Raw genomic sequence first — 51,550 nt, 5'->3', positions numbered from 1 at the left:
TACATTCTAACATTTAGTAGTTCTATAACATTTTAACGTTCAGTAATTCTAGATAACATTTACTCTGCAATTCTATAACATTCCAACGTTTCGTTAAGTTCTATAACATTCTAACATTCAGTAGTTTCTATAACATTTCTAACATTCAGTAAGTTTTATAACATTCTAACTTCAGTAAGTTCTATAACATTCTAATATTCAGTAAGTTCTATAACTTCTAACATTCAGTAAGTTTCTATAAACATTCTAACATTCAGTAAGTTCTTTTTTATAACATTCTAACATTCAGTAAGTTCTATAACATTCTAACATTCAGTAAGTTCTATAACATTCTAACATTCAGTAAGTTCTATAACATTCTCACATTCAGTAAGTTTTATAACATTCTAACATTCAGTAAGTTTTATAACATTCTAACATTCAGTAAGTTTTATAACATTCTAACATTCAGTAAGTTCTATAACGTTCTAACATGCTGACCAGACCGGACACGTCGCGTGTGCGAGCGMCGCAAAATAAATGAAGAAATCTATGTTATTCAATTATTACACCCACACTGCTCGCGCACGCCAACGAGCGTCTGTGATGCCAAGGGCTAAAATAGAACTCCTTTCTATTTCTGACGCAGATCGCGCTGAAAGTCCTGCCTCTCCCATCTCCTCATTGGTTTATAAAAGCCATCTCCTCATTGGTTAAACCCATGTGGGTGATTGAAAGATGAACTGTTTTGCCGGTCGTCGTGGTAATACTATGAAAGTTTAGATGCCGATCACRGTATAAGTTCAAAGATGAAAAAGCCTGGAAGGAGGAGAGATGACTAGAAACGATTCGGTTGGCCGTTTTATGTGTGGATTAATTGTCGGAGTAGAGGACCTTGTGCATTTCAGGTAAAATAACAAGTCAATGTTTATATCCCAGGACAAATTAGCCAGCAACAGCAAGCTAGCTAAATAGGACAAATTAGCTAGCAAGTGCAAGCTAACTAGCTAAATTGCCATACATGTTTAATGCTTTTTGACCTGTCCCCAAATTAATGTAATTGGTTCAGAGTTATTGTGATATTTTAACATGCGTGTTGTGATCCCATTTGGTGTAGGGGAACYAACTTAATTTATGCACGATAGCGCATGATGGCGCACGCGCGCAGCCGGTTTGGGTTCCGTGTTACTGTCACACCCTGATCTGTTTCACCTGTCTTGTGCTTGTCTCCACCCCCCACCAGGTGTCTCCCAATTGTTCCCATTATCCCCTGTGTATTTATACCGGTGGTTTCTGTTTGTCTGTTGCRAGTTCGTCTTGTCAGGCTTACGAGCATGTTTTTCCATAGTCCTGTTTGTCTAGTCCTCCGACCTTTTCTACCTGCCCTGACCCTTCTGCCTGCCATACCATTCTGCCTGCCCTGACCTCGAGCCTGCCTGCTGTCCTGCACCCATCTGACTCTGACCTGGTTTACGAACTTCTGCCTGTCCTCGACTTGCCTTTACCTGCCCCTTGTCTATTAATAAATATCAGAGACTCTAACCATCTGCCTCCTGTGTCTGCATTTGGGTCTCGTCCTGTGTTGTTCTACTAATGTTCAGTAAGTTCTATAACATTCTAACACTAAGTAAGTTCTAGATAACATTCTATTCGGTCAGTTCTGTAACCTTCTAACATTCAGTAAGTTATATAACCTAACATTCAGTAAATTGTATAACATTTCAACATTCAGTAAGTTTTCCAACATTCAGTAAGTTTTCCAACATTCAGTAAGTTTTCCAACATTCAGTAAGTTTTCCAACATTCAGTAAGTTTTCTAACGTTCAGTAAGTTGTATAACATTCTACTTTGTCAGTTCTATAACATTCTACTCAGTCAGTTCTATAACATTCTACTTGGTCAGTTCTATAACATTCTACTCGGTCAGTTCTATAACATTCTACTCGGTCAGTTCTATAACATTCTACTCGGTCAGTTCTGTAACATTCTACTCAGTAAGTTCTATGACAGTTTAGTCTCAGTTCTATAACATTCTACTCAGTAAGTTCTATAACATTCTACTCAGTAAGTTCTACAACAGTTTAGTCTCAGTTCTATAACATTCTTCTTTGCCCGTTCTATAACGTTCTCCTCCTTCAGTTCCATGGCCAGACAGTAAAAACTGTAGTTTAGAGTTTTCTTGCCACATGGACAGGTACAAGCTCTTTTCCCAACAATGCAGTAATCAATGTCAACATATAGTACTCTAAAATAAAGTAGAACAAAAACACACATCGAAATAAGAAAAACATGCCAAAGTATGGCATCAATATACAGGGTCAATTCCAATAACATATTTACAATGTGCAGGGATACTGGAGTTGTAGGGGTAGATATGTATAGAGTTAACGTGACTAGGCATCAGGAGTAGCAGCGGGAGTAGTAGTATATACACTACAAGTATGTGGACACATGCTCGATCATTCCAAAATCATGGGCATTAACATAGAGTTGGTCCCCCCTTTGCTGCTTTAACAGCCTCCACTCTTCTGCGAAGGCATTCAACTAGATGTTGGAACATTGCTGCAGGGACATGCTTCCATTCAGCTATAAGAGAATTAGTGAGGTTTGGCACTGATGTTGGGCAATTAGGCCTGGCTCGCAGTCAGTGTTCCAATTCATCCCAAAGGTGTTCGATGGGGTTAAAGTCAGGGCTCTGTGCAGGTCAGTCAAGTTCTTCCACACTGATCTCGACAAACCATTTCTGTGTGGACCTCGCTTTGTGTGTGAGCCATTGTTATGCTGAAAAAGGAAAGGGCTTCCCCAAACTGTTGCAACAAAGTTGGAAGCACAGAATTGTCTAGAATGTCCTTGTATGCTGTAGTGTTAAGATGTTCCTTCACRMGATCTAAGGAGGTAAGCCCGATCCATGAACAACAGCCCCAGACCATTATTCCTCCTCCACCAAACTTTACAGTTGGCACTTTGCATTGGCGCAGGTAGRATTCTCCTAGCATCCGCCAAACTCAGATTTGTCCGTCGGACTGCCAGATGGTGAAACGTGAATCATCCCTCCAGAAAACGCTTTTCCACTGCTCCAGAGTCCAATGGTGGTGAGCTTTACACCATTCTAGCCAACGCTTGGCATTGCACATGGTGATCTTAGGCTTGTGTGTGGCTGCTCAGCCATGGAAACGTGGCATCCTATGAGAGTGCCACGTTGAAAGTCACTCCGCTCTTCAGTAAGGCCATTTTACCGCCAATGTTTGTGTATGGAGATTGCATGGCTGTGTGCTCAATTTTATATAGCTGTCAGCAACGGGTGTGGCTGAAATAGCCGAATCCACTAAGTTCAAGGGGTGTTCAAATACTACTGTATACAGTGGCTTGTGAAAGTATTCACCCCCCTTGGCATTTTTCCTATTTTGTTACAACCTGGAATTTACATAGATTTTTGGGGGGATTGTATCCTTTGATTTACACAACATGCCTACCACTTTGAAGATGCAAAATATTTTTAATTGTGAAACAAACAAGAAATAAGACAGAAAAACACAAAACTTGAGCGTGCATAACTATTCACCCCCCCCCCCCCCCCACACAAAGTCAATACTTCGTAGAGCCACCTTTTTTTCAGCAATTACAGCTGCAAGTCTCTTGGGGTATGTCTCTATAAGCTTGGCACATCTAGCCACTGGAATTTTTGCCAGTTCTTCAAGGCAAAACTGCTCCAGCTCCTTCAAGTTGGTTGGGTTCCGCTGCTGTACAGCAATCTTTAAGTCATACCGCAGATTCTCAATTGGATTGAGGTCTGGGCTTTGACTAGACCTTTCCAAGACATTTAAATGTTTCCCCTTAAACCACGTGAGTGTTGCTTTAGTAGTATGCTTAGGGTCCTTGTCCTGCTGGAAGGTGAAGCTCCGTCCAGTCTCAAATCTCTGGAAGACTGAAACAGGTTTCCCTCAAGAATTTCCCTGTATTTAGTGCTATCCATCATTCCTTCAATTCTGATCAGTTTCCCAAACATCCCCACAGCGTGATGCTGCCACCACCGTGCTTCACTGTGGGGATGGTGAACTCGGGGTGATGAGAGGTGTTGGGTTTGTGCCAGACATAGAGTTTTCCTTGATGGCCAAAAAGCTCAATTTTAGTCTCATCTGACCAGAGTACCTTCTTCCATATGTTTGGGGAGTCTCCCACATGCCTTTTGGCGAACGTGTTTGCTTATTTCTTTCTTTAAGCAATGGCTTTTTTTCTGGCCACTCTTCCGTTAAGCCCAGCTCTGTGGAGTGTAGGGCTTAAAGTGGTCCTATGGAAAGATACTCCAATCTCCGCTGTGGAGCTTTGCAGCTCCTTCAGGGTTATCTTTGYTCTCTTTGTTGCTTCTCTGATTAATGCCCTTTATGCCCTCCTTGCTTGGTCCGTGAGTTTTGGTGGGCGGCCCTCTCTTGGCAGGTTTGTTGTGGTGCCATARTCTTTCCATTTTTTAATAATGGATTTAATGGTGCTCCGTGGGATGTTCAGAGTTCCTGATATTGTTTTATAACTTAACCCTGATCGTTACTTCTCCACAACTTTGTCCCTGACCTTGGTCTTCATGGTGCCGCTTGCTTGGTGGTGCCCCTTGCTTAGAGGTGTTGCAGACTCTGGGGCCTTTCAGAACAGGTGTATATATACTGAGATCATGTGACACTTAGATTGCACACAAGTGGACTTTATTTAAGTGACTTCTGAAGGTAATTGGTTGCACCAGATCTTATTTAGGGGCTTCATAGCAAACATACGCACACACCACATTCCAGTTTTGATTTTTTCAAAGTCATTTTTTTCATTTCACTATACCAATTGGGAAAATGTTGTGTATGTCCATTACATATGTCCATTACATGAAATCCAAAGAAAAATCATTTTAAATTAAAGGTTGTAATGCAACAAAATATTTAAAATGCAAAGGTTGATGAATACTTTTGTAAGGCACTACACCGAAATCCTTAATATACAGTTGAAGTCGGAAGTTAACATACACTTAGTCATTAAAACTCGTTTTTCAACCACTCCACAACTTTCTTGTTAACAAACTATCATTTTGGAAAGTTGGTTAGAACATCAACAAAATAGGAAAAACACCAAGGGGGATGAATACTTTAGCAAGGCACTGTACATAACGTATATGATGATTATATGTGAGTGTGTGTGTGTGTGTAGTCAGTATGACTGTGTGTGGCGTCTATGTGTGTGTGTGAGCAAATTAAGTGTTTGTGTGTGTGTTTGAGATTCTTTGTGATTGACTGAGTGTGCATAGAGTAAGTTCCAAAAATATGGGTGGCTGGGCCTTCCTTTCACACCACCTGACATACTGTAGAGGTCTTGGATGGCAGGGAGCTCGGCCCTGATSTACTGGACTGTCCGCATCACCCTCTGTAGCACCATTCGATTGAAGTTGCCATACCAAGCAGTAATGCAGCCAGTCAAGATGCTGTCAATGGTGAAGCTGTAGAACTATTTGAGGAAAATCTTTTCAACTCCTGAGAGGGAAGATACGCTGTCGTGCCTTCTTCACGACTGTGTGCTTGTGAGTGGAGGGACAGTTAACTCTTTGGCATGTGGTGAGTTAGTATGACAGACTTTAGCCCTGTTTATACCTGGTTCTAACATGCAGCGTTTGTCCTGATCTTGTCCACATTCTTATTGTGCCARATTTTTAGAGGATTAAAAGACACATTGTGATCAGATCTTATAAGGGTAAACAGACAAGATCAGATTAGGTTAAGATTAGGATAAGATCAGGATGAAGGACGCAGGACGCATGTTAGTGGCAGTTATAAACAGGGTTTGTATGTGGTAGGTAGTGGAGGGAGGGTCTATTCTAGAAAGGTTCTTACATTAAAAAAACAGTGTAGAAAATCCATGTGTCAGTCAAGACAAATTAATCTGCTGTTTTTTCGGTTCTGTCTGGATATGATTGGCTCAGACTCTCTCTTTGTAGTCACAGTGTGGTCTGAAGCTGCGGTTGACCTGTGTCATGTCTTGACCGTGCCCTAGTTCGCAGTCTAGCTTAGCTTTGGGGGGGGGGGCCTTTGTTTAGTCTGTTACTCTCTCACACACACACACACAAGTTAAAAAACAGGTAAGTGGAGCAACATGTCAGGCCCAAGCAAACGACCCGGTCTTCTGGATTCAATTACACAACCGCATGATCCATCCATACACTCCTCTCCACAGCCTTCAGCTCAGCTTCAAAATCCCTCTCGCCTCCAAAATAATACAAATATGCAATGTGTGATTCATTAACACTAGGCCCTAAACACAGTTCCCACTGTTATCCCCATGAAAGAGGCTCTTGTCCCCCCCTCAGGAGGAGCGCAGCAGTGGGTTCCCTGGCTATTTTGGCTCTTTAATGATCCAGTGTGAAAAAGKCTCTGGATCCTCTTCGTCTCCAGGAGAGAGGTGGCCAGGAGTCACCGGAAACGGTAAAAGATCCTTTATTGCTGCGGGGATGGATGGTTTCTAGGCTACAGATGGGGGAAGGGAGCTATATGGCTGGTTCTGAAATCAATACATCAAGGCCGCTGTGAGATGTTTGTGTCATGGGAATGAAAAGTGATACTCTTTTCACACACAAAAGGTTGACTGAGGTATATTTTCACAGATTGTGAGAGAGGTGAGAACTTCCACATAGCCACTACATGTATCGCTTTTATTTCAAAGTAAAAAAAAAAAAAAAAAGATTTCACAGACAAACGCCTGAAAATCTAATCAGACAAACAGAGTGACGAGTTACAACCGTATTGGTGATGTTTCTGCAGCGTTTTGAGGCCCTGCTTACAAATATGTACTGTAGCCTGTGAAAGCAGGCAGAGGCCAGTCAGTCAGATATAAAAATATGTGTTTTCTGCTTGCTTAAATTGGCACTTTATAATCACACAACTTGTATGGTTTCAGTTACATGTACTTAATAACAGCYGTGACACAATAATACATGTCCTGTACAATACTTTGAAGTTTTGATATTTTATATTTCCTATGGACAAAAGGATTAAGAAAAGTTGATAAGATAAAGAGAGAAGGCTATAGGTTTCCATATAATTTAACTCTGCTTCATAAAGTTAAGTGTTAAACTAACAACATCCACAGAGAAAAGGGAAATAACAAGCCAAGTAAGTACTCATACCGTGGCWGCAGAGAACCCGACACAAAGAAATCAAACGTAACATGAAAGCCAGTTCATTGACACATCCAGAGTAGAGTAGCAAAACAATTTATATAAGCACAGCTTACAAACATATACAATTATACTTTCACATGTAGAAAAAAATAACTGGTAAAGAGGAGACTGGCTGTATCGTTGAAATCCAAATGTAAAAAAAAAATGAAAAACAGCAATAACAAATGTGTAGGAATRATAAGCTCTCAAATAGCTTTTCAAACTGTGAAAGTGAAATGTAAGTTTGATTCCACAGCATAAACCACTGTCACTTAMGTACTATAATATGCACATTTTATATGAATATGTTGTATTCATATCCCATACGCTCTAGTTCTGTGAGCTTCCTCTTGCAATGTAGTTACTATCATATGCATAAAAACACACAACTATATTACTGTAGCTATCCCCCTAGAGTCTATTGACGCACCAGTGCATCAATCAAATTAACATAAATCCCCWTRAAAATCCATCAGTTTAAGCTAGAGATATCTGTTCTTGCATGGGCTGCGTCTCAGCCCACCACATCCGCCTATGACAGCCTTCCTCATCTGTGGTGGAAGGTGGCTGAGCTACAGTGCTGTTTGTCAGACCATGAAACATCCCGGAAATCGAACTTATCATGAAAACTGCTGTAGAGTCCACTCTATGGATAGATGCGACTCCCACGAACACGATGGGSGTCTCCGTTTTGCTCTACGACCCCCACAAGCCCCACGGGACTCATCTGAATGTAACCGGTACCGTTTTCTTTTTTTTTATGAATGGAAGTATGGAGGTAGTTGTGTGCCTACCCAAAAAAAGGGGTTAAATATGTGTAAAAAATATATATTTTGTATATTTCCTGAGCTTTCTTATATCTCAAAGATATAGGACAGACACTATAAAACCTTATTCCCTTTATGAATATGTTATTCTATGCGTTTCTATGGGATTTGGTACTWAARGCCAAATTCTATATTTTATCAAATACAAATACCTAAAATTCTAAATCAAATAGCTAAATGAGCCATGGTATGACCATTAAAACAATTCCATGTCAACTTATCCTATTGCAGCTGGTTGCCTTACAATTGTACATTCTACTCGTGAGCTGAATTTGAACAAGCTTGTTSAGTAAATTTACAAATGTACGTTTGCTCAAAACCACACCCATCATCATATTTCCCATGTCTTAGACTGATTACAGTAATAGGATAGGGTGATAATTAGATAATTAGCTTCAATTAAATATTTTTTAAAAACATTTATTTAACTAGGCAAGTCAGTGGGTTAACTGCCTTGTTCAGGGGCAGAACAACAGATTTTTCCCTTGTCAGCTCTGGGATATGATCCAGCYACCTTTCGGTTACTGGCCCKATGCTCTAACTACTAGGCTACCTGCCGCCACAATTAGCTGGCTTTGATAAACTAATTTACCACACTTCGTAATTCAAGTTGGGACAAAGTAAACTTGGCATCAAACCAATCTAACATGTCTAGACTAAGTCATGCAATAGTGAATTAAACCACAGGAAGTTAATGACTGAAGTATCGAACAGTTTGTGTTGTATTTCTTCTGCTACGTAATATTTCCCAGTAACAATGAATGGTACCATCAGACATTAGTGGTGTAATCTCTTGGCAAAACAGCAGAAAAGTCATGCACAGCAACCTTGCATGTGAAATGATAAATAATGGTAATTTTTCTGAAAGTATTAAATTATCTTGAGGTGTAAGACAAGAATGTTCTTTATTGGTTTTCTATTTATTATCGCAATTGAAATACTTGCTATAGCGAGTGTTACACTATACCATGCCTTTATAAATCAGAGAAGATGTAGCTACTTAGGGCCTTCCACAGAATAATAATGCACTAATGTATCTGAGCAGCAGAAAGGGGAGGTATCAGTTCACAACCAAAAGTTGTTTGTCTGACCAGACTCACTCCATCCATTAGGACAATGATAACTGCCTTTTTAATAGGGAAACTTCCACAATGCCTTCAGCCTTAATAGACAACATTGTGATAAGACCAGATGACTAATCCATCATGACATTTTTTAAAAATGTTTTATTTAACTAGGCAAGTCAGTTAAGAACAAATTCTTATTTACAATGACGGCCTACACCGGACAAACCCGGACGAAGCTGGGCCAATTGTGCACCGCCCTATGGGACTCCCAATCACGGCCGGTTGTGATACAGCCTGTAGTCACGCCTCTAGCACTGTAGCCATTGTTTCATGCCCTTTATGAAACATTATGCAAGGATGTTCTTTATTACTTCTTGATACGGGGCGTTGCTTACCCGTACATGGGTGAGATTGAAGGAASGATTTGTAAAGAACCTAAAAGTATGGCATTTACACTAGCTAGCTATTCGATAAGCACAAGGAAAAGATAGCTTAGCATTTTTTTTGCTGGTATTACTTGTAAAAAGAGAGCATATCCAAAAGTTACTCTTATTTTATGTGGAAAATGTATTACACTGCTCTGAAAACTTACCAAACTATTCCTGAGATATTTACTTATTAGAAACGATTTGAATATCAAACTCACAAAAATGATTATAACACAATAKAATGTGTTAATTATGATGGAAATTGTAATAGAGCCATTTTGAACCAGATTTGTTTTTTATGAAGATGACACCGATGACACCGTGACACATGTGATATCATTGAAAATCCCAGAATCCCAGAATGTCCTCTAAAAAGGGACAACAGGACCTAACACAGTGTATGGCCTTAGAGATACGGACCAAAAACGATTAACAATTAGAGAGGACAAAAATYAATTGCCGAGTCTCATGAGGCCATAGCTCTGTTAGGAGCYGAATGACAACGTAATGCTTCCTTAACAGTTTGCTTGAGTTCAAAAAGTGAATTTGTTTGCCAACAAACCAWGACTGACAAAATTGTGAAAGAATGTACTCTCTAAAGACAATACAATGCCAAAGGAGAGAATCTTTTTGAAGAACAGGGCAATTCAGGATGAGCTAGCTACTGTACTTAAGTTAAAATGGTTTGTATTCTGTATTACGCAACATATTAACAACAAAAAAGGACAAAAAAAAGAAAAGAGGTCAACAATCTRCTTTATGGAGTGTAACTGGCTAATTTAAATCAAACTGAAAAATATTGTACTTTTATTCTCAGTACCATGGTTCAACTTAGCCTTACTTCACCTCACTTACATTGCATAGATTTGATTGCATCACACAGAATATTGAGGAAAAAAGTTTTTAAATTATAATGATACAACGATGAGATTCTTACATGAATACTTAGTTGTGAGCATTGGAGAAATATGGAGGAAATTAAATACGATTGCTTGCCACTGTCAGCACTCTCCCCCAGTTATGTTTGGCGTTGTAGTGGAAAACGGATACATCGCAGGTTTATGAAAAGAGTCCATGAAATTACTTTCAATTTCAGTCCATGTAATACTAGTATGGTATACAGTTCAATATATTACAAACCCACTCCCACACCAATGAGAAGAACCACAGTTTAAAAACAAGTTCCACTTACTTTCCACTGGTTCTGGACACACAGCACACACATGCGCAAAAATAATAAATTCCTTTGATGAACAACCACCAAGTAAGTCCTTTTGCATGTCTCCTTTGGAAGAAAAGTAATTAATTCACCATTGTCCTGTCAGTGAGAAACAATTTWAAAAAACTGTCTATTTGACTATCTGCGGTGGCATAATCGCTGTCTTTGTCGGTGTCTTAGTTTCCAGAGTAGTATCCAAAGTCCCTTCCTTGCCTTTCTTTCGGGGAGGCTTTTTGATGGGGYTCTTCTTTAGCATGGAGTCCCCCGCACCACCACAACCCTCACCCACTCTAGAGCCGTTCAAGTCCTGCTTCTCCGGGCTCTTGGGGGTGACCTCGGGGGTAGCTGGGTCCGTTTTGGGGACCCCCACACCCACCATCTTCTGGAGGCTGGTGGTGGTAGGCAGCAGAGGCTTGTTGGAGCCCTGGTGGCCTGGTGTGGGAGCGGTGGTCCGTTTGGCCTTCTGCGGAGGGGTGGGCTTTTCCCGGTCTCCTCGGCCCCGGAGGATCGGGGTGGACAGGCCGTTGGTCTTTACCAGGCCTGTGCCCTCGTTCCGGGTGATGCTCTGCGTCTTCTCCTTGAGCTGGGCGGCCAGGAGTGTGGCGGCCTCTGAGTTCATGTGTGGGTGGATCACTTTGGGGCTCTTGGGCGCCTCCTTGGGGATCTCCACAGCGGCTGCCTTCTTATCGGAGTTGTGGAAGTTGCCAATCTTCTTGAGAGCGTTTTGCACCACCCCGTTGATGTGCTCTATGTGGTTCATGTTCTCTCCGGACCTCCCCACCCAGTGGGCCTTGTGTTTGCTAGGGGAGCCGTTGACCACCGTCCCCTTTTCCTCTCGGTTGCTCTTCTCCTTGGAACTCTCCTTCAGCCTCTGCCTCTCTTCGCTCTTGGCTGAGCTGTTGCTAGAGCTCCTGGCTGTCTTCACCTTGGGAAATGTTAGCCCCTTACCCCCCTGGTTCGGCTTCTCCACTTGGAGAGTGGTACCCCCGTTGTTCCCATGGATCCACGACACCTTGGGTTTGGTGGAGGGGTCCGGCGGGCGTGGTTTGGTCCTGGTCTTTCCCCCCGGGGACGGTGGTTTCCTGTTACCCTTGACCTCGATGGTGACCATGCTGTCGCCCCCATCCTCTTCCTCCTTGGAATTCTTGGAGAGGTGTGCAATGCGGGCATAAAGGGCCCCAATGGCTGACTCAGAACTGCTGGTGGAGCCCTCGCTGTCTGAGGACTTGAGGGGRGCTTCATTCCCATCCTGGGGTTTGTAGGTGGTGGCGCTGGTGTCTTTTAGGGAGGTATACCCACCTGTATCATCCTCACTGTGGAAGGCTGCTGCTGGCATCTCAGCCACAGGGGGACTGSACTTCACCTTATTCTCATTCAGCGACTCTATAGGACAGGAAGAGAGAACATGGATGAGAGTCAGGTTTAGATTGGATTGTAATCATACATAGGTGGTCAGGAAATACAGTATGGCTGCATCATCAGGGATAAAGGATGTAGATGTGAGGCATGTTTACAGTATTTAGAATGTGTGTTCATTATAAATACAGAATTAGAACATACTGTATCATACAGTATCTCTACTTACTGTCATTTGAAAATAATATCAAGCAATATTGAGACCTCCAAGAATTATTAAAGATATTCTAAGGTACTTTGGTGCTCCCGAAAACYTCACATATGTGCAGATATGTGCACCACGCCAATGCTCTCTCTCTCTGCTGTGTCCACTGAGCCATTGGGCCCAACCTGCAACCTCATTGGAAAACGCTGAGCAGGTTTCTTGCTAGCTGTTACTCAAATGGCAAGGGGATGGAACCTCATTGGCTGGAACTCAAATTGCTACGGGTCAAAGCTTGCAGTACTCAAAATGGCAAGCACAGCTTCCAGAAAACAGTCACTTTCAAACTAGGGATTCATGGCTAATTGAGGTAAGACAGTAATTCTGCTCATAGATTACGCATGTATGAATTACACGTTGACACATCCAGCCCAAAGCGGGAGGTTTAAAAAGTACTTATTTGGTTGCCAAAGTACCGGAGCATGTCTTTAACTACAATTGTTTCTGGGAAATGTAACTTCCCAAACGATAGAAAAAACTGGTGGGCATGGATATTTTCCAACAAACTGCAAGGAGTGAGTCATGAATTGGACATGTGTCATTTTCTAAATTTACCATTACATTTCCTGTTCATGCTTTTGCAGCCACACTGTAAAAAGCAAATGTAACTAATTGCTTAATGAGCATTATTCTGTCAGGAAAAGAAATTGAGCTAATGRATGAACGTTTGTTCAGTCAACAAATTTGCTCACATGTATAAATGTATAAGAACTATAAGAATAAAAAATAAAAGTATGTTTCCCTTTGGAAGGTTACACTGTACTTTGGTTCAGCTATGCTCAAATGTTGAGCAAACTCACAATCCTATTGCAGCTGGTTGCCTTACAATTGTACATTAAACCAACACATACTACTCGAGGTGAGCTGAATTTGAACAAGCTTGTTGTGTAAATTTACAAATGTATGTTTGCTCAAAACCACTCAAAACCACGCCCATCATATTTTCCAGCAATCTCTATTGCCGTTAATAATTTGAACTTTATTTTTTATTATAAGAAATTACACATGGGGGAAGCAACTGGGCTCAATGGCACACGATACGGAGAACTTARTATCCTATTCATCTAATTAGCTTTCCAGAGGTGTGTGACTCACAGTGCCCTTGTGACAAACAAATCCCACTCCAAGAGTGTGAGTACGTGTGAGTGTGCATGCATCCGTCCGTGCCTACATCTGTTTATTTGTGAAGTTGCCGTGTCAAATCAAAATCACAGTGTTTGTTTTTCTTTCCTGACGACTTCATGGGGTTTCACATAGTTTAGACGGGGCCACCTTCATTGTGTGTGTGTGCATGTGTCCGTGCTTGTGAGAGTGTGTTTGCTTGTGCGTGCGTAATTACTCACCTTCATGGGGAACACAGTACACAGGGCCATCATCACTGGGTTCCTCTTCGAAGGAATCGAAGGACTCCTGGGAGGACCAGGAGGAGGGGCTGGGCAGCTCGGCTACAGAGGGGGGCTCGATGAAGCTGCAGTTGAATGTGTTCTCAGGGTGGTGGGCTACTGGAGGGGTTAGGACACAGAGAAGCAGGGTCAGAGAAGGAGGGGGAAGGGAATGGGACTACCTAACAATAACAACAGATGGAGATGTTGTGGGGTGTGTTGGGGTTGTAATGAAAGATAAAGGGTGGCTTGAGACAAAGTTATGTTTGAAAAGATATAAAACTGTTCTGTGATGACGTGTATGATCAAGTCCTTGATTTGTGGGTGTGCATTGGACATTTTAATTTACTGAGAAATTAGCTAGCAAATGCTATTTTTCCTAAAATTACTCCCTCCCTCCCTCCCTCCCTCCCTCCCTCCATGTTGGTGTATTCTGCTGACCCTTTCAGTCTGAGGACAGCTGTGTTCTGTTTGGGACGCCTGTGGTTTCTCTTCTCCTTTCCCCATCTGGCAGTGGACTAACTGACTGTGTGTGACTGGGCGTTAACTGGACACTGACCACATCAGATTCGTCTACATACATCCCCCCTCCACCCGATGACACGAGCCCATCCGTTTGTTCTCCGCTGACGCCAAGCTAACCCCAAACCGTGTTTCGGCTGAACGATCCTCTCTAACTACCCTGAGTCTCTATGTATTGAATTTGATTTATTTGACAGTTTGAAACACACTTCCGCCACACAAGCAGATTTACTGCATGTAAAATCATCGAGGAAGAACCAATAAAGTTTTACAACATATTTCCATTTTGGTCCTTATTGTGGTATAAGATATGGTTGTGGCATGGACGTCATCTTCCAAACTGTAAAACAACTGACTTCTAGTAACAACAACATCGCCAGGTGTAGTACAGCTACAACTAAATGACTACCAGGAGATGTGTCAACACAAGGGCAGCAGAATTCTATTACTCTCACAACGCTAGTGAAATCAGGGGACTTTGTTGGTGGGAATTTCCACTGACAGCTGAGCTTATTATAAGGATATCCAGCAGATTGCACAGTCTCGGAATGAACACTTCGGATATTGTTCCTGGAAAGATTGCAATACTACTGTACAATGGTGACTGGATGATTATATTAATGGAACTTGACTTGATGTAGATTACATTTGTTGGATTGTAGCAATGGCAGTAGGTTAGAAACAATATACTGTAAACAATACCCACCCAGATATTTATCCAGGGAAATAACTTCATAGCTGCTTTTCTTCAAGACAAAAAAATATTTTGCTCAAATTCAATGAAGGCGATAAATACATACATACATATATATGTCTGACTGTCTTTATGAGTGGTTTGCACTTTCTCTATTGTAGCAGCCCTTCTGTGATAGACTAAAGAGAACAGACAATACCCATGCAATGTGGGTAGCAGAGTGGCCCTAAGCTCATTGACTAACTAACCACATGCTGTACTAGACTATAGCAGACAGACCATARTGGTGCAGTGGCCAATTGGTATAGCATAGGGCGGGGGTAGGCAACGAGGTGGTCGGGGGCCGGGACATAATTAGAATAATTCATACACTGCAAATTGACCACAACTAAGCCCAAAAAGAGGTTGTATTTGAAAATAAGTKATTTCCTACCCTGGTTACATTGAGACACGATCACATGTCTCTTTTTTATTATCGGGAATACTTTTCTAAATTAAACACATTTTTATCTGAATTCCTGGTGATTTTACAGTCTTTTTCTTTTTTTTTACCAAAAACTAAAATCATAGTTTTACTAAAAACTTTGGGGGGCCCGCGGGCCGCCTGTTCCCGACCCCTGGTATACATTCAGAAAAAAGGGTTCCAAAAGGGTTTTTCGGCTGTCCCCATAGGARAACCTATGAACCGATAAGTAGGACCCTTTTTGGTTRCGAGTAGAACCCTCTGTGGAAATAATACAAGGTTCTTCAAAGAGTTCTCCTATGGGGACAGCAGAAGAACCGTTTTAGGCTATATTAAACTTTTCCCCCCCTACGAGTCTAGGGTCTATTGTAAAGTAACTAAGCCTCCGTTATCTTAACGCAACAGTAAACTAACAACTGCTGTCCTTGGATGTTCACACCAGACTAAATGTCCGGAGCCGCATTCATTCTTAAGAGAGAGACAGGACGCCACTGAAAGCCCAAAGCCCTGCCTACACAGAGGCCAACGTTGGACAACCGTGCCCCAGCTTCACAGTCCTATAATAGCTGCCTGTGAGGCCAACAACACTGGAGCAGGTGGTCCCACTCTACATCACTTTTCAAAGGGAAGCATTCGGACATGTAATTGCATCCCAAATGGCACCCTATCCCCTATATAGAACACTACTTTTGACCAGAGCCCACGCAGACACACAGAGTGCCACGGAATGGGAATGGGAGAAGCCAGCCAGCCGAGCGTCAGATAGCTAGCTATAGTATAGGGCATGGAATGACAAAGTCTAAGCAGTTTGGAGGTTTAATAGGTAGAGGAGGGGGATGGGGCAACGTTTACGTATTGAGAAGCAGAGGAGCGGAGGAGCTATGAGCTATGCAAAAGACAGAGCAAACGTTTTCTTCCTCGTCCTCCTCCCTCTGTTTCTCTTTCCTTTTATCTTGGGATGGGTGAGAGTTTGTGTATGAAGGAGCTAAATGACCTATGCAAAAACAGCACACATGATTTCTTCCTATTTCTCCCCTATTCCTCTTTCATTTTGCTTTGCCACGTCTGTTGTAGTGTGTTGACCCCAGTGTGGATAAATCATAGGTCTGACACAGGTTGGGGTAAATTTGGCCACTTCCTGTTTTGAGTCCAGTGGGCCTCCTGCGGAATGTTGCAGGGACTGAAGGAGCCCCAGGAAGGGTAGAGTTTCAAAACGCTGGCAGGCAGGCCACGCTTCTGTAGGCAGGCAACGAGGAAAGCAGAACAGAGTGGCCTGGCTCTGGGGAGGGAGGGAGAGAGAGGCTGACCAGTTTATCCCCCTTATGAACAAGAGGAGGATCTATAAGCTTCAGTGGGAGAATGACTGTAAAATGAATTGGGTTGTCGTTTTATAGCTGTGTGTTGTCATGTATTCTTGAATGTGAGGGAGGAAAACTTAAGAGAGAATTGGTTTTGGCTTGGACCAAAAACTCTATTCTACTCTCTGAAATTCCCAAAGTGGTAGTTTGTTCTAGTTGATTGCAACCCAGGCATGGCATATGCTTTGTGTATACAAGAATGAAAGGGCTTGTTTGTTTGAAAGGAGGTCGGACGCTCTGACTTAACAAAATGCAATTTCTAAAGCCTCTGGCCGATTGTTTATAAGTTACAGTAAACTTTGAGGGTGTTTTAAAAAATGCTGTTAATGTGCCATGACACAAGACAAGTCTCTGACAAAGACAATACTGTTCCAGTGTGTGTTTCTATGCAGGCGTGATGAAGACAGCTGTTAGCTGAACTAGTCAGCTGAAGAAGAGAAGAAGCACATGCTACTCATTGTGAAAGAGAGAAGTGAAACGAGGTCACCACTGTTTAACTCCTTCATCGCCACTGGTTTTTTAACGACCGCTTTAAAAGGTGTACTATTACTCTGTAGAGTGACTACAATGATGTCCACAAATAGGGCACTTCTCCGGCCCTTCAAAATATACTATACTCAGACCATCCATGCATTCAGAAGCAGATGTCCATGATTCAATTGATCTCCTACATAGCAGAGCCAATGCATCCTGGCCAACGCCGATTCAGAACATGGCTGTGTCTGGACTGTCTAAAGATTCCAGAAGGCATCTGGGTAGAAAGGGAAGAGTTATTCAGTATGTAAGCTATGTGTAATGTCCTTAAAGCTGACCTGAGATGGGTCCTGACAGACAGACAATCCAAAGCTCCCTCTCTCCACACACACAGACACACAGGAGCTACTCTCCACATTACTAATAACATAGCAGCCTTTGATAAGGTATCACTTAACACCAATCAGACGTACCTGAGCACCACACCACTACACTGACCCTTTCTGTCTCTCTTAATAACACAGCCTTCATCCCACTAGAAGAGGAGCTCAGGAGAGAGGAAGTGAGGGGTTGTAATAATATGAACACATGGTATTTAAGAGGTGCCAAGAATAATAAGGCCCACAACCATTGCATTCCTCTCAGATGAAACCCCAAACCCATTTGGCAGCTGCAGTACACTTTTCAACCCTATTCATTGCCTGAAAACCACTCAACATAGTCACAACATAGTCACAGAGACAGGTCACAGAGCAAAGGGAAAATTAAAATGCTCTCTCTCTTTTGCTGAAGAGTTAGAGGTTTGTAATGACTAGAAACACAGAAACTATTAGGTCATCAAGAGACATGAACAAAGGAGGTTTGAGGACAGCAACAGTGGCTCTGTTAGTGTCCAAAATGGCACTTCTTTTCACCAGAGCCCTTAAGAAATAGGGTGCCATTTGGGACACAAAAGCAGCCTCTGTCTTGGCATGGTGAAGGCAGTAGCCTATCAGGGAGGAGGGATTAGGGCTTACCGACTACTTTAGGCAGCTTCTGCCGTCTCAGTGGGATCCGGGGGAGTTTGGTGCTGATTCGGCTGAATCGTCCACACAGGATCCGCTTGGCTTTTTTACTGTTGGTAGAGTTGTCTTGGTCAGGACTGAGGGAAAGAGGYAGGGGTGACGCCATGGAAAACATACTAAATTACTAAACCATACAAACCGATTCAAATGTGGGTGAGGTTCATCTACATTGACACGCTTGCAGTACGAGCTACATGRCATGGACCACTTGAAGAAAAAGACCACACACACTATCATACTGACTCCATTTGTGCCTATTTAATTTTTTCCGACAGTGACGATACAAGATATCGTCACTGTCGGAGGGTAAAAACTCTTTAAAGGATGTAGCCCTCTGCTATTTTAACAAGGAATGGCACAATCTTCTCTAACCCTCCATCCCATCACGCGGCCTCACCCTACACCAGGCCTGTGTCTGTCACTCACTTGTGGTGGTGTTTATTTCTGCAGAGGCAGCAGCAGCAGAGGAGTGAGAGGAGGACAATGAGCAGAAAGAAGACCAGGGTTCCCGCCGCGATCACACCCATCCGCTGGTTAGGCTCTGAAACAGCAGACAGACAGACACAAGCAYGGGTTTATGAGTGTGCCACACTGGTACAGATTGCCACTACCAACCAGAGCCATCTGTATACATCTGGTGCCAACTGACATTCTCTGTGAGAACTCCCTGAACTCCCAGAACCAAGACTCTGGAGCTGAAACTCAAGCCTTTCTGCACTATGTAAATACTGTTGACATATCGTCTGTACCATGAAGTGGGCATTGAAGAGATATCCAATAGAGATAAGTAATAGATGTTAAATTCAGCCATGCATGCAACAGCCCTACTCTCTAAAAATCACCCGTCTCTTTATCTATCTCCTGTTGTGGATCCACTTAACTGATTTCTAGAAGCATCCACTGAACCCTATCCTTCACTCACTCTATTACCCCTCTGCTACGATTCCCTTTACCCCCATAATTCCTTCATGATTTAGAAGCACCCTGCCTTTCTAGGCTGGTTACACATAAAACTCAGTGTCTCCCGACCCCTCCAGTCTCAGCCTCCAGTATTTATGCTGCAGTAGTTTATGTGTCAGGGGGCTAGGGTCAGTCTGTTATGTCTGGAGTATTTCTCCTGTCTTATCAGGTGTCCTGTGTGAATTTAAGTATGCTCCTTCCTATTTCTTTCTTTCTTTTCTTTCTGTCTGTCTGTTGTTGTCTGTCTGTCTGTCTTTCTTTCTGTCTGTCTGTCTGTCTGTCTGTCTGTCTGTTCTGTCTGTTTCTTCTTTCTTTCTTTCTTTCTTTCTTTCTTTCTTTCTTTCTTTCTTTCTTTCTTTCTTTCTTTCTTTCTTTCTTTCTTTCTTTCTCTCTCTTGGGGACCTGAGCCCTGGACCATGCCTCAGGTACCTGGCCTGTGATCTTGCTGTTCCCAGTACACCTGGCCGTGCTGCTGCTCAGTTTCAACTGTTCTCTGCCTGCGACTATGGAACCCTGACCTGTTCACCGGACGTGCTCCTGTCCAGAACCTGCCGTTTTAACTCTCTAGAGACAGCAGGAGCGGTAGAGATACTTGAATGATCGGCGGTATGAAAGCCAACTGACATTTACTCCCTGAGGTGTGACCTGTTGCACCCTCTACAACCACAGTGATTATTATTATTGAGTCTGCTGGTCATCTATGAACATTTGAACATCTTGGCCATTTCTGTTTAATCTCCACCCGGCACAGCCAGAAGAGGACTGGGCAACCCTCATAGCCTGGTTCCTCTATAGGTTTTTCCTAGGTTCTGGCCTTTCTAGGGAGTTTTTCCTAGCCACCATGCTTCTACACCTGCATTGCTTGCTGTTTGGGGTTTTGGGCTGGGTTTCTGTACAGCACTTTGTGACATCAGCTGATGTAAGAAGAGCTTTATAAATACATTTGTGTGATAGCATTTCTAGGCCTATGGAGCCCTGATCAAAAGTGGTGCAGTGTAAAAGGAGAGCAATTTCAGATGCAGCCTTAATCACCGACACACTGCAGCCAGATGGCACTGTCACTAACCTAGCAGTTAGATAAATACTGGTGGCCCTGGTGGCCTCTTGTCCTCTGCTGTCATAGGGTGTGGAGAATAGTTGTGTGTCCTTGGTGTTGCGTGTTAGGGCCTCTATGTTCACAGCTGGATAAAGGAGGGACTGGCTGGCACAGCTGAATGGCCTGACCCAGTGACATCATCGCCGCTTCCACATGCCCATTTGCCGAAACCTCTGGTGACCTCGTTTTCTCTACTCCCGCTATCCCATCTTTTTTCCTCCTCCTCTCTCTCTCTCTCTTACTCTTTCTTTCTTATCACTTTCTTTGCTTTATTCTCTCTCCTCCTCCCTCACTCTCTCTCATTTTTCTCTCCCTCTTCACTCACTCTCGCATCCCCTCCCACTGGCTCTACCATCATCCCTCCCGCTTCTTGCTCTTTCTCTCCTCACTCTACCATCCTCTCTCCCTAACTCTCTCTACCATCCTCCCTCACTTCCCTCTTTCTCTCTTCCCATCTTCCCTCACACTCTCCTCTTACCTCTTCCCTCACTCTACCATCCTCCCTCACCTCTCTCTACCATCCTCCCTCACTACTTCCCTCTTTCTTCTCCATCCTTCTCCCTCCCTCTTCTCTCTTCCCTTCTCCTCCTCTCCCTTCTTCTCACCTCCTCCCTGCACTCTCCCCTCTTTCTCTCTTCTCCATCCTCCTCAACTCTGTGTATCTTTTTTATCTCTCTCTCTCTCTCTCTCTCTCTCTCTCTCCCTCTTTCTTTTTTCCCTTACTTTCTTCTCTCTCTGTCCTTCCTTCCTCCGTCTCTCCCTCTCTCCCTCCTACCCCCCCACCCCCTGTCTCTCTCTCTCTCGGCTGGTAGGACACGGCCACACACCGTCGTAAAAAGGGCACCAGGCATTCCTGAAGGCGATCAGGGCCTCCTTCAATTGTTAACTCTACGTCCGTTACAGTAACCGATAACGTGTGTTAGTGCTTGCTGTCTCCGTCCAACTCCAGACAGACATGCCATACATGTGCTGCGTCACTGTTAGCACTGCCTATTTAGACTTTGGGACCTTCATGTAGAGCTCACATCTGATATGATTCTATGGTCACGTGTAGGCAGGGGTGAGTTTTCTTTACATCGGCATTCTCTTAAAATGGAATATACGTTTTTTAACACTAGAAGCACCAGGGTTTTTTACATAGAAGCCAGGGATTTTACCACGCCGGGTTTTTAAATACGAAGCACCAGGTTTTTTAACAACTAGGCACTAGGGTTTTTTAACACTAGAAGCACTAGGTTTTTTAACTAAAAGCACAGGGTTTTTTAACACTGAAGCACCAGGGTTTTTTAACACTGGAAGCACCAGGGTTTTTTCACTAGAGCACCAGGGTTTTTACCTAAGCACCAGGGTTTTTTTACTAAGATACCCGGGTTTTTTCACTAACAGGTTTTTAAAGGCACCAGGGTTTTTTAACATAGAAGCACCGGGTTTATTTACATAGAGCACCAGGGTTTTTTACCTAAGCACCGGGTTTTTTTAACACTAAAAGCACCGGGTTATTTTAACACTAGAGCACCAGGGGTTTTTTAACACTAGAAGCACGGGTTTATTATCACGTAGCAAGCCAGGGTTTTTTAAACTAGAAGACCGGGTTTTTTCACTACTAAGCACAGGGTTTATTTACACTAGAGCCAAGGGTTTTTTACCTTAGAAGCACCGGGTTTTTTCTAAGACACCGGGTTTTTTCCACTGAGGCCGGGTTTTTTACTGCCGGTGTAAATACACTGAAGCGCAGGGGTTTTTTAACACTAGAAGCACCAGGGTTTTTTAACACTAGAAGCACCAGGGTTTGACGCCCTTAGTACTCCGCTAAGAACACTTTTTTACATGTTAATATTCAGTCTTGCGGCATGGCTGCCTTCAAAAACAACGACCTAACGTTCTCCCAGATCTGGAAAAGTCAATGAGGAAATACAGAGAGCGGTTTCCTTACGTAGGTTGCAGGCCCCAGACATTGGGTTGCAGTTCTTGTCGTGACAGGAGCAGGTCTGGGCACAGTTCACTCCATACTGACCCATCTGACACGTCATGTTGCAGCTAGAAGACAGACACATACAACCTCTTAGTGACTGAGACAGGTGCATTGAAATAGACAGAGAATAAACTAGTAATGTACTACAATGACTATATGAAGCTCCCTCTGCACTGACTGACTACTTCTACTGGCGCTGACTGAATAATACTTTCATGTATAYGATCTTAATTTGATCACTCTTTTGTTACTGAGAATTTTCCTGAAATGCAGATTCACGGGAAAACCCACACTAACAAGGTTATATTAAAAATGTAATGTAGCCTACGTTTTGCCAAATAATAGCCTAACCACCGATCAAGCAACATTATGGACTAAACATTCAAATCCTGTGCTGCAGGATTATTTTGATGTGACAAAAGGGGTCAAATTAAGATCCTACATCGTACGTACAACCAGGAGTTTTTCCAACCACTGGTGACCTGAGCACTAGAAATATGCTAGGGTCTAAAGGGTTTCCTGGTTTGGCCATGTAATCAGGAAACCTCTAGGCGTGAAGCATGAGTGCGTACAAATAATTTATTTTTTGGAACATTCTGTCTGAGTATTGTAGACATGAGGGGAGGCGTAACCAGGATGCTTTGATGCGAGTTTCATTCTCGTGACTTACTATGTCCCGTAAAATCCTGGGTCACACAGGCACTCTCCYGTGGCAACGTGACAGACGCCGTTAGAACAGTGTCTGCAGTCATTCTCACAGTTATCCCCATAAGTCCCGTTGGGACAACGCACCTCACACCTAGAGGACAGGACAGGAGGGGACACAACATGAAGCAATATTGATTATAGTCATTGTAATGATAAAAAATAACAAAGAAAATACTGAGTCATGTCTCAGAGCCATTAGCAATCCATGCAAGCACAAGTTCAATTCTCTGATGTAGTGACTATAAGACAGAATCTACGTAAATCACATACTGAAAAGTACTGTAAAAATGTGTACACACTCAGAACATTAGCACAGCACGAACGCATTGGTTAGTACAAGTTAAAATCTTTGAAATTATTCTTTCAAGTGCTTGAAATGGAAATACAAAAAGTCTGAATGATATGTTGTCATGAGAACAAGTGGACAACATGACTGCACTAAATAATAAAGATAATGTGTTTTTCCACATCATCTGTCGACATGGAATGTTATGTTGAAATTCTACAAAGTTAAATACCCATTAGGGCAATAAATATTTACTCTCCTACTAAACAACTACAATGAACCCTAATGGAATGTGAACATGTGTGTGTGTGTGTGTGTGTGTGTGTGTGTGTGTGTGTGTGTGTGTGTGTGTGTGTGTGTGTGTGTGTCTGTGTGTGTCTGTGTGTCTGTCTGTCTGTGTGTCTGTCTGTCTGTCTGTCTGTCTGTCTGTCTGTCTGTCTGTCTGTCTGTCTGTCTGTACACAAGTTTGTGTACCCCTGTCTGTGGTTCCAGGTGTATGGGTGAGGCCTCTCACCTGTCCCCGATCCAGCCGGGGTTGCAGTGGGAGCACTTTCCGTCGATGCGGTTGCAGAAGTGGCCGTCTTTACAAGGTGGACACACATCCAGGCAGTTCTCTCCGAAGAAGCCTGACAGGCACATCTGGTCACACTTGGTCCCGTTCCAGCCCCTCTCACAGGTTACACACCTGCCCTCGGTTATCTTACAGGGCTGCTGCCCCTTACAATGCCCACACCTGGGGGGGAGAGAGGGAGACATTAGAACACCTGGGGGAAGAGAGGCTGAAAGAGAGGGAGATATGCCAACACCTGGGGGGAGAGAGGCTGAAAGAGGGGGAGACATGCCAACACCTGGGGGGAGAGAGGCTGAAAGAGGGGGAGACATGCCAACACCTGGGGGGAGAGAGGCTGAAAGAGGGGGAGACATTTGAATGGAAGTGGAAACATTGGTTGTGTGAAAAATGGCACCATATTCCTTATGTAGTGCAGAGAGAAAGTATTGCACTATATGGAAATAGGGAGCTGTTTGGACGAAGCCGAGTCTGTCATCACAATTTGGGAGCAGCATGACTATTGGAAGACATTTTGGTCAGTTTTGGTAATATCTCATAGTTTTAGTGCTGTCAAAACAATGCCTTATGTGTAAGATAACACTTGATGATTTGCTACATTTGGGACCTGTATACATTTTCAATGTGTGTAGTACAGATGTAGGATCTTAATTTGATCACCCTGTTGCAGAACTTATAATGTATTTGAGGTTTTAAAAAGGCTTCTGAAGTTTGTAATTTCCACTTTAACATTTTAGACTTGATTTTCCCTTAAGAAAAATGTATCAACTCCTCCAAAATTGTCCATTTATTAAAATCCACATAATAATTCACATGTCCTGTTGCAGCAAACTGGCTCAAATTAAGAGTATACACCTGTACCTATCCTTAGAATATCTACAACACTGAGGTTAGAGAAGTGTGGGAAAGTTGCTACATTGCAGTTGTACAGTCATGGCCAAAAATATTGGCACCTTTGTACTTTAGTAAAATAATGCACCATTTCTTCCAGAAAACCGTTGATATTAAAACATATTTTGGTATCCACATACTGTATGTATGTGTTTGGTGTGCAGTTGAACAAAACAAAACAAAAAAAAATAATTTAGTAAGCTTGTTCCACAAAGAAATCCTAAAACATCCCGGACAATATTATTTGAACCTTCTAGAAGTAGTTAGAAATAATTACATTTCAAGCATGTGATTCTCCTTTACTTTGGAAATGAGCTCACCTGTGGTGAGTTGCACGTGCCTGCAATATAAAAATCATTAAAAGAGGAGGTCAGACACAAGATTGTAYTCAAGCATGGACAATCTGAAGGCTACAAGTCCACCTCCAGAGACCTTGAAGCACTTTTCCACMGTATGTAATGTTATCTAGAAGTTTAAGGCTCATGCCACTGTAGCCAACCTCCCTGGACGTGGCCGCAAGAGAAKACTTGATGGAATATTGCAGTGAAGGATTGTTCGAATGGTGGAGAAAGCACKTCYGTSAACTGTCCCACAGATTCAAGCTGACGCTCAGACACAAGGTAGGACAGTTTCAACGCACACCATCGTTGCCAACTCAATGAAAGGGGGTTATATGGTAGGASACCCAGGAGGACCCCACTGCTGTGAGAAAGACATAAGAAAGCCTGAATTCAATTTTCCAAAACACACCTGAACATGCCAYAATCCTTCTGGGAGAATGTCCTGTGGACAGATGAGACCAAATTAGAGCGTTTTGGTAAAGTACATCTTCTCTATGTTTACAGAAAACAAAACGAAGCATTACAAAAAAAGAACACCTTCCCTACAGTCAAACATGGAGGAGGATCAGTGATGATATGGGGTTGCTTTGCTGACTCTGGCACTGGGTGTCTTGAACATGTTCATGGCATCATGAAATCAGGAAAATACCAAGGCATTTTTGAGCGCAATGTCGGACCCTGTGTCAGATAGCTGGGTCTCCGTTGAAGGTCATGGTTCTTAAAGCAGGACAAGACCCCAAACACACTTAAAAAAAGCACTCAGGAATGTTTCAAGACAAACGCTGGACTGTTCTGAAGTGACCAGCAATGAGCCCAGATCTAAATCCCATTGAAAACTTGTGGAGGGATCTGAAAACAGCAGTTGGGAGAAGGCACCCTTCAAGTTTGCACAAGAATAGTGGGCCAAACTGCCAGTACAGAGGTGCAGGAAGCTCATCAATGGCTGTAGGAAGCACTTGATTGCAGTTATTTTTACCAAAGGCTGTGCTACCAGATATTAAGTCTAGGGGGTCAAAAATGTGCCATTGACACAATACCCACTTAACCCGGAAGCCAGCTGCACCAATGTGTCGGAGGAATACCGGTCGCGGCCGGCTGCAACAGAGCCTGGACTCGAACCCAGAATCTCTAGTGGCACAGCTAGCACTGCGATGCAGTGCAATTTCAACTTATTTTTAGGGGAAATTGTGAGTTACTTGAAAAAAGTGCAAGGGTGCCAATATTTTTGGCCACGACTGTTTAACACCAGTTCTGCAGACGCTGAACAAGGTTATCAACTGAATGGCTTCAGCATATTGGATGATTATTATGATATAATGTGAACACCAATTCCCCAGTATCTCCCTATTAAACTGTTGCTCCATGACCTAACATGTTGAAGATATGTTGAGTTATCAGCTGGAGCTTATGTCAATTCATATTTTCAAAAAACACTGTATAATATAGATAGAATATAATATGGATTTGAACGTTAAGATCCTTAGCAAAAATAAAGAGAAAAACTTGTGCTTTAGGATTATTGGCTTTTTATGTTTCACATCTCTTACATTTTCATGAAAAATGTATGTTTCCTATTCTGTTAGAATAATACTCCCTCTCCAGTGAACTAAAATGTTTCCCTCCAGTGTTTTGGTTCRTCACCTGTTCCTGCAGTTCTGTCCATAAAATCCAGCGGGACACGGTTCCCTGCAGAACTTCCCTCGGTACCCCGGCGTACAGGTACATGAGCCGTCCACCTGGTTGCACTTCCCATGGATACACTGACAATACCTCTCGCACCGCGGGCCCCAATGTCTCTCCTGGCACTGGCACCGACCCGTAAACTGCTCGCATGGTGAGTTATTGCAGTTACACTGGATGGCACAGTTCCTCCCCGACCAACCTAGACTACAGTTACACCTTCCTGTGTTCTGGTCACAAACAGAGTTGAGACTGCAGTAGCAGCTGTTAGCACACTGAGGGCCCCAGAAGCCATGGTGGCATGTGCACGAGCCCGTGTCCTGGTCACACTTGCCCTTCTGGCAGAGGCAGGGCTTCTCGCAGTTGGGCCCCCAGCGGTTGGGGTTGCACGTGCACTTGCCCGTCATGTCGTCACAGTGGCCGTTGGGGAAGCACTGGCACTTGCCCTTGCAGTCGGGGCCCCAGAATTGGGTTGGGCACTCTGGGGAAGAAGGATAGAGACCTTTTCAGATGATCACTGGAACTTCACAAGTCAAGGAATATAATGTAGAATGGCTTCAACATTTCCCTTCTGTTGGTTTAGGACAGCATATTCAACACCATTCATTCAGAGCTGACAGCTCCGTTTAATTTCAACTATTAACTGTAACATAATGGTTCCCTTGACAATGAAAGTACAAGTCATGGCCATGAAAGTGATTTGAATATATATGTTTGAAATATAGTATCACAAAAGCAAGTTGCTTACTTGTATCACAACTGGCTCCGAAATATCCATGGCGACAGCGACATTCATTGGGCCTGACGCACACCTCATTCTCCTTACAGGTAAAGTTCCCTACACAAAGAGCTGGTGGGAGGAGYTGAATTTTGAATTATTATTAGCAATATCCACAACATGAAAACCTACCATGTTGTAATACTTTGTTGTGATGTTACTAATACATTACAAATGTGAATATGAAGAGGTATGGAAATACTGTGTTTTGATYTTGATATGTATACATACGTGTCAAACATTCATTGCCTAGCTGCCCCCACCCGCTGCAGCATACCAAGCCTGGTGATCTGAAACAGAGGGGAAGAAAAAGGAGTGTGTCAGAGAGGAAGAAGAAAAGACAGGAAACACTCAGTGTAGCACAACAACACGCCACAGCCCTGAACCACCACCATCACCACTACCAATACCATCTCCAAAACTATCACCACCAGCACCACAACTACTACCACCACCACTACCACCACCACTACCACCACCACAACCATCACTACCACCACCACCACTGATCCCACCACCGATACCAACACCACCACTAAAATCCCCACCACCACCCCCACCACAATTACCCACACCAACACCAACTACCATCACTACCACCACCACCACCACCACCACCACCCCCCCTACCAATACTACCATCACTGATACCATCACCACCACCACCACTATCACTACCACCACCATCACTACCACCACCAACACTATCACCACCACCTCAAAATAGTATTTGTTTTATTTTAAACTTTCAGTGTTTCATTGAGCCTGGAGTGTCAGATGGACAGGGTTTTGCACTTTTGGGACTCATCTATTGGTTCCATTGCGCCAGGCAAGCTACAGCTAAAATATCTTAAAGAAAACAAATACTGTTTTAAGATGACCCCACGTCTAGCCAGAAAGTAGTGGGGAGTGTGCGATTAGAGAGGCATGGCGGTCTAGTTGCTGGCACTGATCTGATCTCTCCTTTTGCTTCCACACCACTGACCTCCCAGAGGACCCATCCACACTTTTCCTTCCTCTGAAGGGTTGGGGATGGCATTCTGCCTTCAGTCAGACACAGGGAGTGCACGCATACACACACTCACCGATAGACACACACTTTTTTACTCTAAAACTACGCCAGCTTATCTCCTCTGTTATGTCTCAAAGCTACTCCTGTGACATGGAGGTAAGCTGAGTTTGAGAGATTCTTTACAATTCTGGATTAAAGGTATGCAAACATGGATCAAAAGCTGTGCAGTTTACTTACTAATGCCATGAACCTTTGTAAACTATGAACCAGATCCACTCTCAGTGAGGTGTTTCCAAGGTGGTCAATGGTATCTGTGTAATGTAGATAAATCACATTGTTCATGTACAAGGTTGAACCCATCTGWCCTTTGACACACAGTTCAATTCATCACAGCTCTGGAGAAGACCGTTTTTCTTTGTGTGAAAGATGTGGTTTTGAAATAAAGCAGGACCCACATTTGTATTTCGTAACTCCTATATTTGTGATTTGCCACTTCGAAGGGCGTCTAGTACTGAACTCCTCATTCAACATTATATTTGTTTCTTGAGACTGACAAAATCTGATAGCAGCTTTCCCACTTTTTTTATGGGTTTGTTTTGCATTTCTCACTTTCCCATGGTACTTTATGATGCACTGAATACTGACAAACAATATTGTGTGAACCGGCATTGTTGATGTTGTCAATGGCCCATTTACAGTCAGCGAYCTGATTTAGTAACATCCAGCTACAGTAGAGCTCATTTAAAAAAACACTTAGCTACAGTAGAGTTGATTTAGTCACACCCAGCTACAGTAGAAGCTCGATTAGAACACCCAGCTACAGTAGAGTGATTTAGTCACCACCCACTACAGTAGAGCTGATTTAGTCACACCCCAGCTACAGTAGAGTTGATTTAGTCACACCCAGCTTACAGTAGCAGTGATTTAGTCACACCCAGCTACAGTAGAGCTGATTAGAAACCACCCAGCTACAGTAGAGCTGATTAGAAACACCCAGCTACAGTAGAGCTGATTAGAACACCAGCTACAGTGAGCTATTAGAAACACCAGCTACAGTAGAGTTGATTTAGTCACCCCAGCTACAGTAGAGCTGATTAGAAACACCCAGCTACAGTAGATTGATTTAGTCACACCCAGCTACAGTAGAGCTGATTTAGTCACACCCAGCTACAGTAGAGTTGATTTAGTCACACCCAGCTACAGTAGAGTTGATTTAGTACACCCCAGCTACAGTAGAGCTGATTAGGAAACACCCAGCTACAGTAGAGCTGATTAGAAACACCAGCTACAGTTAGAGCTTGATTAGAAACACACCAGCTACCAGTAGAGCTGATTAGAAACACCCAGCTACAGTAGAGCTGATTTAGAAACACCCAGCTACAGTAGAGCTGATTAGAAACCACCAGCTACAGTAGAGCTGATTAGAAACACCCAAGCTACAGTAGAGTTGATTTAGTCACACCCCAGCTACAGTAGAGCTGATAGGAAACACCGCAGCTACTAAGTTAGAGTTGATTAGAAACACCCAGCGTACAGTAGAGCTGATTTAGTCACACCCAGCTACTCATAGAGCTGATTAGGAAACACCCAGCTACTAGTAGAGCTGATTAGAAACCACCCAGCTACAGTAGAGTTGATTGAGAACACACCCAGCTACACAGTTAGAGAGATTTAGTCACACCCAGCTACCAGTAGAGCTGATTAGTAAAACACCCAGCTACAGTAGAGCTGATTAGAAACACCCAGCTACAGTAGAGTGCTTGATTAAAACCCCAGCTACAAGAGCTGATTGTTAGTCACACCCAGCTACAGTAGAGCTGATTAGAAACACCCAGCTACAGTAGAGTTGATTTAGTCACACCAGCTACAGTAGAGCTGATTAGAAACACCCAGCTACAGTAGAGTTGATTTAGTCAACACCCAGCTACAGTAGAGCTGAATTAGAAACACCCAGCTACAGTAGGCTGATTAGCACACCAGCTTACAGTAGAGTGATTAGAAACACCCAGCTACAGTAGAGTTGATTTAGTCACACCCAGTCTACAGTAGAGTTGATTTAGCACACCCAGCTACAGTAGGAGCTGATTTAGAAACACCCAGCTACAGTAGAGCTGATTTAGTCACACCCATCTACAGTAGAGCTGATTTAGTCACACCCATCCTCACAGTAGAGGCTGATTTTAGCACACCCATCTACAGTAGAGCTGCTTATTCACACCCATCACAGTAGAGCTGATTAGTCACACCCAGTACTAGTAGAGCTGATTTAGTCACACCCATCTACAGTAGAGCTGATTTAGTCACACCCAGCTACAGTAGAACTCATTTAGAACACCCAGCTACAGTAGAGCTCATTTAGTAAACACCCAGCTACAGTAGAACTATTTAGAAACACCCTGCTACAGTAGAGCTATTTAGAAAACACCCAGCTACAGTAGAGCTCATTTAGTAACACCCATACAGTAGAGCTCATTTAGTAACACCCAGCTAGAGTAGAGCTCATATAGAAACACCCAGCTACAGTAGAGCTCATTTAGTAAACACAACAGCTACAGTAGAGCCATATTTAGTAACACCCAGCTACAGTAGAGCATATTTAGTAACATGAGGACACACATAAGAAATGCTGGGCAGCAATGATAAATTAAAAACAACTTCCCTCAATTCATCCTGTGACTGAACCCAGTAAAAATATAAAACGCACGCACGCACGCACACACACACACGCACACACGCACACACACACACACACTTCATGGTGTTCAGAATCGACTGAAAACATTGGGACTCTGAGCTGTTTACGTTCAGTCTATAACTTTCCTTTGTGTCTGGCAGCTGAAGCCATAACATTTTGTTATTTTCAGTCATTTAGCGCAATGTTTCCCAGCTCCAGTCCTTCAGTACCTCCAACAGAATATATTTTTGTTGTAGCCCCGGACAAACTCCCCTGATTCAACTCAWTCAGGGCTTGATGATCAGTTGACAAGTTGAATCAGATGTGCTTGTCCGGGCTACAACAACCAAAATCTGTGCTTTTGGGGTACTCAAGGACTGGAGTTGGGAAACACCGAACTATCTGATGCCACGACTTCAGGCCAGTGTCACTCAATATATAGCGCCCCCTATAAGAAAATATGGAACATTATCCACGGTGGGATGGCTGTTCAGATGGACTCCTTCTTGTGTAAGGAGATGTTGTACATATGAAAAGAAATACGACCAACTAGTACGCAATATCAAAGATGTAAAATGTTAGTGGAGGGAAAGACAACGTCAAAAAAAAGTATTTTGCAATGTGAGCAATCAATAAATAAAAGCACAATGCATCAAGAAGTAGGTTAGCTGCACGATATGGAGAGCGATAGAGGCAGGCAACTTCTTTTTTAATCGACAGAACCGTTATTCTACTTACCCTGGTAGTTTGCATACATTTCTGCCTTTGGGATTGAGTTCTTGGCTGAAACTCGAAAAAAATGAACAAACCACCACAATAACCGCAAAAAAAATATTCAATTCCATTTTACAAGAAACAGCATCCTTCTAGACGCCTCTTACACTCCGCGTTCCTCCTCTCCAGAAAACCACACTTTATCCTACTATTGTGTTATCCAGGGTTTCTTTATGTATAATCCACGGCGGTAAAAGGTGTTTATTTGTTATTGTGGGAACTTCAGAAACTMTATCCAAGTATGGTATAATACAGGTTCCAGTTGGGGAGAAAAGGTTTACCACTGCGCTATCTACGCCACCGACGTACCCAAGAGTTGAAAGAAAGTGTAGCGACACCAAACCACACAGAGTACTGTTCCAAATAAGTTATAAAACCCAAAYATGAGCACGCAATTCGATCTCCTCGAATGATGACTTTCGTTCATTGCAGATTTGTAACAGAKCTATTCGTTATTCCATACATTTTCAAAAGAATAAACAAGCAGGAAAGAGGCATCAAGAAAGTAGCGGAAGCCAACAACAGGCATCCTCCTTCGACAATATAAGCAGGCGTTTATTGCCACCAACCATAATTTGGCCACAAATCTTGTTTTCTGCACAGCGGAATAACTAAAGTAACAGCAAACGAGTAGAAAACGAAATATTTCAACAGGCCGAGTCAAAATTTCAAATGTTCTTTAAATCAAAGATTAATAAAGTTGTATTCCGTTATTGTCTTCTCTTTCTTGGGCTCTCACGTGTGTCAGATGAAAATTCCCGATTTAGCCTAGTCTATCCTTCTCTGTCGTTACACAGAGTCAAGTGGATTTACTTTTCCTGCGCCACAGTTGATTTCTTGTTCTGAGAAAAGAAGCCARAAGCAACTAAAAAAAGTGGGTGTGCCACAAGCGGACAAATAGACAATATTATGATATAGGCCTATGTCTGGTTCTTCAATGTCCACATTTCCTCAAAATATAAGAGAATACTTTAATAATAATAATAATTTTGTTAAAAAAAGTGGTTTTATTTGTAGTAAAATAATAGGAGCAATACAATTTAGACAATGAAGTACCCAAACTTTATTTATTTATTCAAATGTTTGTAACATTAATGTTAGTCCCAATCAATCATTATTCAAGGCCAACTTCATTGGATCAAAATTTAAAAGAAAGAAAAAGCTCTTGGCAGCACCRTTCCTACAGTTAACTTTCGCAAGGCAATGGCTCCCCCGTCTGTTTCATTGAATGAACTGACAAAATAACCGCAGGACATGACTATGGATTATTACCATTTCACCATAGTTTTCAATACTTTACTGTGCGATTAATACAATAGTTATTTTCATCAACTTGTTACATTAATTTGGAAAATAAAAACGACGATTTCCTGTTTGATGGGATATTTATTGGGACAGGTGTTTTCGGTTTTCGACCTGGAATCCACCTGAAAGTCTTTACAAAGGAGGAATACACACGTGTTTTACGTCAAAACTGTATCAGCCCTTGCACGGGCAGGCGCGGATATAAACTTCAGAAAACAATGTCCTTTTTAAGCGGAGTAGGACGCGGGCACACAGTTGGACTCCACCGAAAAGCAGAAATGTCTTCCCCCTCTCCAAAGATCTCTATTGACTTTGAGCATACACAGGAAGCATACAAGAGTAAAGACAATTTCAAACTGCTCAGAAGTTTGGTGGTTTTCACACTATGCTCTTYTGACCTTTTGATTGATAAGGAGGTTTGGTAGGCCTTATACTAATCAAGCTCTTTTTCTTTCTTTTCTTTTTTCCCTTCCTTCCTCCCCCTGTTGTAAAGCTCCAGCTGGCGAAGTACATATCAAGCAAAATTAGAGGGGCGACAGGTATCCTAGTGGTTAGAGTGTTACTAACCGAAAAGTTGCCAGATCGAATCCCTGAGCCGACAAGGTAAAAATATGTAGTTCTGCCCCTGAACAAGGCAGTTACCCCACTGTTCCTAGGTTGTCATTGAAAATAAGAATTTGTGCTTAACTGACTTGCCTAGTTAAATAAAGGTTAAATAATATACAGAAGAGGCACATCATGCTATCTTCTCTGTTTACATCAAAGGTTTCCTTCTGTGGTTTCACTTTCTGATCTGTCTGTCCTGCGATGCTGACTTTAATTATACTGAACAAAAATATAAACTAAACATGCAACACTTTTAAAGATTTTACTAAGTTACCGTTCATGTAAGGAAATRAGTCAGTTGAAATAAATTCATTAGGCCCTAATCTATGGATTTCACATGACTGGGCAGAGGTGCAGCCATGGGTGCGACTCGAAGGGCATAGGCCCACCCACTTGGCAGCCACGCCCACCCACTGGGGAGCCAGGCTCACCACAAAAGGGRTTTATTACAGACAGAAATACTCCTCACATGGTCTGCGGTTGTGAGGCCGGTTGGACGTATTGCCAAATTCTCTAAAACAACGTTGGATGCAGCTTATGGTAGAGAAATAAACATTCAATGATATGGCAACAGCTCTGGTGGACATTCCTGCAGTCAGCATGCCAATTGCATGCTCCCTCAAAACTTGAYACATCTGTGACATTGTGTTGTGTGACAAAACTGCACATTTTAAAGTGGCCTTTTATTGTTCCCAGCATAAGGTGCACCTGTGTAATGATCGTGCCGTTTAAGTTTCTTGACATGCCACACCTGTCAGGTGGATGGATTATCTTGGGAAATGAGAAATGCTCACTAACAGTGATGTAAACAACTCTTTTCACAAAATTTGAGAGAAATACGTTTTTGTGTGTATGGACATTTTCTGGTATTTTTTTTATTTCAGCTCATGAAACATGGGACCAACACTTATATATATGTTGCATTTATATATATTTTTTCTTCATTGAGGGAACTTCTTGTTTGGAGTGGTTAAAAAAAACCTAACCACAGCTTTCAACATTCAGTTAACCAAAAGATGCAGCAGAGCAGGGAATCTATTATGTCCCACTTCCAGTTATCCTGTCCAATTTCTTACAGCTACATTTCTAAACACTGCATAACATGGTGTTCATGGCTAATGCTATAACAGTGTTATGTAATGATTTATAATCTCACWTAGAAATTTCACTCCATGACAAGAGTCACTAGAGACTCAAAGCCACAAGAGGGTAAAACACAATGTTACGTAGTAATGCTTGAAATGTAAATMCATTTCCCTCTTTTTCCTAGTTGATGGATATCAGTAAGGCTGCTGGGGAAGAAAGCCTCTGAGCAGTTTATGAAGATGACATTCTATGGTCAGTCCGGTGGGAGAGGATCAAAAGTCCATCAAGCCTCTGATTCAGAAGAACAGGGATTTTGGAGTGGGCTCCATCCTGGACTACAGTGTAAAMGAGGATCTCAAACAGGAGGCAGTGACTAAAGAGATTTGCTTATTACTCTAAATACTCTTCCTAACCTATTTCATAGACCAAAAAACAGAATGTTGCTAGAACTTCAGGTTTTACTGTATGTTCTGGTGGGGTCCCAGCAGCAGTAGAACAACATCACATGTTAATGTTGGCTTATATGAAAACAGAGGTGTGTGTGTGTGTCCCTTTATCAGAATGAAAATAGGTGATTGTTTTGTGTATGAATTCGAAGTACTATATACTTCTGAGAGCACACAGACATCTTGTTAAGCAAACCAGTTTTTATTTTTCACACATCAAAAATGTTTCCGCAAACAAATGTTATTTCCTTATTCTGAATGAAAGGCATCCAGATCTAACCAGGGTGAACGACCACAGTATGATTTCCCCCTCGTTTGAAGCCAGGGACAGACTATAATTTGATATCCCTCTCAGGATGTAAACACTAGTCTGTCCAGACCCTATTGGTRGGTTTGGTCAAGGCCCTCCTCGTCTGATTGGCTGTCCTCTCGGAACTCTCACTCTTCAGGAATTCTGTCACATGAGGCAAGCTGCAGCAGCACAAGACAGAAAGTCAGTAGAGACAGTCTTATCCTTGCTCTGATATAAACCTGTATGACAGGCCAGGAAAAACTTACACAACCGTTCTCTCTGAGGAGAGCTAGGCTACATATGGGTTAGATCATGCCGCTATGTAGTCACACTGTGAGTTATACTAAGATTTTCTTCTGAACTCACCTTCATTAGCCCCTCTTTGGAGGACTACTTTAACTTTGAGATTACACACCTAAAAAATAAGTAAATTGGTCTGAATTGCATCCAGTGCGAGAGAGAGAGTGAGAAAGAGAGAGAGAGAGAAAGAAATAAAGAGAGAGAGAGTGAGAGAGAGAGAGAGAGATAGGGACATAATGCCAAAGGACTGAGTGTTTCTCTGTGTCTGTCTCTCTCTGAAAGAGGTCACTCTGGTCAGGTCTTTTCAGAATCAGCAGGCGATCAGCTCTGTTGACTCAGATCAATGGCTGCCTGAGATCTTGTTTAATATGCAAAAACAGGTGTAAGACAGTGTGGCCTTTACTCACTCCCTTCCCTGTTTGAAAAATCTCCTAACTCTACCATGAAAATAATGTTAGGACAGGAAACCCAGTCACTTCTGCTCTGTTTAGTTTTCGGCTTAGTCTGGACTTTGTCTGCCATCAGAAGACAGTCAGACCTTTGTGTTGGTAAAAAACAGACTTGCAAGGCATAAGCCAGGAAGAGTTAGCTAGTCCACTTTGATGCAAGACCACTTTCTGATACAATTGTGCTTGACATGTACTCATGCAACTTATCAAAGACACTTGCACCAGGCAGCATCTCAGCAGCATGTGAGTGAGACACAGTATGAACAAGAGGGGATGCTTGGTCTTCCATAGAATGGAATATAAAATAATAGAATAGAATCGTTCCTGAGAAAAAAAGAAAAAAAATTCACAACAAGCTCGWACATTTACACACAAATAACCAACCAACAACCCACCCCCTAGATATTTACATTTCAATCTCATGTATGATGAATGTATTCCACTTACAGTCCAGACATGCCATCATACCATCTACCCCGTTACCAAACTTTCTTACATCCAAATACCCCAACAAGATCTCACGGACTGACACAGTSTAACACGGTATTCGACCATGGTCCAAATGGGAGATAAACTTAAGAGTTTGACGGTTACGTTTAGATATTGATTCCGATTGATTAAGTGTTAAGGGTTAAGGTTTGGGAATAAAAGAAAAGAAGAAAAGAGTGCCTAGCACTGGGATTGAACCCGCAATCCTCGGAGCCGGACCTCATGGCTTACGTCCATCCCCATCCACAACGCCCACTTGATGGTAGTAGTGCTCAACGTTGCCCCCGGTGGCCCGGTATTGAAGGCATCTCCTGACATTCTGTGGACCTGGATGAATGTCGAATACTGCATTGGATCTGGTGTGACCAGGCTGAATAGCCATCAAGCTTACCGGGCCCCTGAGTGGTCACATGTGATATGAGTCAGACCTKATTTCTGTGATCTGTAATGGTATGGACATAGGTCCAGCTGTATAGTGTGTCTGAGTGCCCTTCGTGAAGGTCCAATTTAAACATGGGCAGGGACAGCTCAATCAGTCTATCTGGGGCCACCTGTGGGGAGATGTGTCCTATATCCACCGGCTGGTGCCTCAAGGGCAATACAGTTCATGGAATTGTGTTTATTTAAACAAATGGAATGGGATTTGATGTGCCAGGCTCATGTTCACCAAGGAATTTAATGTRAATGTTTGTGTGTGTGGACTGTGGCGAGCTCCAACATAATGAACACTATAATACTGTTCACATCCATAACGAGCGAATCATTCAGCTTTCTTTTTCTCTCCTTTTTTGTTGACAGATCACGTGTGTCCGCTGCAGAGAAAGAAAGCTTAGGCAAGTCCGTCTGTTGGGTTGCTAGGCTTACATTTGAGCCACTAACTACAGTGCCTTGCAAAAGTATTCATCCCCCTTGACGTTTTTCCTATTTTGTTGCATTACAACGTGTAATTACAATAGATTTTTATTTCCATTTCATGTAATGGACATGAAAAATATTACTTGTTTCAATAAATGTACACATTTTTCAAACAAAAGTGGTGCGTGCATATGTATTCACCCCCTTTGCTATGAAGCCCCTAAATAAGAGCTGGTGCAACCAATAACCTTCAGAAGTCACAGAATTAATTAAATAAAGTCCACCTGTGTGCAATCTAAGTGTCACATGATCTGGCACATGATCTCAGTATATATACACCTGTTCTGAAAGGCCCCAGAGTCTGCCACACCACTAGGCAAGGGGCACCACCAAGCAAACGGCACCATAAGACCAATGAGCTCTCCAAACAGGTCAGGGACAAAGTTGTGGAGAAGTACAGATCAGGGTTAGGTTATAAAAAAATATCAGAAACTTTGAACATCCCACGGAGCACCATTAAATCAATCATTAAAACATGGAAAGAATATGGCACCACAACAAACCTGCCAAGAAAGGGCTGCCCTCCAAATCACATGGACGAGGCAAGGAGGGCATTAATCAGAGAGGCAACAAAGAGACCAAAGATCAAATCAAATCAAATGTATTTATATAGCCCTTCGTACATCAGCTGATATTTCAAAGGGCTGTACAGAAACCCAGCCTAAAACCCCAAACAGCAAGCAATGCAGGTGTAGAAGCACYGTGGCTAGGAAAAACTCCCTAGAAAGGCCAAAACCTAGGAAGAAACCTATAGAGGAACCAGGCTATGAGGGGTGGCCAGTCCTCTTCTGGCTGTGCTGGGTGGAGGATTATAACAGAACATGGCCAGAATGGTTCAAAATGTTCATAAATGACCAGCATAGTCAAATAATAATCAGGAGTAAAAATGTCAGTTGGCTTTTCATAGCCGATCATTAAGAGTTGAAAACAGCAGGTCTGGGACAGGTATCACGCCCGGTGGACAGGTCAGGGTTCCATAACCGCAGGCAGAACAGTTGAAACTGGAACAGCAGCAAGGCCAGGTGGACTGGGGACAGCAAGGAGTCATCATGCCCGGTCGTCCTGACGCATGGTCCTAGGGCTCAGGTCCTCCGAGGAGAGAGAGAAAGAAAGAGAGAAGGAGAGAATTAGAGAGAGCATACTTAAATTCACACAGGACACTGGATGAGACAGGAAAAGTACTCCAGATATAACCAACTGACCCTAGCCCCCCGACACATAAACTACTGCAGCATAAATACTGGAGGCTGAGACAGGAGGGTCAGGAGACACTGTGGCCTCATCCGAGTGATACCCCCGGACAGGGCCAAACAGGAAGGATATAACCCCACCCACTTTGCCAAAGCACAGCCCCCGCACCACTAGAGGGATATCTTCAACCACCAACTTACATCCTGAGACAAGGCCGAGTATAGCCCACAAAGATCTCCACCACAGCACAAACCAAGGGGGGGGCGCCAACCCATTATAACAGAACATGGCCAAGATGTTCAAATGTTCATAAATGACTAGCATGGTCAAATAATAATAATCACAGTAGTTGTCAAGGGTGGAGCACCTCAGGAGTAAATGTCAGTTGGCTTTTCATAGCCGATCATTAAGAGTATCTCTACCGCTCCTGCGGTCTCTAGAGAGTTGAAAACAGCAGGTCTGGGACAGGTAGCACGTCCGGTGAACAGGTCAGTTTCCATAGCCGCAGGCAGAACAGTTGAAACTGGAGCAGCAGCACGGCCAGGTGGACTGGGGACAGCAAGGAGTCATCATGTCAGGTCGTCCTGAGGCAGTTCCTAGGGCTCAGGTCCTCCGAGAGAGAGAAAGAAAGAGAGAAAGAGAGAGAGCATACTTAAATTCACACAGGACACCGGATAAGACAGGACAAGTACTCCAGATATAACAAACTGACCCTAGCCCCCCGACACAAACGAATGCAGCATAAATACTGGAGGCTGAGACAGGAGGGGTCAGGAGACACTGTGGCCCAATCCGATGATACCCCTGGACAGGGCCAAACAGGAAGGATATAACCCCACCCACTTTGCCAAGGCACAGCCCCCACACCACTAGAGGGATATCTTCAACCACCAACTTACCATCCTGAGACAAGGCCGAGTATAGCCCACAAAGATCTCCGCCACGGCACAACCCAAGGGGGGGGGCGCCAACCCAGACAGGAAGATCACGTCAGTAACTCAACCCACTCAAGTGACGCACCCCTCCTAGGGACGGCATGAAAGAGCACCAGTAAGCCAGTGACTCAGCCCCTGTAATAGSGTTAGAGGCAGAGAATCCCAGTGGAGAGAGGGGAACCGGCCAGGCAGAGACAGCAAGGGCGGTTCGTTGCTCCAGAGCCTTTCCGTTCACCTTCACACTCCTGGGCCAGACTACACTCAATCATAGGACCTACTGAAGAGATGTGTCTTCAATAAAGACTTAAAGGTTGAGACCGAGTCTACGTCTCTCACATGGGTAGGCAGACCATTCCATAAAAAATGGAGATCTATAGGAGAAAGCCCTACCTCCAGCTGTTTGCTTAGAAATTCTAGGGACAATTAGGAGGCCTGCGTCTTGTGACCGTAGCGTACGTGTAGGTATGTACGGCAGGACCAACTCGGAAAGATAGGTAGGAGCAAGCCCATGTAACGCTTTATAGGTTAACAGTAAAACCTTGAAATCAGCCCTTGTCTTAACAGGAAGCCAATGTATGGAGGCTAGCACTGGAGTAATATGATCAAATGTTTTGGTTCTAGTCAGGATTCTAGTAGCCGTATTTAGCACTAACTGAAGTTTATTTAGTGCTTTATCCGGGTAGCCAGAAAGTAGAGCATTGCAGTAGTCTAACCTAGAAGTAGCAAAAGCATGGATACATTTTTCTGCATCATTTTTGGACAGAAAATTTCAGATTTTTGCAATGTTACYTAGATGGAAAAAAGCTGTCCTTGAAACAGTCTTGATATGTTCGTCAAAAGAGAGATCAGGGTCCAAAGTAACGCCGAGGTCCTTCACAGTTTTATTTGAGACGACTTTACAACCATCAAGATTAATTGTGAGATTTAACAGCAGATCTCTTTGTTTCTTGGGACCTAGAACAAGCATCTCTGTTTTGTCTGAGTTTAAAAGTAGAACGTTTTCAGCCAWRCACTTCCTTATGTCTGAAACACAATTTTGGYGCTTCACCATGTTTCATTGAAAAGATAACCCTGAAGGAGCTGCAAAGCTCCACAGCGGAGATTGGAGMATCTGTCCATAGGACCACTTTAAGCCGTACACTCARAGAGCTGGGCTTTACGGAAGAGTGGCCAGAAAAAAATCCATTGCTTATTATGGCTGCAATCCGGGTAATGGGATGATATGACAACAGCCAGTGAAAGTGCAGGGCGCCAAATTTAAAACAACAAAAATCTCAAATGGTAGGTAATTCGCTCAGGAGTCGAACATGTGGATCTGAACATTTTAAAGGTAATCTTGTTGTTAATCCCACCAAAGTGTCGATTTCAAATATGCTTTTCAGCGAAAGCACTACAAACGATTATGTTAGGTCACACCAAACCAACAAAAGTACAGCCATTTTTCCAGCGAAAGATAGCAGTCACAAAAAGCAGAAATATAGCTAAAAGAATCACTAACTTTGGTATGATCTTCATCAGATGATACTCATAGGACTTCATTGTTACACAATACATGCATGTTTTGGATAAAGTTCATATAAAAAAATCTGAGTTTACATTGGCGCGTTACATTCACTAGTTCCAAAAACATTCAGTGATAGTGGCATAGCCACATCGTTTCAACAGAAATACTCATCATAAATGTAGATGATAATACAAGTTATACACATGAATTATAGATATACCTCTCCTTAATGCAACCGCTGTGTGTCAGAATTTTTTTTTTTAAACTTACGGAAAAAGCAAACCATGCAATATTCTGAGACGGAGCTCAGAACAAGAGTCAAATTAGCCGCCATGTTGGAGTCAACAGAAACCAGAAATTACATGATAAATATCCCTTACCTTTGATGATCTTCTCAAGAATGCACTCCCAGGAATCCCAGGTCCACAATAAATGCTTGATTTGTTCGATAATGTCTGTTATTTAGTCCAATTAGCTACTTTGGTAGCGCGTTTGGTAAACAATTCCAAAGTCACAAGCGCGTTCACAAAATTTGACGAATGTCCAAAAGTTCCGTAACAGTCAGTAGAAACATGTCAAACGATGTATTGAATCAATCTTTTAGAATGTTGTTAACATACATCTTGAATAACGTTCCAACCGGAGAATTACATTGACTTTCAGATGAGCGACGGAACGGAGCTGCCTCTCACGTGAACGTGCGCGTGGTCAAAAGGCATGGTCACCTCATGGCAGTGGTTACTCATTCCGTCCTTCGGCCCCCTTCACAGTAGAGTCATCTGACAAACAGTCTATTGACTGTTGACATCTAGTGGAAGCCGTAGGAAGTGAAAACTCATCCATATCGTGCTGTAATTCAGGATGAGCTTGGTTGAAAATCTAACAGCGTCAGATAAAATCCAAACAGGAAGTGGAACTAGTTTTTGCCTGATTTTACATTTACATTTAAGTAATTACTGCTCTTATCCAGAGGACGTTTTTGCCTGGCCCATGACCCCAATGAGGCAACGGGCCATATGATGTTTATACTCACAGACATAATTCAAACAGTTTTAGAAACTTCAGAGTGTTTTTCTATCCAATACTAATAATATATGTGATATATTATCATCTGGGACAGAGTAGGAGGGAGTTCACTATGGGCACCAATTCATCCAAAGTGAAAATGCTGCCCCTATCCCAAAGATGGGAAAACTCAGGGCTTGATTGTGGCATTATCCAGTGGAGAGTATACATTTTTTTTATATACTCAGAGACCGATTAGCATATTTTAACACACCCTATATAATGGTAGATTATCAGACACGCAACAAGAAGGTCTGATATCATTATTCCTGAAACAGGAAAACAGGAAATGGTATATATAAAGATCCAGTCCATTAAAAAAATTGGAGACCTCTTACACTTCGTGTGTGGGTGCAAAAATCCTAGCAAAATCCTTTGCGCATAGAATTAAAAAAGTATTGTCAGATATTATCATCCAAATCAGACAGGTTTTTTACATGGACGATACATTGGAGATAATATAAGTACTGGAAACAATAGAATACTAAGAAATATCGGGACACCAGGCCTGGTTTCATAGCTGATTTTGAAAAGGCTTTTGATAAAGTATGACTAGAGTTTATATATACAGTGGGAGAACAAGTATTTGATACACTGCCATTGCAGGTTTCCTACTTACAAAGCATGTAGAGGTCTGTAATTTTTATCATAGGTACACTTCAACTGTGAGAGAAGGAATCTAAAACAAAAATCCAGAAAATCACATTGTATGATTTTTAAGTAATTAATTTGCATTTTATGCATGACTAAGTATTTGTACATCAGAAAAGCAGAACTGAATATTTGGTACAGAAACCTTAGTTTGCAATTACAGAGATTATACGTTTCCGTGTAGTTCTTGACCAGTTTTGCACACACGTGCAGCAGGGATTTTGGCCCACTCCTCCATACAGACCTTTTCCAGATCCTTCAGCGTTTCGGGCTGTCGCTGGCAATACGGACTTTCGGCTCCCTCCAAAGATTTTCTATTGGGTTCAGTCTGGAGACTGGCTAGGCCACTCCAGGACCTGAGATGCTTCTTACGAGCCACTCCTTAGTTGCCCTGGCTGTGTGTTTCGGGCGTTGTCATGCTGGAAGACCAGCCACGACCCATCTTCAATGCTCTACTGAGGAAGGAGGTTGTTGGTCAAGATCTCGCGATACATGGCCCCATCCATCTCCCCTCAATACGGTGCATCGTCCTGTCCCCTTTGCAGAAAAGCATCCCCAAAGAATGAGGTTTCCACTCCATGCTTCACGGTTGGGATGGTGTTCTTGGGGTTGTACTCATCCTTCTATTCTCCAAACACGGCGAGTGGAGTTTAGAGCAAAAAACTTATTTTTGTCTCATCAGACCAGCATGACGTTCTCCCATTCTCCTTGCATCATCCAGATGGTCATTGGCAAACTTCAGACGGCCTGGACATGCGCTGGCTTGAGCAGGGGGACCTTGCGTGCGCTGCACGATTTTAATCCATGACGGCGTAGTGTGTTACTAATGGTTTCTTTGAGCTGTGGTCCCAGCTCTTCTCAGTCATTGACCAGGTCCTGCCGTGTAGTTCTGGGCTGATCCCTCACATTCCTCATGATCATTGATGCCCACGAGGTGAGATCTTGCATGGAGCCCAGACCGAGGATGATTGACCGTCATCTTGAACTTCTTCCATTTTCTAATAATTGGTGCCAACAGTTGATTGCCTTCTCACCAAGCTGCTTGCTATTGTCCTTGTAGGCCACCCAGCCTTGTACAGGTCTACAATTTTCCTGAGTCCTTACACAGCTCTCTGTTCTTGGCCATTGTGGAGAGGTTGGAGTCTGTTTTGATTGAGTGTGTGGACAGGTGTACTTTTATACAGGTAACGAGTTCAAACAGGCGCAGTAATACAGGTAATGAGTGGAGAACAGGAGGGCTTCTTAAAGAAAAACTAACAGGTCTGTTGAGAGCCGGAATTCTTTACTGGTGGTAGGTGATCAAATACTTATGTCATGCAATAAAATGCAAATTAATTATTTAAAAAATCATACAATGTATTTTCTGGATTTTTGTTTTAGATTCCGTCTCTCACAGTTGAAGTGTACCTATGATAAAAATGACAGACCTCTACATGCTTTGTAAGTAGGAAAACCTGCAAAATCGGCAGTGTATCAAATACTTGTTCTCCCCACTGTAAATGCCTAGAATATTTCAATTTTGGGAATGTCTTAAAAAATGGGTTAAAGTATGTATTAGAAACCCTAGGTGTAAAATAGTAAATAATGGCTACATCTCAGAAAGTTTAAAACTATCTAGAGGAGTAAAACAAGGTTGTCCACTTTTGGCCATATCTATTTATTATTGCCATCGAAATGCTAGCTATTAAAATTAGATCAAAAATAATATTAAGGGATTAGAAATCCATTGCTTAAAAATCTAAGGTGTATGCTGATGATTCCATGATTTCTTTTAAAATTACAATCTCTTCACGGCCTCATAAGATCTAGATGCTTTTGCTATCCTCTCTGGATTAAAACCAAATTATGATAAGTGTACTATATTACGTATTGGATCACAAAAAAATGCAAATTTTGCCATTACCATGTAGTTTACCAGTTAAATGGTGCTGACGGAGATGTGGACATACTCGGTATACAAATCCCACAAAGAAAGAATCTCATTCCAATAAATCTTTTATATAAAGTTAGCAAAAATAGATAAATCTTGCTACCATGGAAAGGAAAATACCTGTCTATTTGTGGGAAAATCGCCCCTGATTAACTCTTTAGTCATATCCCAGTTTTACCTATTTGCTTATGGTTTTGCCTACACCTAGTGACCTGCTTTTTAAATTATATGAACAAAAATATTCAATTTATTTGGAACGGCAGCCAGACAAAATTAAGAGGGCCTATTTATATAACGAATATGAATTCGAAGGGCAGAAATGATTAAATATTAAAGACCTTCCTCAAGTGTATCAAAGCATCTGGTATGCCTGCAGAAAGACACAATACAGAGAGGAAGTGTCACGTTCTGACCATAGTTCTTTTTGTATTTTCTGTGTTTTACGTGGTCAGGGCGTGATTTGGGTGGGTTATATGTGTTGTGTTTCTATGTTGGGGTTGTGTTGGCCTGATATGGTTCTCAATCAGAGGCAGGTGTTTGTCATTGTCTCTGATTGGGAACCATATTTAGGTAGCCTGTTTTGTGTTGGGTTTTGTGGGTGGTTGTCTTCTGTCTTTGTGTCTATGCACCAGATAGGACTGTTTCGGTTTTTCACATTTATTGTTTTGTAGTTTGTAGTGTTCACGTTTTTGTCATTATTAAAAACATGATAAACACTAACCACGCTGCGCTTTGGTCCGATCCCTGCTACACCTCCTCTTCAGACGAAGAGGAGGAAATCTGCCGTTACAGGAAGACTGGGTGTCGTGGGTTAGAGAGTCTTTTTTATATTCAGTTACAGTTCAGTTACAGTACTTTCTCTGTGCAGTATAATAGTAATTATCATGTACTTTTTGTAGTTTCTTGGGCTTATGATAGTCTCACTCACAACTCAAGACCCATAATTATTACAATACTTAGCAAAATACCCTTTTACGTAACATACTGTTTATTTAATAGAACCTGTTCTTGGGGGTTGGGGGGGTGGGTGGGAGGGTAGGGGTGCAAATAGTCTGGGTAGCCATTTGATTATCTGTTCAGGAGTCTTATGGCTTGGGGGTAGAAGCTGTTTAGAAGCCTCTTGGACCAAGACTTGGCGCTCCGGTACCACTTGCCGTGCGGTAGCAGAGAGAACAGTCTATGACTAGGCTGGCTGAGTCTTTGACAATTTTTAGGGCCTTCCTCTGACACCGCCTGATATAGAGGTCCTGGATGGCAGGAAGCTTGGCCCCGGTGATGCACAGGGCCGTACGCAATACCCTCTGTAGTGCCTTGCGGTCGGAGGCCGAGCAGTTGCCATACCAGGCAGTGATGCAACCGTCAGGATGCTGTCGATGGTGCAGCTGTTAAACCTTTTGAGGATCTGAGGACCCAACCCAAATCTTTTCAGTCTCCTGAGTGGGAATAGGTTTGTACGCCCTTTTMCCTCAATTCATCAGGGCATGGGCTCTACAAGGTGTCGAAAGCTTTAAACAGAGATGCTGGCCCATGTTGCCTCCAATACTTCCCACAGTTGTTTCAAGTTGGCTGGATGTCCTTTGGGTGGTGGACCATTCTTAATACAAATGGGAAACTGTTGAGCGTGAAAAACCCAGCAGCATTGCAGTTCTTGATACACCCAAACCGGTGCGCCTGGCACCTACTACCATACCCTGTTCAAAGGCACTTAAATATTTTTTTCTTGCCCATTCACCCTCTGAATGSCACACATACACAATCCACGTCTCAATTGTGTCTAGGCTTAAAAATCCTTCTTTAACCTGTCTCCTCCCCTTCATCTACTCTGATTGAAATTAATTTAACAGGAGACATCAATAAGAACTCATAGCTTTCACATGAATTCACCTGGTCAATCTATGTCATGGAAAGAGCACTGAGTGAAATGTTTATATTTGTAATACATTTTGGATTGATATTACTGTGGCTTACATACTAAGCACATTTGACCTCTCTTGGTGGGAGCTCAATGGATGGCTTCTCTGCTATCAAGATGACTGCACTGGACCGACCTCAGTTCCTGGTAGGTTGGGTTAGGAAGGGATCAGAATATCAATTTATAATAGTTGATTTGATTTATATAACGCTTTTTCAAGGTTATCAAAGTGCTTTACGTATTAAGGGGGAAACTCACCTTATCCACCACCAAATATGCACCCACTAAGCTGAGGGGTTTGACTCTCTCGTAAAGTGCTATAGTGCTTGTTATTACTCTCTACCTCTCTCTCTCCATAGCTCCAGTTCTCTGAGGTGCTGATGAAATAGAGGTGTTTCTTCAGCTTCCTGGTGGCACAGCAGGGGAAGGAGGGCATGGAGGCATCAGAGAGAAGGCTAGAGCTGGATCTTCTACAGGTATATACAACATACACTGTAGCATAATATAATCATGCTCACTTGGATGCTCCAATCATGTTCACTTGATGCTKCAGTTACTCAACTAGTCTAAAGAAGGCCATTTTGTTGCTTCTTTAATTAGCACAACAGTTGTCAGCTGTGCCAACATAATTGCAAAAGGGTTTTCTAATGATCAATTAGCCTTTTAAAATGATAAACTTGGATTAGCTAACACAACGTGCCATTGGAACACAGGAGCGATGGTTGTTGATAATGGGCTTCTGTACGTCTATGTAGATATTCCATAATAAATCAGCCGTTTCCAGCTACAATAGTCATTTACAACATTAACAATGTCTACACTGTATTTCTGATCAATTTGATGCTATTTTAATGGACAAAAAAAATAGCTTTTCTTTCAAGAACAAGGACATTTCTAAGTGACCCCAAACTTTTGAACATGCATTAGACAGACAAGTGTAGTGTAGGTTGTGAGATGCTACTGAAATTATGCGGGTGAGGAGAGCACTGGGCCTCTTGTTGCTATGACATGTGATATGTGATTTTTTAAAATTTAACTAGGCAAGTCAGTTAAGAAAAAATTCTAATTTACAATGATGGCCTAGGAACAGTGTGTTAACTGCCTTGTTCAGAGGCAGAATGACAGATTTTTACCTTGTCAGCTCGGGGATTCGATCTAGCATTCTTTTGGTTACTGGGCCAACACTCTAACCACTAGGCTACCTGCCGCCCCATTAAATAAGTCTGACAGAATTAAACCTACGGAGGAGTGGCTTCTATGAAGGAAGTTTGAATGATTTTGAACTTCAGAGTTGGCTTAACTAATGTTGGACCAGAGCTAGCCCCTTGATCATGACTCTCAGTTCCATTACATCACACATAATGCCACCAAGCGTTTGAGAGCTAAACCAGAGCTAGCTTCCTGGCTAACAAGCTTGTGTGTGCAGAGCYGCACCAGAATTAAAATAAAATAACACCTATTTTGTAGTTAATAAATCCAATGTGAAATGTGATATCTATAGTATCATTTACTAGCTTTGAAAAAGTGAATCCATTCTCTTCCTAATTTCTGAATCATGCTTGTTACATCAGTAGCTGCAGTAGACTATGCTTCAGAGGGGGAGGAGAGTTTACACACACACACACTGGCAGGCAGACACTGGAATATGTGACACTGGAATAAGCTTCTGAGTGACAGTCAGGGATTTGCATAGACTGATTTGTAGAATTCAATACTGTAATAAATATCACTTCATACTTTATATTTTCCTGGCTAAAGGCTGTCTCTCTCTCTCTCTCTGCCCATCCAGAACCATTGACATGCTGGATTCAAACAGCCGTTGTCCCAAACTTAGAGGTAAGCAATGCAAGCCAATGGAAATACTGTAGGAGATAAGCCTAGACAGACACAATATGGATTTGTATCATACTCAAGTCATTCTGTAAACACTGCCAAACCCTGCGGTACGTTTCAATTGACTTTTTCAATTGTTTGCACTATTAAATTGGTAAGATTGACACTTTCGAGTTGATCCCAGAATTTAGAAAATAATGGGTGCTTGAAAGGAGTTGCATCAGTTGGAAAGTGTCTCAGTGGGCCTCAGATAAAGTCTTTCCTGTCCTCTCTGGCTGTGTGACACACTATCTCCAGTGCCAGACTTAGCAAGATTTAATGGTTGAGAAGGGCCTGTCTCCTGTGTTTGCTGAGACAGCGTGATTCACTGTGCCACAGACAGGTAAACATATTGTGTTTGCTTAGACAGGTCAGCTGGAACCGCTGCTCAGTCAGTTCACTGAGGAGGGGGGGAGAAACAGATTAACAGAATGCTGCGGAATGCTGCAGAGGCCAAGGTAAACACGTTAAAGGGCTATGTAAAGTTATTGGCCGAAATCAGTCTTGCCTGCTACTTACTAAAACMACATACTGTGTACTAATCATACTACATACTGTATTATTAAGAATGCACTGTTTYGTAAAAACAAATGSAGTAAGCAACTAATATCAACATACTAGGCTCATCCTACTGAGAATGCGCCATTCAATGCAGAATTGCATTGATTCCCGCCATTGTTCATTTTGGTACAGTGCGTTACCTTCTTTGATTACCTTCTGTTGTCAAACAAATGATTCCCTTCCTCAATAGTGTGCAGCGAATTTTACTACATGAAAAGTCAAAATGAGTATGACATGCTGGCATTTAAAGCATYCTACAWTTTCTAAATGTAATATACWAAAAAACTTTCTATTTGCGCATATCCAAAATGCCTGCTATGGACACAGGCATTATCTATGCTATGCTATGTAATGTAATGTTATCACACTACTGCTTCCTAAAAGTTGTTTCCTTAGATTCTTGAGAAAAGCATGTAGCTTATGTGTCTGTATTGAAGTAGCCCCGTAGTCACTGTTGCCTCCCTTCCAGTGTTACCTCAAGGTTAGGACCCCGTCCGTCACACGTTGCCTTCCTTCCAGTGTTACCTCAAGGTTAAGACCCTGTAGTCACCACGTTGCCTTCCCTTCCAGTGTTACCTCAAGGTTAGAGACCCGTAGTCACACTTGCCTTCCTTCCAGTGTTACCTCAAGGTAGAGGACCCGTAGTCACATGGTTGCTTCTTCCAGTGTTACCTCAAGGTTAGTGACCCCGTCAGTCACAAGTTGCCTTCCTTCCAGTTGTTACCTCAAGGTTAGAGACCCCGTAGTCACATGTTGCCTTCCTTCCAGTTACCTCAAGGTAGAGACCCCGTCAGTCACACTTGCCTTCCTTCCAGTGTTACCTCAAAGTTAGAGACCCCTAGTCACATGTTGCCTTCCTTCCAGTGTACCTCAAGGTTAGAGACCCCGTAGTCACCATGTTGCCTTCCTTCCAGTGTTACCTCAAGGTTAGTGACCCGTCGTCACACGTTGCCTTCCTTCCAGTGTTACCTCAAGGTTAGAGACCCCGTAGTCACATGTTGCCTTCCTTCCAGTGTACCTCAAGGTTAGAGACCCCGTAGTCACACGTGCTTTCCTTCCAGTGTTACCTCAAGGTTAAGAGACCCCGTAGTCACATGTTGCCTTCTCCAGTGTTACCTCAAGGTTAAGACCCCTGTCACACGTTGCCCTTCCTTCCAGTGTGTACCTCAAGGTTAGGACCCCGTGTCACAGGTTGCCTTCCTTCCAGTATTACCCTCAAGGTTAGACCCCGTAGTCACATGTTGCCTTCCTTCCAGTGTTACCTCAAGGTTAGAGACCCCGTATCACATGTTGGCCTTCCTTCCAGTGTTACCTCAAGGTTAGAGACCCCGTAGTCACATGTTGCCTTCCCTTCCAGTGTTTACCTCAAGTTAGAGACCCCGTAGTCACATGTTGCCTTCCTTCCAGTGTTACCTCAAGGTAGAGACCCCGTAGTCACATGTTGCCTTCCTTCCAGTGTTACCTCAAAGGTTAAGACCCCGTAGTTTCACATGTTGCTTCCTTCCAGTATTACCTCAAGGTTAGACCCCGTAGTCACATGTTGCCTTCCTTCCAGTGTTACCGTCAAGTTAGAGACCCGTAGTCACCATGTTGCCTTCCTTCCAGTATTACCTTCAAGTTAAAGACCCCGTAGTCACATGTTGCCTTCCTTCCAGTGTTACCTCAAGGTTTGATCCCCGTGTCCACATGTTGCCTTCCTTCCAGTGTTACCTCAGGTTAGAGACCCCGTATCACATGTTGCCTTCCTTCAGTGTTACCTCAAGGTTAAGACCCCTAGTCACATAGTTGCCTTCCTTCCAGTATTACCTCAAGGTAGTACCCCGTAAGTCACACGTTGCCTTCCTTCCAGGTTACCTCAAGTTAGAGACCCCGAGTCACACAGTTGCCTTCCTTCCAGTATCACATCAAGAGTTAAAAGACCCCGTCAGTCACATGACATGATGGCTCCCTACCCTGACTGCCTGAGGAGGATGGCTCCCTACCTGACTGCTCTGAGGAGGATGGCTGTCCCTACACTGACTGT

General features: G+C 42.8%; 1 protein-coding gene across 2 annotated transcripts; it reads right to left on the bottom strand.

Annotated features, from left to right (window-relative positions):
- Positions 1-6,638: 6,638 nt before the first annotated feature.
- LOC111957843 (scavenger receptor class F member 2-like) lies at positions 6,639-32,864 on the bottom strand. 2 transcript variants are annotated; one of them, XM_023978868.2, is made up of 11 exons: positions 31,983-32,864; positions 27,790-27,848; positions 27,529-27,630; positions 26,742-27,261; positions 23,815-24,033; positions 22,977-23,105; positions 22,268-22,371; positions 18,705-18,819; positions 18,231-18,355; positions 13,665-13,823; positions 6,639-12,086 (listed from the first exon to the last, which is right to left on the bottom strand). In XM_023978868.2, the coding sequence occupies exons 1-11, from the start codon at positions 32,087-32,089 to the stop codon at positions 10,834-10,836; spliced, it is 2,892 nt and encodes a 963-aa protein (XP_023834636.1). In that variant the 5' UTR covers positions 32,090-32,864; the 3' UTR covers positions 6,639-10,833. The 2 variants fall into 2 exon arrangements, with proteins under 2 accessions (XP_023834636.1, XP_023834638.1); XM_023978870.2 differs by having other exon boundaries at positions 18,231-18,328.
- Between the last annotated feature and the right edge of the window lie 18,686 nt (positions 32,865-51,550).

Source organism: Salvelinus sp. IW2-2015, linkage group LG33 (genome assembly GCF_002910315.2).
Source record: "Salvelinus sp. IW2-2015 linkage group LG33, ASM291031v2, whole genome shotgun sequence".
In the NCBI taxonomy this organism is placed as follows: Eukaryota; Metazoa; Chordata; class Actinopteri; order Salmoniformes; family Salmonidae; genus Salvelinus; species Salvelinus sp. IW2-2015.
The sequence above is the reverse complement of the archived record's forward strand: the minus strand, read 5'-3'. Positions and strand labels throughout refer to the sequence as shown.